The 72,089-nt window shown below is 35.7% G+C and overlaps 1 protein-coding gene and 5 pseudogenes across 2 annotated transcripts; 2 read left to right on the plus strand and 4 right to left on the minus strand.

Annotated features, from left to right (window-relative positions):
• Nucleotides 1–7,501: 7,501 nt before the first annotated feature.
• LOC143568019 (ras-related protein RABB1c-like) lies at nucleotides 7,502–12,012 on the plus strand. Its single transcript, XM_077054280.1, has 6 exons — nucleotides 7,502–7,685; nucleotides 8,960–9,099; nucleotides 9,383–9,465; nucleotides 9,552–9,756; nucleotides 11,583–11,651; nucleotides 11,754–12,012. The coding sequence occupies exons 1-6, from the start codon at nucleotides 7,640–7,642 to the stop codon at nucleotides 11,841–11,843; spliced, it is 633 nt and encodes a 210-aa protein (XP_076910395.1). The 5' UTR covers nucleotides 7,502–7,639; the 3' UTR covers nucleotides 11,844–12,012.
• A 4,904-nt stretch (nucleotides 12,013–16,916) lies between these two features.
• LOC143568024 (glucose-1-phosphate adenylyltransferase small subunit, chloroplastic/amyloplastic-like) lies at nucleotides 16,917–22,358 on the plus strand (annotated as a pseudogene). The gene is made up of 8 exons (XR_013141512.1): nucleotides 16,917–17,157; nucleotides 19,399–19,695; nucleotides 19,776–20,225; nucleotides 20,972–21,075; nucleotides 21,159–21,271; nucleotides 21,437–21,535; nucleotides 21,609–21,728; nucleotides 22,003–22,358. The product of XR_013141512.1 is annotated as a glucose-1-phosphate adenylyltransferase small subunit, chloroplastic/amyloplastic-like (transcript).
• A 460-nt stretch (nucleotides 22,359–22,818) lies between these two features.
• Nucleotides 22,819–26,968, minus strand: LOC143568028 (receptor-like protein 6; annotated as a pseudogene).
• A 10,540-nt stretch (nucleotides 26,969–37,508) lies between these two features.
• Nucleotides 37,509–43,102, minus strand: LOC143568020 (uncharacterized; annotated as a pseudogene).
• Nucleotides 43,103–45,721: 2,619 nt separating this feature from the next.
• Nucleotides 45,722–47,002, minus strand: LOC143568026 (receptor-like protein 9DC3 pseudogene; annotated as a pseudogene).
• Nucleotides 47,003–47,020: 18 nt separating this feature from the next.
• LOC143568025 (receptor-like protein 6) lies at nucleotides 47,021–48,901 on the minus strand (annotated as a pseudogene).
• Nucleotides 48,902–72,089: the final 23,188 nt, after the last annotated feature.

The following is a 72,089-nucleotide window of genomic DNA, read 5'->3' on the forward strand; positions in this document are numbered from 1 at the left end:
GTTGCTATTGTCAGTGGCGTTGACCCAAGATTTATTTTCATAAGAGCGATTGAAGGGTTTAATCGAAATTTGATTTTTTTTCCTTTTTGTTTTTTTTTATTTGCAGCGGAAGGGGGGGGGGGGGGTAATTGCAGTTTTTTGTGTATAAATAACACTAAAATAATTCTTATATATAAATAATATTCATCTTAAACCAATTAGATTATCATATTTTATTCTTCTCTAATAACTTTTATCCGTGAACTTTTTAAAAATTTACAAAATGTTCATCTTTTTTTCTCAGCATGCAGGTATATTTTATTGAATACAGAGTTGTATTCAAAATAAAAATACTTTGTTATCGAATACCAGCATTGATCAAACAATATTCTGGTACCTATATATTGTATATATTTTTATGGTTCATCATGTCTTAGAAAACCAATTTGATAACAAAAAAGTAAAATTTAATCTAACTAATTTCTACCCCCATCACTCGTTGTGTGATCATATCGAATTCATAGTGCATGTCGTGTCCTGTTTAGTTGCAATCCATTATTAAAATTGAGGGCTCTTTGGTGGAAATTTCTAAGTAATAGTGTAATACATATTCTTTCTCGTTACATCATGTCTTACATATTTATAGTACGGACTATTTATTTTGCCACGTCGTCCTTTTATTATAAGTAGAACATATATACCATTTTGTTCTTAAAGCATCTCCTCTTAAGTCTCAAGTTTCTAGTGATCACTAAGGCAACATCATAAGATAAGATTATTATATACACATAATACATGGCGAAGGTAGTAATTAATTATTTACTCGTTGAGTTAAACAATATTTCAAGTTTTCAACTTTGTTTGAATCAACTGATCTCATACATTTTGTATGAATCATTATTTTTCCAGCAAAAAATTGTGGTGAAAGTTACGATGAAGGACGAGAAAAAGAGTCGCAAGGCTTTAACGATCGATGCTAAGGTTTCCGGTAAGATATTCATAAACTTTTCTGTAATTTTCTCAAAATGATTTCCTTATTTATGGATTCAACATGTGATTCCAATATAGAATCATCCAAAATGTTTTAATCAAGCAATCCGCGACAATTTTTGTGTTGTTTTAGTCACTGTTGATTCATAGTTGGACCAGACTAGAGCAAGGACCATGAACCATTTACGTTACTAGTCCGACTGTCCAATTATGAAAAGCTTATTTTCTTTTAAAAAAATTTTTTACGGATACATCTACCGCCTTATACATACAATTATACTCAATATTTTATTTATTTTATATTTTTATGTTGTGTATTTTGTTAATATTGCAAATAAACAAAAAGTAAAACAAATTTCATATCATTGGATTTTTTTAACCGGTCCTGTCAGTGGACCTGTACCAGTTTAATGACCGATACAGTTATGAAAACATAAGTTTTTTCTATTATGGAATTTGAATTTGGAAAAGAATAAACAGGTGTAGACTCGTTGGCTTTAGTGGGGCCGAATAAAGAGCATATTGCATTGACCGGAGAAGGAATTGACCCGGTTTACTTGACTTACATGCTAAGAAAGAGTATCGGTCATACAGAGATAGTAAGTGTTGGTGTGATTGAAGACAAGAAACCTTACAAACCGGTTGCCACACCAAAGAAGACCAATGAAGCTCTTTTAATACCAGAGTCATTTCAATATCCGCATCGTATCCTCCTTATCCTGTCCAACTTATGCTCATGCAAGTCGTCCATGAAGAACCTTATAATTATTGCAGCATACTATGAAGTCGAGATTTCATTTACCGAAACAAGAGGAGAGACATGAAATCCATTTTGATATGACTATATAGTTATAATAAGTGTGTCAAAAATATAGTTACTTTCGTACTTCTATAGAAATGTACTTGGCATCATATGATCATGATATTGTAATGATGTGAACCATACTAAAATAATTATTTATAAATGCATCTACTATAAAGTTTATTTGGCATTTTTGTTGTAATAGCTAGTTAATTAGATTTTATTAATCTTACATTTCCGAGGTTAACCAATTATCATCTCACTTAAACAATTTGTTGTCACCAGTACCACATTTCATACTATTTGTTTTCATTGGACCCCGTTAAAAGAAACTTAACTCAGTTAAGTTTCTTTTTTCCAAATTTCAAACGGTTATAAGACTTTTGATCAGAATGAGGTTACGAGTCGACTGATGTAAAACTTACCTCGAAACGCATTAAATATAGATATAAATGCATTGACCAACTTTTGAAAGATTCATTAATGATGTGGATGAACCAACATAATAGTCAATAGACAAGACCAGTTCACAAATAGATTTAATCCAAATATTATTTTTTTGGTTATGAAAAAGATAAAGATTAACTATAGGTTGTGGGCTAAGTGATAGCAAAGTACTAGATAAGATTTTGTCTTTGGGGGATTTAATTTTAATGGATTCCCTATGTAGAAGGAAATAGATTATCTATGTAATAGGTGATTTTATTGAAAAAAAATTCCTAAAATAATCCATTTTAAGAGAGAGAAACTAATTTTGATTCAAAATTTGAAAATATTTCCATAATGATCTATTGAAAACTCACGTATGCGATACATTTGGAATCCCGCCGATAAATTTCGATATCCACTAGTTTTCTGACGCGTGTTATAAGTATGACCACACCCATTAGTTTTCTAACCAATACATCTCCCGTGAATTTTGGTAGCAAATTCGTCTCCGCGCATACCATCTCCTCCACGATGTTTGATCATGTTTTTGTTTCCTCCGTGAGTTTTCTAAAATATTGAAAATTATCTTTTTTTGAAATTCATCCGACTGGACGAATTTCAAGTGAATGGAGACGAATTTCAACCTAATCTTCAATGTCACTGCCTAATCTTGAAGATGAAGTTGCAGCATCTCTAAGCTCGGATAAGCTTCTTCAAAGCTGTAATGCAACCTTCATTTTAAACACTTCACCATTCTCTCTACCGTCCAAATCTCTTTCTTTCAAGTTTAATCTATGGATTCCTGCATCATCTTAAAGAAACATGCATTGCTTCTATACATTTCAAAAATCATCCCTACTTGCCCACCATGTTGTATGGTATTACGACGCTTGCCATCGCAACCCCGTGACCCCAAGCACCATGGCCAACAAGATTCCTTCGTAATATGTTGTTGCAGCCATTGTTGAAGAATAAACAAAGGGTTGGTTGAAATTCGTCTTCAAAGATAAATTCACTTGAAATTCGTCTGGCCGATGAATATAAAAAAAATATGATTTTCGACATTTTTGGAAAACTCACGGGAGGAGATGAAAACATGATCAAACATCACTGATGAGATGATTTTTGCAGAGAGGATGTGCTACCAAAACTCTCTGGACCGATGGATTTGGTTAGAAAACTACCGGGTGGGGTTATTAAATCTATCGGGGTTATACCAATGTGTTGCCCCTGTGAGTTTTTGTAGGGACTTTATGGAAAAGTTTTTAAACATTGGACTAAAACAAGAATCCCTCTCCTATTTTGGATCATTTTGAGAATTCTCTCAATTTTATTTCATAGACTTACGTGAGTTATTCTATTCTTCTCTTCATTACCTCATACCAAACACCCATAACATTCTCCTAAACAAAGTTATTCATCAACTTTTCATAATTCATACTCTCTAATATATTGTTCTTAATAGTTGTATATCTTGTGATATTGCATATCGTAAGTACGACTTCAACAACTTATATTTGAACACGTTTTTTTTTCCCGAATACTAGGGTAATCAACAAGACTCTATATGCAGTTAATGCATCAGGAAAACATCGAATATTTTTAAACATCGGTAGGGCTTGAAAGTTTCAAAAGGTAATAAAGTCTCAAACGAATTTAACTCCAGTTCATCACTATCATATCTAATCCTCGTCATACTATTGCATTCTCAAGATGAATATAATTTATAACACTACTTAAGATTTTTGCCTTCCAAATTCTTTAACCTTTTAGGAAACAAGCACGCGTATAATTTTATCATAGTCTTTGTATTGTTCAAATATTGTTTCAAGAAAAGCACGAACTTGATCAATAATATATTAAAAAATAGTTATTTAGCTGGAAATAATAGTTCTTGTTCACTTCAAGCAATCAACTATATTTCTAATTCTAAATGAATAATCAACTTATCACTCCAACAATAAAACTCTTGACAAAATATAAAATACCTAATCATACTTGTTTGTTTAGATTGATTGCATGTCCTATTCTAAACCAGGGGCGGACCTACCCTTGTGGTACTGGTCGGTTAGTCGGTTGTCCTTGTGAGAAAAAAACTTTTTAGTACTATTATACTGTAAAAAAGCACGACCGATCCATGTGAGTACATAGCCACTGTTGCAAACTTGTTTGAAAATTTAAACAGGATTTTTTGGTGCCTTCCTCGTTGGGTTTGTACTTTCAATCGGCTCTTCATGGAGTGCTCTCGCCCCTCGACACCCTCTGTTACGTTCGTAGGCTTAGAAACCGAATGTTGATTAATTAGAAAGGTCGACTAAAACAAACATGCCCCCCCCCCCCCCTCTCCTTTTTTAACTTGCCACTCATTTAGTTTAGAAGTTAGTTTAACTGGGTTGATTTATTAAATGGGTTATTTTTTTTAAATTGTTTGATTTAACGGTGTAAAAAGGTTAGTGGTTTTATTATATATATATATATATATACTAGTTTTTATCCCCCGTATTACGGGGGTGTTTTATATTGTTTGTTCTAATACTTATTACGGGGGAACGTTGTGTTTAGTAGGGTAGGGTTTGCTATTCAGAAGGGGGTAGCGGCGCAGCTTGTTGACCGTCTATCTGTCGTTAGTCTATAATTGTCTATGTAATAGTCTCACTTATTTATGAAATTATCTTAACTAATATTTATTTATTTTTTGAATTTATATTTTTTTTTATTGTATGAAAGTTAATAATATACTTATGGTTTGATAATAAATTGTTTCACAAATAAATGAGATATTATAACCCGGTTTAAAAGCTATATGGTTTTGATGACACCCAAGACTCGTTTATTTTTTTACTAAAAAATTGGTTTTTTAATTATAAATAATATTTATAAAAGTTAATAATATACTTATGGTTTGATGAGACCAAGACCCGTTTATTTTTTTTTACTATCAAATTGGTTTTTTAATTTAAATAATATATATATATATCTTTTTTAAAATAAATAAGATATTAATTTTTAGTATATCCTGTTTTATAGGATTTTTACATCAATAATTTGGTGAGAATAATTTTTTATTTATGGAGATGTTATAACCCGTTTAAGGAATATTTGGGTTTGGTAAGACCCATACCCATGAATTCGGGTCAAATGCATGAGAAACCTCCATTTAAAAATCAAAGAAATCTAGTGACTCCAAAAAAAGGGGGAGCGACCACATCACGACACGTAGGATTTTTATGTTTTCGCTTATATATTATATATATATATATATATATATAGGGGATGGATCTTGCGAGAAGTGATATTACAGCGAGAAGTGCGAGAAGTGAATGTGTAACTCCATTAATCCCTAATTTTTCACTCCCTTGCTTATGATGTTACCTACATGTATGTAAGTTGGTTGTATTTATGTCTTAATACACATTCAAACCTACCTATACACATACAAATGTACCGAGCCACATTGAAACCTACGTACCTACACACATACAAACATACATACACATATACAAACATACGTACCTACACACGTACATACGCACTTACACAACACACATACACATAATAAATGGAGTGAAATTAGGGATTAATGGAGTTACACCTTCACTTCTCGCTGTAAAAAAACTTCTGAAATGATCCAATACCTACATATATATATATATATATATGGTCCGTTTTGGAACGGTCCTGGTGCGGTGCTCACCCCATACCTGGCCCATGCCGACCCTGCGTTCAATTCTTGTGGTAAGTTGAAAACGAAATAACAAAATGCTCAAGGATTTTATAAAATCATCATCGAATAATTAGCCCACACTATAACTGTAGATGGGTTAATTGGCTAAGACCCTCCAATAAAATTTAGAATTTACACTTTGGTGTTGTGTTTTTTCTCTTGTAACCTTTTCGATTTTTGTTTAGTGAAATTTCGAATATATTGTTACGAGAAGCTTATTTTTCAGGACAAGTTTCATTTATAGCGAAGTTGTGCGTCATAATGAACAAGTAATCAAAGCATAACCATATAGACTGTCAAAGCGTTGTGTTTTCGTAGTTTCCTTTAGTTTTTAAGTGATTTTTATTAACATTTCTATGTGTTTTTTTCTTGTCTTTTCATGTTGTGGTTACTTATTTTAATTAGCGTTTCAATATGAATAACTTTATTTTTTATTTAATATTTAATTTTTTGTAATTTAACATGCTGGATGCAGGTTTAACCACTAGTTATTATAATTCATGTTACTTAAACCTTTTTTTATAGTTAATTAAAAAATATATCTTAGACTTGACTATTATCTTATACAACTAAAATATTTTGAATACTTCATTATTGATATAATCATACAACTATTAAACTTCCTTAATTAAATGAGTGATTCTCTCTTGAAGACAAATACTAAATAGACAATGTTAATTGTTATATATTATTATGTAAAATCTCAAAAGCAAATCTTCAATAATAATTAATATTATTATTATTATTATTAATTTTATTAATTTCTTAGTTTTGGTTAACCCGAGTTACTAATTTAGTGGTTGAGGTAAAACACCTAAAATTTTAATAAAAAAGAGAGAGATTTTGGGTTCAAGTTCTATTTATAACTATTTAGAGGTTCCAAGTTGGATAAGGGTTTTCTCACATATGTTATTGTTCCAAGTCTTACGTCCCCTTAACCAACTGAGCTACACGGCGGTTCCTCCTGAGGGTTTTCTCACATACCACTTATTTATTCGCTAATGGTCATAATCCAAGTAGCTGAGATAAAACACTTAAAAACTTAAAAAAAAAAAGTGGAGATATTAAATTTTGGTTCCATCCATGACAAAATAGAGATTCTAGGTTGAGTTAGTGGTTATCTAACATATGTTGTGTTTCCTTCTTTCTCTCTGTGTGTGTGTGTGGGTGGGTGGGGTTTTTTTGTTAGAGGTGCATAAACCGGTTTTAAATTTTAAACCTGCTTGGTTTGGTCAACCAGAGTCTAAACCTATTTATGTTGAGTTTCGAATCGGGTTGAAACCGGTTTCTTGACTAGTTCAAGATCGGTTTTGACTCGTTCTTAACCTATTTTAATCAGTTTCCCATTAAGTTAAACGGTTCTGAACCTACGGTTTCAATCGTTTCCAAACCAATTCGGTTTCAGTTCGATTTGATAATTTTTTTCCACCTCGAGTCTTCAGAGAATGAGGATAATCAGGTGGGCCAGTTTCCCGTTATCATAGGTACACAAACCGATTTAAAACTTAAATCAGTTTATAATCAGTTTTGATTCGGGTTTTGACTGGTTTTCAAAACTATATATGTACAAGTATTATTCTCTCTCTAGAACTTATACGAATACCTAAAAACCCCAAATCGGTGCAGCTTTTATCGATCACTAATCTCTTAAATCCAAATCGATCTTAAAACAACTATTTATTATTCAAGTTTCTGAAGATCTTGAAGCAACCATCATGTCTTATGCTTATTTATTCAAGTACATCATCATCGGAGATACTGGTAATAGCCTTTAATCTCTTTCAATTTCATCTTTGACTTAGTGTTGACTTTGGTGTTCGTTGTGTGGTTTTGGATCTTAATTATTAAATTGATATGATTTTAGTTGCTTGATTTAAGGAATTGTTGGTTTTCTTTTATAAAAGTTTGAATCTTTATGACAAAACTAGGCTCGAGCTCGACTCGTTTTGACTTACGAAAGCTCGGGCTTCGGCTCAATAAAAAAACAAGCTTTATTTGAGGCTCAAGGTTTAAAAAGCTCGGATTGTTTCGACCTTTTTTATCGATCCGAGCTCGAGTAGCTCGCAAGCGGCTCGTTTGTACTCATAAACATAATTTAGTACTTCAATATAATCAATAAATCTGGAATTAAACAATAATATAGAATTGTTGATTTTATTTATAAACCTAAAATTTTGAAGGTGTAAACAAGCTGAGCTCAACTCGTTTTGAATTAAGGGAGCTTGAGCTCGGATCGTTTATTTTTTGTTAATAATTTTGTATATATATATTTTTTAATTATTTTTATATACTTTTGAGAAAAAAACTTTAAACTTGCCTAAACTCGGCTCGAGCTCGTGTAGTACCTTAAACAAGCCAATGCTTGGCTCGAGCTCAACCGTGTATTGTGAAATTAATACATAGAAGTCAAAAATAGGTAAAAATCAATATCCACAAGGCTCGTTGAGGCTCAACGAGCGTAAAAAAGCTTCCCATACAAGGCTCGAGCTTGAAAACTAAACGAGCTTCTTATCTTAAATCTGTATCATGATTCATGATATAACGGTTTAACCAAATATGATTGTAAACAAGTCTAGGACTTCAACGATCCACATGTATTTGCATTTGGGATAGATTAGTCTTTTTGCTTAGTTTTATCATTGATTTAGGATAGTTTTTATTTGTTCAAGTTATATTCAAGAAAGTAATATTATTTGAGTGAAAAATGTTTTATTTACTGTATTGAGTTTGATGTGATCAACCTTTCGGTGGATCGGTTTAGGTTAACTTTGTGTGAATTGATGCTTATTAAATATAGATTCTAGATATGAAGCTTAAGATTCCTGTTCTATTTGGATGGTTTCCAGAATCTGTTATTTTTTAGCTATTTGTAATGATTATGTTAAAACTTAAAGTTGATACAATTTCCTATTTGGATATGACCGTAAAAGCAAAATCTTGAGCAATAGATAAACGTTAAACACATATTCTTGACGACTATGATTTGACATTGATGATGGAAAAATGCAACTAATGTGAACGGTTTTATTATTCAGGGGTCGGAAAATCATGCCTGCTTTTACAGTTCACTGACAAACGTTTTCAACCCGTTCATGATTTGACCATTGGTGTTGAATTTGGGGCCAGAATGATCACGATCGACAACAAACCAATAAAGCTTCAGATCTGGGACACGGTTAGTTTTGTTACATCTTTCTTGATAACGTGTTTAAATTAAAAATGAGTTAAGTTCCGTTTCCGTACCTGAGGTTTGCCCATTGTAAAATGACTGAAATGCCCTTCATTTTAACAGAAAAATTTAACTGACTTAGTGAAAATGAAGAAAATGGTTAAAAGTTTGAAACCACAGGCCATGATATGTTAGTTTGGGCTTGACAAACCTTAGGGATGAAAACCGAACTTAACTATTAAAGAAATACTGTATTAAAAAATATTTTTTTTTATTAATTTTTTCTCAGGCAGGTCAAGAATCATTCAGATCTATAACAAGATCTTACTACCGAGGTGCTGCCGGTGCACTTCTGGTTTATGATATCACCAGGTATGAATGTCGGTTGTATGTTTGTATTTTCTTTTTCTTTTTGTATTTTTTTAAAAGGAAGTGTTTTTAATTATTTTTTATTGCAGGAGGGAAACTTTTAATCACCTTGCGAGTTGGTTAGAGGATGCGAGACAGCATGCAAACGCGAACATGACTATTATGCTTATTGGTAACAAGTGTGATCTTGCACATAGAAGAGCAGTTAGCACAGAAGAAGGAGAACAGTTTGCGAAGGAACATGGTTTAATATTCATGGAGGCTTCTGCAAAAACTGCTCAGAATGTTGAAGAGGTAAGACTTGTGTTAAAACGTATCATGAAACAATTCTTGACGGTTAAGTAATTATAAATTTAAGTTTAAAAGTTTTGGTTTGTATGCTAGATAAGGGTTTTAATTCTATTTAAATTTTGTTTTCTATATTCTTCTGATTTATATATTTAAGTCAATACATATAGAAAATTATACAATACTAAATTTAACTGAACAATACTAGTGAAATTATTACGATCTTGTTATTACTCAAAATTGACTCAAATTTGAGCTTAAGCAGCCGATAAGAATGTGCAGCTAAATTATTGATTTTAAGTAATACTGAAATTATGATTATTTTTGTTTGTTATACATAATACATAATATGTATATAGAGGGGCGTTTGTTGCAGAACCGATAATATGTTGAGAACCGCATAATGCATTTGTAGTTTTTTACCTCTTTGAAAGTAATATAGCCATCTTTGTTTCTCTCTTTCATCACTTGTAATAATCATTTATGCATTACGTACAAGTGCGTTATGTGGTTCTTTTTAAAACGAAAGTGAATATATATACAAGATTAGGATCATTTCAGAACTTTCAAATAGTTTAAGAACATTAGAATCACTTTATGACTAATCATTTTATTTTTGTGTTTTATATATTGAATATTATTTTAGGGTAGTTTTGTTATCTAGTAGGCTATCCGTAGTGGGGCGACTAAAAGGGGCCCCATTTTGTAGTCCCTCCACTACACATAACCTATTTAATTCTAGGGAATTTTGTTTTTATTGGTCCCAGCTACTCCATTTTGGTCGGCGTTGGTCCCAACTTTCATTTTGGCTGGCAACGGTCCCAACTTGAACATTCGTTTCTTCCCCCTGTCCGCGACTAACGGAGTATTAAATCCGTTATGTAATTGATGGCGTGTCCATCCTACTTGTCAAAAACATGACATGGCTGTCTACACGGATTTTAACTTATACTTAACATGTTTACATATGGCATATCACAGTCGATCCCCAATTCTTCACCCGACACACCCCAATCAAAATCTCCAAATTCTCTCAAGAACCCTAATTGAATCTAACTTCATATCACATTCATAACAAGCTCAATATTCTTCTACGAAGGTGGACGTTTTTTCTGGCGAAAGGAGCCGATAGTTGCTACCATACGATAACGGTGGCGACGGCCGGTGATGATTGAGATGTAGGGGAGTCAAGTGATCGATGGTGGTTACTAAGGTTGTGGGCAAGTCGACTCTAAGCTATTTCCGACGAACTGGTACAACTTCCGGCATCTACAACATCCATCTGGCGATGAAGGAGATGTGAATATTTCCCATGGTTGCCTATGTGGATTCCGTGTAAACATGTTTAGTATAAGCTAAAATCCATGTAGGCAGCCATGTCATATGTTTTGGACAAGTAGGATGGACACGTAAGCAATTACATAACGGAGTTAATACTTTGTTAGTCACGAACTGGTGGAAGAGACGGGAAGAGACGGATGTTAAAGTTGACACCTTTGCAAGCCAAAATGAAAGTTGGGACCAGCGCCTACCAAAATGGAATAGTTTGGACCAATGAAAACCCAATTTTCCTTAATTCTATGATTCGGAATATACAGTTATAAACATGTGATTACTTGTATGTAATCACAAAATTACGTATAATAAATTACAAAACTACCCTCAAATAATATTAAATACATAAAATCAATAAATAGAATGATTAGTTGTTGATAGTTGTAAAACTCTTAAATTATTTGCAAATTCTGACATGATCCTGATTATACATATGATAAACTAAAATAATGTGGCTAGTTGTATTTTTGTCTTCTAATGTTTGGTAATTTTTCCAGGCATTCATTAACACAGCTGGAACAATCTATAAAAAGATTCAGGATGGGGTTTTTGATGTATCAAATGAGGCAAGTCTTACTATTTTTTTAATTTTTTTATTTTTTTTGGTCAGTTTATATTACTAAAATTAATCGTTTACTAATTTATTTGATTTTGGCTATGGATGACAGTCTTATGGAATCAAAGTTGGATATGGCGGCATTCCCGGGCCTTCCGGCTCCAGCAGGTCAGCTTCTCAATCCGGCGGTTGCTGCAGTTAAATCATTCTTTGGTTGTGGCTACATGAACAACTCGTTTCCGATTATTATTTAAAACGCATGTAAACATTATAGATATTGGTAAATATTTGTGTTTGGGTCTTTTTCTGTAATTGTGTTTTAAGGATTTGTGTTAATATGTGGTTTGTTTTATTACATTTGGAGTTTTGAATACGCATAAGACCATGTGTAGTCATAACTTTCCAACCCTAGACGTTATGGGTCATGTGGCGCCCGAGAGAGTTATGGTTTATTTTTGCAATAAGAGGGTGTAGTCAACCCCCTAGGCGTTATTCGTCACGTGGCGCCCAGTCACTTATATACTTTTTTGTTTTTGTTTTTGTTTTTTTATTTTTTATTAAGAATCCGCCATGTATGCTCTTTTTGAAAAACGGCGGTGGAGGAGAGCTAGGGGTGGCAATCTTGACCCATGGGTTGAATGGGTTGTATCAAAATGTATAATATGGGTCAGAATGGGTCAGACTAAAAAAAGAAAAAAGAAAATGATTGAGGGTCAAAACGGGTTGACATTTCTCGGTTTTTTTTTTTTTTTTTTTTTTTTTTTTTTTTATGGAACGAGAAAAACGGGAAAAACTTTTTGGTATTTTTGCTTTTTACGTTTTTGATTTATATATCGAGTTATAAATTTTTAATTACATATTTTTTGAATTTTTTGGTGAGGGGTTTTGAAATGTGTCAAAATGGGTTGAGATTTCAAAACCCCTCACCAAAAAATTCAAAAAAAATAATTAAAAAATTATAACTCGATATATAAATCAAAAACGTAAAAAGTAAAAATATCAAAAAGTTTTTCCCGTTTTTCTCGTTCCATTAAAAAAAAAAAAACCCCGAGAAATGTCAACCCTTTTTGACCCGTTTCAAACATTTTCCTTTTTTAGTTTGACCCATTCTGACCCATATTATACATTTTGATACAACCCATTCAACCAATGGGTCAAGATGGCCACCCCTAAGGAGAGCTAACAGAATTCATATAAGTTGTCGTTAGTACTATCGCACTCGTAACCGCCTCTTCCTCCATGTCGTCTTTGGCTTGTCGGTCGGGCCTGAAAAATTGATTATATATAGTAGGAGAATCCATTTTATAGGGAAGTTGGTGTTAAGAAATATAGTAGAAAGAAAGATTTATAAATTTGGTGAGTTTTAATTGAGGATAAAGTTGGTTAATATATATAAAACAATTTTGTTTACAACGGCCATATGACCGTTAGGGAGGGGGGGTGTTAAATTTTTTTTTTTTTAATTCTGAGCCTACATGCGTTATCCACAAAACGCTAGAACGAATTCGAACACCCAAAACGCCGGGGGCATACCGCCCGCCATAACTTGCCACTACGGTTGGTCTAACTGTTTTTGTGTGGGATTTGTCTTTTAAATGCAACACTATTTCTTCACTTTTTAACCACCTTGAGTCGCGTGATGAATATTCAAGTCTTAACCGTCACTCTCCTATATCATTGAGCGAGAAGGGTAATTGCAAAATCACAATGCTACCAATAAAAATATTAACGACTGTGTTAGTTGAAAGTTTTAAACGTATTAATAATCATTCAAACAGGAAAAAAAAATTAGAAACTAATAATGCCTATATTTTTAGAAGAAAATAAAAGAGAGACAAAAATAACAAAGAGAATTCCTTTAGTGGAAGAGAGCAAAAAGAAGATTTGAGAATACTTAATTTAGTTATCAAAGGAATACAAACACTTACACAAGCATAGTTTAGTCAATAAAGTAGTTAAGACAATTAAATATATTTTAATTGAAAAACTTCTATTTAATTAAAGTAATAATGTTACTCTTAAAAAACTCTAATCTTTCTATCTTCTATTATCTAATAAATAAAATAGTGAAAACACGTATTAATTTTATATTTTTATATGCCACCTAAAAATTGATTTTTCGTATTTCTCTTCTTTAGATGTCACATATCAACTTCTCTTTCAGTTATTTTGATTTCTCGCATCTCTCTCCCAATTAAAGATCATAACTTTTTTTAATTCGGAGAATAATACGATTACATATAAAACATATTTTTTAATTGGGTGTAAAATGTATATAAAAAATATATGATATATTATTTAAAACAATCACTTAAAAAAACTATTTAAAAAATATATGATATATTATTTAAAACAATTATTGACAATGAAAGATTTGAAATATGTTATGCATCAGTTCAAATCCCGAGCTCATTCGGGTTTTTGTCCCATCGTGTGTTACGAGTGGCAACCGGCTGTATGGTTTCCCGAGAGAATGTCCATGCCAAACTCTAAAACCCGCATGAACCTGACTAGATAACATAGCCTGATCAGAGTGGGACAACGATCTCTCTAAACTATCATTCCAAAAAATAATAATAATAATTATTATTAAAGTGAGATGGGAAAGAGTAGATATTCTTCTTATCCCTTAAACTCAGAGATGCATGTCCCGTTATAACGGAACAGGACGGTTCCTCATTCATTATAATAATTATAATAATATATTCTCGAATATACCTTTTCCGTGTCGTTACCCTCACTCAAAGTAACCAGGTCATGTGATCACATTAATATAAATATAAAACTAGTAGTAATATATATGACGGCGTTATAATATTAATAATAATAATTTAAAGAAGTGTATCCAAATAACTTTTAAATTCCCGTATTGCCCTCCATTAATCACATGTGATGTTTATAGCATAAGAAATTATATAAGAGTTGTTTTTTAAAAAAATGGATCATTTAGTAAACACGTTTCATAGATTTGATAATCAATTTGAAAGTTATAGATTTTTTATTTTATATTTGTTATACTGTAACGACTTTAGTATTTATCAATTATCACTTAAAAGTTTGTTAAACTAATGTTAAAGAACATAAGTAATACTCTTAGTAAAGATTTCCTCGAGTTGGAATGAAATAAAAATACGGGACTTTTAGAATTTTATTTTTACAAAGCAAAACAAGTAATCACGAATATGTTTATCTTTTCAAATAACTTAAAAAGTCATTTTTCATCATTTAGTATGTTTTTTTGTATAACTTTGGACTAAATTGAAGACGCTATCCAAGTGAAGGTCTAAAGCTCTAGCTTGAGTTTATACCCTGCAAAGTTAACCCTGAACAAAACTACAAATCCAGTGGTATAGGAACGTAAACTATAGTGTACACATATCACCAAATTAGTTTAGAGGTCAAAATTATTGAGATAAAATGCAAACCCAGAATTAGCGTGCTAGTGGTCAATAGGATTATGAGAGATCCAAGTTTCGATCAAGAAATTAAAACCGGACAAGACCTGTTCGGTTGAGAATGAGAAAGTAAATTACGTATCTCTAACCATTAAATACATCATTGATTGATTTACCAATTTCTACACGGAATATTGTGCTTTCACTCGTCATTACATGCCTTATAGTAACGTTTGAGGCTTTCTTTGTGGATATTGTAGGTGAAAATGGATATGTTTAACATATCTGATATCTTGAGCAATCTAATTTAACCTAGTGTTTTTAACTCTTCAGTTTTGAACCGAACTATCAAACCAAATAAACAAATTTATCCAAAAAGAAAAACCAAACACCGATTGTACAGACGTATAATCAAATTAGTGTAAGTCCGGTTCCAATAATCCGATAGTTCACCTAGTCAAAATCATTCATTACGCATCCCTCTTAATATTTTTTTTTAAAAAAAGGAAAGAAAGAAAGCATGTAAAAAGGTCATAATAATAACTCTTGAAAGTTACTTCAAAACCAATATTGCAATCAAATAATCATACAATCATTTCACAAAATCTCAAAATAATTATAATAACATTAACAAGAATTGGTATTTATTAATCCCAACTTCTATCTTTGGGTCGTTGTCGGTCCTAGTTAACGTATTGGTTGCTGACAGTCTCATCTTTTGATGTATATGTTTCTAACGATTCACGACTAACAAAATCCTAACGCCGTTACTTGATGGTCTCCGAAAAAAAGTTTTGCCCGGAAAAGCCATATTTTTTTGTCGGAAAACTTAACTTGAACACCACCAACCGATTCCGTGATGGTTCTAGGGTTCCGACAACCTCAACAGTTGAGGCTTTAATAGAAAAAAATTCCTAAAAGCTTCGATCCAAGGTTGCAAAAATAGTTGAGACGAAAATGTTTATTTCGACCAAAAACGTTTTTCCGGTAACCTACAACTAACGACGTTAAAATTCTGTTAGTTGTGGACCATTGAAAACAAATAAGTTAAAAGCAGTGGCGAAGCTTGGACGAAGATGTCCAGGGGGCCGAACGAAAATACACATTAGAAAAACCCTAAACGGAGGGGGCCCGGATCAAATTTTTGGTTGAAAACAAGTAAATTTACACTACATATAAAAAATATCGGACATAAAAAGGTAAATTTAAACTACTGCGGAAAAAAAACGGAGGGATCCGGGCCATCCCGGGCCTCAACTATCCTTCGCCAATGGTTAAAAAATGAGATAATTTATTAGTTGAGACCGACAATGACAAAAATACACCTAAGAATAATAACAATAGTTATAAGACTATTCGCTATGGTGAGGGGCTTCGAAGCCCCTCCACAGTGCTACGTAAGCGCCACGTGGGCACTGGGGGCTTCGAAGCCCCACCCGAAAGTCGCCCCTCTATGGTGCGGGGGCTTCGACGCCCCTTTAATACATATATACATATGTATGTATGTGTGTTTGAGAGATATAGAGAGAGGGCCCCACCATCCAATCCTCATCCGCGCCCAACGTCACAACCACCTTTCCCTCGGCGCCCTTGGTTGGACCGCACCCCACAGCGGTGTTCCGCGCCCAACGGTGCCCGCCACATCACCCTTCGGAGCCCCATAGCGACCGGTCTAATAATAATAATAATAAAATAAGCTCTAACCAAGGGCAAAAGGGGAATAAAGCAAAGTCAGTCTAGATATCCCCAAGGGAGTAGTTATAGTTTACCAGATCTATCACACTCACACACTTCACGAGTACTTCACTTTCACACTTTCACCTCACCACCTCATCATTCACCATTCATTCATCAATGGCAGCGGCAGCGGCAGCGGCAGCAGCAATCGGATCACTAACTCCACCGCATTTCTTCAACTCCACCGGCCGGAGAAACATGACATCATCTTCATCCTGCCGGTCCTTATCATTCTCATCGTCTAACCTCTCCGGCGACAAAATACCTTCCGCTTCGTTCGCCACACGACGTCGTTCTGTAACCAGACGCCACGTCATCGTCTCGCCTAAGTCCGTTTCCGATTCCAAAAATTCGCAGACATGCCTTGATCCTGACGCTAGTCAGGTATAGAATAATATGAATTATATTTTGTTTATATATATATATGATCGTCTTGTGATTTTAGGTTGAATTTTATTATTAGGTGATTTGAAGTCGTATTCTGTTTAGATCTAGCTGAGTACATTTATAGTTAATCAGCTTAAAGTTATTATTATTATTATTTATTTATTGTATGTAAGTAGATTAGTTAGATAATGACTGTTAGTCAGTTAATTAGTGGTTAAACAGATAATAGTTTCTTCTGTTTTATTTATTATTAGTATGATCGTTATATGCTTTTAGGTAGGTTATATTTTGCTTTAGCGATTTAGGTTAAATTTTAGGTGGTTTGAGCTTGAATTCTGTTTAGATATAGGTGACTACATAAGTACATATACATTAATTAGCTTAACTAGATTATTATTATTATTATTGTTATTATTGTTATAATTTGTTATTATTTTTAATTGTATGTAACCTAATCTCTGTTAATATTCCTAATTTTTTTTTGATCAATTGAAATCTTTAATTATGTTGAAACATCCAAATGATTTACAATGAAGTGGCAGGTAAGCGGGCAACAAGCTGCGCCGCAACCAACTTTTGGATAGCAAACCCAATCCTACTAAAAACAAAGTTTCGATTCTTATGGGCTGATACGTTACTATGCGCAACTTTTTGAACCATATTCAAAAACTTTCTGTTAATATTAAATCTAACTTTATTATTTATTATTATTTTGTGTTACCTAATTTGATGCTTTAGTTGGATAATGACTGTTAGTCCGTTAATTAGCTGTTAAACAGTTAGTCAGTTACTAGTTGTGACTTATCGGTATATCATTATATGCTTTTAGGTAAGTTTTAGGAGATTTGAGCTCGAATTCGGTTTAGATCTAGTAGAGTACAAGTACGTTAATTAGCTTAACTTTTTTATTATTATTATTATTATTATTATTATTATTTATTATTATTATTATTTATTTATTATTGTATGTAACCTAATTTGATGCATTAGTTGGATAATGACTGTTAGTCGGTTAATTAACCGGTAAACAGATAATAGTTATGACTTATCATTTTCCTTTGTTATACTCTCATTGTAGCGATTCAGGTTAAATTTTAGGTGATTTGAGCTTGAATTCTGTTTTGATCTACTTTAGTGCAATTACGATAATTAGCTCAACTAGATTATATTATTATTATTGTATGTAACCCAATTTGATATATTAGTTAGATAATGACTGTTAGTCGCATTAAACAGCTAATAGTTATGACTTATCAATTATCATTTTCCTCTGTTTTATTCTCAGCTGTACCGATTTAGGTTAAATTTTAGGTGACTTGAGCTTAAATTCTGTTTGATCTAGTGGAGTACAAATACATTGTTATTGGTGTTAACTTGTTCAGAGAGAGTATTATGAAGGTTTTAGAAAGTTATATGGATACAAATTACTAAAAATTCAATAGAAGTAGAGGATCAGAGGTCATGTAGAAAATAATTATTAATATTATGATCCTCATTTTCCTCTGTTTTATTCTCAGCATGATCGTGTAGGTTATGATCCGTTGTAGCGATTTGGTTTAGATTTTAGGTGTCTTGAGCTCGAATTATGTTTAGATCTAGTTCAGTAAACATACGTTAATTAGCTTAACTTTATTAATAATTTAATATCATGATTAATTAATGAATGCAACCTAATATCTGTTAATATTAAAGTTAACATTATTTTTAGTTAGATGACGACTGTTAGTTAATTAGTCATTAAAAGTTCAACAGCGGTTGATTGTTAATTGCCATTAAACGGTTGATTGACCGTATATGTGTACGTATGTATAAATGTTATTGCCGTTGTATTCAAACTACTACGTTATTTGATACTTATCAAAATCGTTTAACCATCGATTTTTCGGTTTCTGATTGGTTTTTTCGGTTTCATGCACACCTCCAGATACATGATTTAATATCCTAGGCAAATCGTATATTGTTTGTGGATAACAGAGTTGCTGAATTCATAATAAATGGAAAAAAATTAGATAAACTATGATTTGGATATGATTTGTTAATGGTTTAATGTCCTCCATATAGAAGACGCCTTTATGTGATATATATAGATAGATATAAACAGATGCAATCATACATTGAGCTGTGAATGCATAGCAATATCTTTATTATTTTATTGCATTTCAAATGATAGCATCACAATGAGGTTTCATTTTTGTTCAAGATGTTAAATTTGTTTAATTGCTTGTATGATTTCTCCAGAGTGTTTTGGGGATAATACTTGGAGGTGGAGCTGGTACGCGCCTGTATCCTTTAACAAAAAAGAGAGCAAAGCCTGCTGTTCCTTTAGGAGCAAACTACAGGCTTATTGACATTCCTGTCAGCAACTGCTTGAACAGCAATATATCCAAGATTTATGTTCTCACACAATTTAACTCTGCATCCCTCAATCGCCACCTGTCACGCGCATATGCAAGTAACATGGGTGGTTACAAGAATGAAGGGTTTGTTGAAGTCCTTGCTGCTCAACAGAGTCCTGAAAATCCAAACTGGTTTCAAGTAATTATGAATCAAATATACTTAATCTGCATTTACCATATTAATCTCGGCTATATCATAATATGTTTTAATGGTTACAGGGTACTGCTGATGCTGTAAGGCAGTATTTATGGCTGTTTGAAGAGCATAATGTTCTAGAGTTTCTCATCCTTGCTGGAGATCACCTATACCGTATGGATTACGAGAGATTTATTCAAGCTCACAGAGAAACCGATGCTGACATCACTGTTGCTGCTCTGCCAATGGATGAGAAACGTGCTACTGCGTTTGGTTTGATGAAGATTGACGAAGAAGGGCGCATAATTGAGTTTGCTGAGAAACCGAAAGGAGAACAACTGAAAGCTATGAAAGTTGATACTACAATTTTGGGACTTGACGAAGAGAGAGCTAAAGAAATGCCTTATATTGCTAGTATGGGTATTTATGTTGTTAGTAAAGATGTGATGTTGAATTTGCTTAAAGATAAGTTCCCTGGAGCTAATGATTTTGGAAGTGAAGTGATTCCTGGAGCAACTTCTATTGGGCTAAGGGTATATTTCTTTCTTTAGCTTTTGTTTCTTTATTTTTTGTTCGAATTTATTATTTATTAATAACAGGGAAGCGTTGAAACCGACCAAATCGCCTAAACCGAAACAAGTCGGCTGGTTTGAAATCCAGATGTTTGGTTCATTGTTTGGTTTTTGTGATTTGCTGCTTTTAGCGGTTCGGTTTTGAACCAGCCGTGTAAGCAAACCAATCTTTAACTTTTATTATTTATATATCTTTTTAATTTTTGGAATATGTACATGTTTTATCATCATCAACCATTATCAGTTTTTTATTTTATTAATAAAAACTAATTTTTTTGAAAAAATATAATATAAAATCTGGTAGGTTCAGCTCGTCTGACTCACACATCCAAGCCGGCTGGTTTGGTTTGTGGTTCTCCGAAACCGTAGCTGGCGGTTTGGCCCGGAATTTCACCAAAACCGGCTGAACCGGACCGGTTGATCATGAACTCTCCTATTAGTAACTCCTGATAAAAAATTATAATAATCCAAAATCTTTGATTAAACAACAGTATCTATTACATTTAACTTATATGTGTCAGAGAATATATATATGTTACTAGGAATGTATTTAATTTAAAAAAATGTAAGGGGCATATTTTATTGTTGTCAGATTTTACTGATATTTTATTGTTATCAGATTACAGATAGCAATAAGGCTAATTTTTCATTTTCATTTTTTGTTTTTTGCGATAGCATGTGAACTAATAATTTATATATATGCATAGGTACAAGCTTATCTTTATGACGGATACTGGGAAGACATTGGTACAATTGAGGCCTTTTATAATGCCAATTTAGGAATTACAAAAAAACCAGTACCAGATTTCAGGTAATATTATTATTTAAAAAAACATTATTAATGTTTCTTTTTCACTATTATAAAACTCTTGTGTTCTTGAATGCTTAATGTAGCTTCTATGATCGTTCGGCCCCCAATTTACACCCAACCGCGATACTTGCCTCCTTCCAAGATGCTCGATGCTGATGTCACCGATAGTGTTATCGGTGAAGGGTGTGTGATTAAGGTTAGAAAATAATGGTTCTGGTTAGTCAATGGGTCAACATGGGTTTGGGTCAAAACGGGTCAAACCGACACACCAATGTTTTTATCCATTTTTCTTGAGTGTGATAAATAAATGTATAATAAATATGATTAAATTTATTGTATTATAACAATAATGGTTATGCAGAACTGCAAAATTCATCATTCTGTCGTTGGGCTTCGATCTTGCATAGCTGAAGGTGCGGTAATTGAAGATTCATTGCTTATGGGAGCAGATTATTATGAGGTAATAATTACATCATTAATATTTTTAACATTACATATATTATTGAAACTGATAACATGTTTTTATGGTCTAGACTGATGCTGACAGAAGGCTTCTTGCTGCAAAAGGTAGTGTTCCGATCGGTATTGGAAAGAACACTCATATCAAAAGAGCTATCATTGACAAGAACGCACGCATTGGGGACAATGTGAAGGTAACTTGTCGTAACATTTATTTTAGTTCAATGCACAGATACGTGGCAATTTTAACACGTTTAATTATCAATATGTCTTCGCGTCACGGTCCATTCATAACGTGTCAAATGAATCAAATTGCATGAAACAGAAACAATGCCCAAATCAGATGCGACATATGCAAATTTTAATCTGTGAAAAAAAGACAAGATTATAAACAGCGATAACATTCGATATTGTTACTTCTAAATTACTACCATTTCATTGTTAGCATCTTTCCTTTTGTGATGACAGATTATAAACAGTGATAACATTCAAGAAGCAGCACGAGAAACGGAAGGGTACTTCATTAAAAGCGGGATCGTGACAGTTATCAAAGACGCGTTGATTCCTTCTGGTAGCATAATTTAAAAGATTTACAATCTTGATAGCCATTGGTGAGGATTCGATGTAAGGTACCTTACAGTATCTTGTTACAGAACTACGCATTATGGTACCCGAAGAGAAAGCATGTCGCGCGTAAAATGTGAAAATTATTATTTTATTTAATAAAAACTTAAACTTAATGCGGATGAGATTATATATGGTTTCGAATACTATATCTATGCTGTACTTGTACTTCTCATGTTTCTAGTAAAAAGGCATTTTGTTCAAATTAACGAGTTTATAAACAACTGTATTTTTCTCTCTCGGTTTTAACAAACACTTTGGTTGTTAAATTAATGTCATGACATTTCCCATAGATATCAACCAACACACTAGATAGAAAACCGTTGCGATAAAGGCGTAGATCAGCAAAAGTTGCAAGCACACCAGTAACCGTCACATGATTCAGCTGCATATTTAACTGTTCTTGAAAGATGATTGCATGTTTCTAAACGCCTTTAACGTTTCATTGGCCAGCCCGTATAGTTGAAATTTCTGATATAAGAACATTAAATGACACTATATTTGGTTTCAAACCTACGATTACCATCTAGGAAATTAACATATAACAGTTGTTCTTGTCGCCGCTTCTTGCATACCAAGAAACCAATGTGTTATTGGTGATTTCATTAGGTAATAATACTTCATTTTGCATGGATTCCAAAAATCCCCAATGCATTTTTATATCTATACTTCTGTAACATTACCTGACAACATTGTATTCCATACAACCAAAACTTCCACATTTTGCATGCGCATCGACTAAAGATCCCTGCAGGTATATATTTCCACAAAGTTCGGTTTATATAGTGTACACAAACTCATACAGAAAAGTAAAAAAACATTAGATATTCAGAAAATTGAGAAAAAAACAATATAGCACACATTTGTTGTGACCGAGTACACTTACATATTACACGATATAAAACATATAATTAAGAAGAAGCATATATTGCTATTATTCATCTTGGAAATTAAAATCAGAAAGCACATTAGTTTTTCCTCGTGTTCCTTAATGGCCTTACCCATCTGTGCTTCCTCACGACACCGAATCGTTCAAGGAGCCAATTACCATACCTTGCAAATAGAAAGTTCCCAATAAGAATTCCAATTACCAGACCACTTCCGACTCCCAATAATATTACCATCCAATCGATTATGTTACTTGGCAAAAGAGACTCATACTCATCGCTGCTTGTTGCTGGAACTGGAAGTACGGTTGATGCATTTGAATTTTCACATTCTTTGGATAATGGTTTCCCACACAATCCCGGATTGCCCAAGTAGGAATTATTCTCAAATGTATTGAACTGTTTCCCTTGCGGTATGCGCCCGTCAAGGTGGTTGAAGGACACATTCAGAATAGCAAGGAAGCCAAGTTGCAACAATTGTTGTGGGATTTGTCTTGATAACTCGTTTTGGGAAAGATCCAAAGATTCAAGATTCTTTAGGTTTCCCAAGGATGGCAGGATACGCCCGGTAAATTGGTTGTGGGAAAGATTAAGAGATTCAAGCCCATGAAGATCCTGGAGTGATTGTGGGATTGGCCCTTCAAAGTTGTTACATGAGAGATCGATGGCTGTGAATATGCTTAGAATTTTCTCGTACTCTCTTTTAACACCTTTGTTTGTTAACGTCATTGAGTATTGGATCGTAGCAACGGTCATATAAAGATTGAAATGAAACAGGTTTCCCATAGGAGACGATCCATCCGGAAAAACTCATTGCATTCCACGTTTGGAATGATCTATATGACAATTTACCGCTAAAATTATTGTTGGAAATGTCTATGATCCGTAACTTGAGAAACGGTGAACTACTAATTGAAAGACCGTGAATTGCCCCATAAAACTTGTTGGACCTCAAGATAAGCACTTGCAGATTGGAAAGAGCTCCCAACCAGAGAGGAAAAACATCTTTAAAAGAGTTATCTGCAAGAGAGAGAAACTCTAAATTGGTACAATTAGCCAAAGATTTTGACACTTGTCCGGTAAAACGATTTTCGCTCAAATCAATCTCCTTAACATGGCTTCCTTGTTTACATGTATTCATCATTGGCCCATGAAAATTATTTCGTTTCAGATCTAAAACCAACAACGAACTGTTTTAAGTTTTCAAAACATGGAGGAAGGGTTCCAGTCATCTTTGAAGAAACGTGGATCTACTCACTGGTAGCAGATCTACTTTCCTCGGGTGTGATTATACTATTTCACCGATGGTTCTTCTGGATCAGTGTTCTTCCACCTACAAAATGAACAGCGCCGTTACTTACCCCTCGGAAAGGGACAGAGGGGTCCTCTTTGGGGTAACCCTCCGGCGTGAGAATAAGTATGTGTAGGAGAAGATAATAATGTGAGAGTAAGGGAATTGGGAGAGTATTGCTTAATAGCTGAATACTGTATGTTACTCTGTATGATTATGTGATTGTCTCTCTGTGTATGAGAAAGTAACTGACTAGGGCTGTCTGTCAGTGAATGTAATTGAATATGCTTCAATGTGAATCAATGTCTGTAACTGTCAATGATTGAGTATGAATGTGTCCATCAAAGTGGAGTTGATGCTGTATTTATAGTGCTAGGGTTTCCACTGATTAGGCTCAACCTCGTTGGCCTCCTCCAATCGCACTGCGCCACGTGTCCTCTGGGACACCTGGCGCTTTCTAGTTGGTTGTAATCACGTGGTAGCACATGTGTCATGCTGAGTTGTCGACCTTTCATTTGGCAGCTGTCAACATCAGCATATTCTTACTCATTAAAAAGATGCCTTCTGGAAGGTTGTCTGACGTGCACAATCAAGGTTGCCCTAATCCTGATTTGGATAAGGACGAGGTCGATTATGTGCATGTGTGATATGCGCCCATCCTGAGGATGCGCGAGGTCTTCTCTTTATTCTCACGCGCAGATATTTCATGCGCAGATGTGATATGCATGAGCATGTGATATGCGCCGCGCGCTGGTGCGCCGCGCACATATGTGATGCGCGAGCATATGTGTGCCTGGGCAGATGTGATATGCACGAGCATGTGATATGCGCCGCGCGCATATGTGATGCACGAGCATATGTGTGCCTGGGCATATGATGCCTGAGCATGTTTTGTATGCGCCATGCGCATAGGTTTTGGCTTTGTGCCTTCATAATGTGTTTATCTTGTGGGTTGACCCGCCTTGCTCGGTGTTGAGGCGGGTACATACCTCTTCAATCTTGTTTGAAGACAAATCTAGGAATTGAAGGGATTTCATTTCACATATCCATGGTGGTATTTCTCCTATTATATTATTGTTCGAAACATCATAAAAGACGATGGTGTGTGGAGGAGTTGGAAGCTGCCCTTGTAGCTGATTATATTTCATCTCAAATACTTCCAAACGAATCCATGGGAGAAAACGAGAGTGCTGATGATAGCCAGTGATGGAGTTGCTTGAAAGGTCAATCATTCGTAATGTTTCTTGGCTGTTATTCCAAATCCAATGTGGCATGAGGCCTTTAATCTCATTGTTGTCAAGAAATAGAACTTCCATTTTCATTTGGAAGCGCAAAAAAGATGGGAACTCCTTCAAGTCGCATGACACCATATTCAGATATTCCAATTCGGGTAGGGTTTCATTGGTGTAGTTGTTTTTGGTTACAAATGACAAGCTATTACCACCTAAAATCAAATTTTCGAGTTTGTTGAGTCCTAAAAATGAATCTAGGTTCACCGTGCCGCTAAAATTGTTATAACCTATAGAAAGATCTTTGAGACTTTTGAAATTCAAAAACGAACTTGAAATGTGTCCTTGCAATTGATTATACTCAAGGCTTAAAGTTCTTAGTTGGGTGAGGTTCATAAATGAAGATGGAAGACGACCAGAAATAAAATTATCTTCCATTGTCAAAAATCTAAGTTTGGTTAGATTTACAAGATAGGGTAGGATTTCACCTTCTATGTTCATATAACTCAGATCCAATACCTCAAGCTTAGTAAGTTTGTTTATCCAATCATACACGCTTCCTTTCTCAAAACTATTTTTTCCAAGTGCCAAAACAGTGAGTTTCGAAAGACTTGCCAATGAAGGGACTAATCCGGTGATCAGCTCATTTGAATTAAGAGACAAGTAAGTTAGTTGCGTCAAGTTAGGGAGTGAACTTGGAATACGCCCTGAGAAATGACAACTTATGAGGGATAGGTGTTCCAAATGGTTTAGGTTTCTTATGGACTCTGGCATTATCCCAATAAAACCTGTAAAATCCAGCGTGAGATGCTGAAGTAAGCTGTCGTTATGAAATTCAGGCAAGGAACCAATGAGATTGGAATCGTTTCTCATGCGAAGATATTGCAATTTCGGTAAGTGAAAATTTTCCAAGGGAAATTCGTCTCAAAGCTCACAGTTATCGAGTTCTATAGACCTCGAGGAAGAAAAATTGGCCAAGAAACGAGGTACGGAGGAACTAAGGTCCACCCCAGAGAGATGGAGGTTTTCGAGTCTGGTCATGTTTTGCAACAAGTACTCAAGGCCATGGCTTTGAAGCTTCAGGGGATTCCATGATAGATCTAACCAGGAAAGTTGTTTAAGGTGAGATATTTCATTTGGAATTTGGCCATTGAATTGAGAATTTGAGAGATCAAGGATTCTTAACTGCTTTAGATGGGCAATCTCCGAGGGGATTTGAGATTCAAAAAAGTTGTTCATAGAGAGGTTGAGCACCTGAAGATGAACAAGCTTGAACAAGGTACTACTAGAGTTTATAGTTCCACTGAGAGAGCTTCTGCTCAAGTCAAGCCCGACCACATGGCCCTTATCGCTACACACCACACCATCCCACAAACAACAATCAGAATCTGATGTATTGCTTTTGATCTTTTTCCAAGAATCTAACTTCTGAAAAGCATCATAATTTCGATGAAGAATGGTTTGCTGAAATTCAAACAATGCTGAACACTCTTCATCATGGCTGAACAATGATGCGAAGCATGTTAGAAAGAGTAATAAGTATACAAAGGAGAAGGTTTGCAAGAGGATGGAAGCCATGAAAAGAAGTAGTTTAATTTCAACATCTTACTACTAGAAAGACTTTATATAAACACCCATAAGGAAAAGGTAAATGTAATAAATTAAAAATCACATTCTAAACTACTTTTAGAAATAATTTTTTTTTATGAAAAATGCCTATTTAAACAACTCAACTCGCTTAATTTTAATACCACCATAATACTCGTTTATTAGAAGAGTTAAAATGTCCGACTCAAAACCTTGTTATAGAGGTGGCTCAACCATTTTGAGGGTTTAAAAAGCTGATGTTGTTCCAATGGTTATTTGTTGGTCGAAAGAAACTATAAGATATTAGAGAGGAATCAAAATTAACATTTCAGCGTTTTTTTTCTTTCTGTTTTTCTTTGTTTTTTTTTATAAATTTTTCAGCATATGGCCGAAGGCTTGAGTTCTTCAGAGACTCAACTTCGATCCCTACTTGTGTTACTTTTAAAGAATTATGGCAATGAAGGATTTGAGTTAGGTCTTACGAACCCACCCGTCGTCCCACCGTATGTTACGCAAGACATTTATACTCTTGTGATGGCACAACAACTTTCAAGTAGCAGTCGGCGGTAGTTATTGTCCCATCGTATGTTACGAAAGAGAGTTTTGCTCTTGTGATTTTACAATGTTGTTAAGTAACAATCAGCGGTATGGTTTCCTAGTGAACGCCCAAGTCGAGCTAGAGTAGGACAACATATCGGTCCAGAGTAGGAGAACGACACTCTCTAAATTTGAAAAGTAATATGCCATAATACACTAGATATGCGTCGTTCAAAAATAAATGACTTACGTACATTATAATTAATGCTCATTCAATACCCACTACCCGTAAGCTAACTACCACTAAAACTTAAATATGTTTGTGCGTGTTCTATTTATTAAAAGAGTATAAACATATTTCTCTCTAAATTAGGCCTCTCTTCATTATAATGAAGGCTCTACTAGTTATAACGATGTCCCATTTTAAATAGACTTTGTGTTCGATCAAAGTACTTTCTTAGCACTAAAAGATTAGTTTCCCCGTTAAAAAGGATTTGGGGTTTACAGTTTACTGTTTCATATTTTCTAAATTTAAACAACAAATTTTGTTTGAATCCTTTATGTTATTGTTCAGCTGATACTTATTCAGTTAGCTGTTTCCATTTTTTTTCAGGTGGCCTTCACTATAGTTTTTGGATTAGGTTATGGTGTTATATGTCGGGGATTGGTAACTATTTGACAGGAGCAAAAAATTTAGAAAGAACAAAAATTTAGAAACAACAAATTTTGTTTGAATCCTTCATGTTATTGTTCAGCTGATACTTATTCAGTTAGCTGTTTCCTTTTTTTCAGGTGGCCTTCACTATAGTTTTTGGATTAGGTTATGGTGTTATATGTCGAGGATTGGTAACTATTTGACAGGAGCAAAAAATTTAGAAAGAACAAAAATTTAGAAACAACAAATTTTGTTTGAATCCTTCATGTTATTGTTCAGCTGATACTTATTCAGTTAGTTGTTTCCTTTTTTTCAGGTGACTTTCACTATAGTTTTTGGATTAGGTTATGGTGTTATACGTCGGGGATTGGTAACTATTTGACAGGAGCAAAAAATTTAGAAAGAACAAAAATTTAGAAACAACAAATTTTGTTTGAATCCTTCATGTTATTGTTCAGCTGATACTTATTCAGTTAGCTGTTTCCTTTTTTTTTCAGGTGGCCTTCACTATAGTTTTTGGATTAGGTTATGGTGTTATATGTCGGGGATTGATAACTATTTGACAGGAGCAAAAAATTTAGAAAGAACAAAAATTTAGAAACAACAAATTTTGTTTGAATCCTTCATGTTATTGTTCAGCTGATACTTATTTAGCTAGCTGTTTCCTTTTTTTTCAGGTGGCCTTCACTATAGTTTTTGGATTAGGTTATGGTGTTATATGTCGGGGATTGGTAACTATTTGACAGGAGCAAAAAATTTAGAAAGAACAAAAATTTAGAAACAACAAATTTTGTTTGAATCCTTCATGTTATTGTTCAGCTGATACTTATTCAGTTAGCTGTTTCCTTTTTTTTCAGGTGGCCTTCACTATAGTTTTTGGATTAGGTTATGGTGTTATATGTCGGGGATTGATAACTATTTGACAGGAGCAAAAAATTTAGAAAGAACAAAAACAAAATCCCTAAAAAATCCATTTAACATAGGAATTTTGGTTTCCATCATGGAAACATTGTAACTTCTATGAATAGTGTTTTGTACTTTGAGGCTAGCTAGTAGCTAGGCCTCATAATTGAATATATGAAGTTGATATACATGGCTCATTCAATAGTTCTATTTATAATCTTAACACCAAAAACTGGTAACAACATGTAAGTTGGTTTAGAAACAAAAGAACACGGCATATAAACGGATGTATGAACGTTTAGAAAAAAAAGAGGGGGAACATGCTATGTTTTAGATTGCCAAAGCCAGGGAGCGTAGAAGGCAAGATCTAGGGCCTGTGAAGTTCATAAAGGATACAGATGAGCATTACTGGTCAAGGAGCAGGACATCAAGCTAAGATGGCAAACCTACTTCCACAATCTTTTTAACAATGGGAGAGCGTACCAAGAAGAATATGACAACACAACCTTCCAACGACAACAACCGAATAACTGCTACTGCCGACGGATCACACGGGAAGAGGTTCAGACTGCACTTAGGAGGATGGGAACGGCTAAGGTGGTTAGCCCAGACAACATACCCATCGAGGTGTGAAAGTGTCTGAGAGAGGAATGAGTCATGTGGTTAACTACTTTGTTCAATATTATCCTCATCCTCAAATATGGTAAGATGCCAGACCAGTGGAGGAGCAGCGTTGTAGTTCCTATCTATAAGAACAAAGGAGACGCCCAATATTGTGGTAACTACCGAGGAATCAAACTACTAAGCCATACCATGAACTTATGGGAAAGAGTGATTGAGGTTAGACTTAGACGGGAAACTCAGGTTACGGTGAACCAATTTGGCTTCATGCCGAGGCGTTGCACCAGAGGCAATACACCTTATAAGAAGATTGATGGAAAAGTATAGGGAGAAGAAGCGGGACCTGCATATGGTGTTTATTGATGTAGAAAAGGCCTACAACAGCGTGCCACAACAAGTGCTTTGGGAGTGCTTGGAGGGTAGAGGAGTCCCAAGGAAATATATAAAAATAATTATGGATATGTATACCATGATATTGTGTTAGTTGCTGAGAGAAAACAAGGCCTAAACATGAGGCTAGAGGAGTGGCGAACAACCTTAGAGACAAAAGGTTTACGGATTAGTCGCTCTAAAACGGAGTACCTCCACTGTGATTTTGGTGGAGTAAATGACAATGAGGACGCCCAGATCACCATTGAAGGGCAAGTGGTTCCACAGGTAATGAAGTTCAAGTATCTAGGATCATTTATTCAGAGTGATGGGGAATTAGACAGTAATGTGACCCATCGAGTTCAGGTAGGACGGTGTAGATGGAAAGGTGCCACAAGTATATTATGCGACAAGAGTTTCCCAATTAAAGTAAAGGGAATATTTTATAGGGTAGCAGTTAGACCTGCAATGCTATATGGAACAGATTGTTGGCCCATCAAGAAGGAAAAAGTGCGGAAGATGGAGGTAGCAGAGATGAGAATGCTACGCTGGATGTGTGGGCACACAAGGTTAGACTGAATTAGAAACGTTGTGTTTCGGGAGAGATTAGGGGTAGCTAATATATCAGACGAGTTAAGAGAGTGGAGATTGAGATGGTTCGTACATGTGAAGAGAAGACATACGACGAATCCTGTTCTCACGAACTGGCGGTGATGTGCCCGCAGATGGTAGACCCGCCAAGTAAGAGGATTGAGATGTATATTGATGGTGTGGTACCCCAGATTCAGTGTATGATGACGTCTTCCAAACCGACCACTATTCAGCATGCGATCCGAATAGCCCACAAGCTGACGGATCAAGCAGTGACCCAAGGTGCATTACCACCTAGAGGTTACACCTCTAAAACCCTTGACAACTCGAGCAATGACAACAACAACTCAAGGAATGGAAAGAGAAAGTTTGACAACACAAGGTCCTAATCATCGACCCCCCCCCCCACAGCAACAACACCACCGTAAACCCGAACTCGCTCGGAACTTCAATAATCAGAGTTCCAACAGTGGCGGACAGGGTTCAAGCAACTATGCTGGAAAGTACCCGAAGTGTAACAAGTGCAACTATCACCATGCTGGCCCATGCGACCGTATCAAGTGTCCGCGATGCAGTAAATTGGGTCATCAGGCTAAGGACTTTAGAGGAGAACTCGCAAGAAAGGGTGCTCCTAAACAGCCTGCAACAACGAAAGGGTGCTTTGAGTGTGGTCAGGATGGTCATTTCAGGAAAGACTGTCTTAAGATTAAACAAAATGAGGGTAACGGAGGCAACAACAACAACGGAGGCGATACTAAGGGTAGAGCCTTTGTCATTGGATTGGGCCAAGCCCGCAGAGATCTGAACATGGTTACCGGCAAGTTTCCTGTAAACGACTGTTTTGCTTCTGTATTGTTTGACACTGGAGCTGATAGGAGTTTTGTGCCGAAAGCCTTTAGTGAACTCTTAGACTTAACTCCAACCCCGTTAGATGCTAAGTTTCCTGTTGAATTAGCTGACGGCAAGTCTATAGAAACAACTCATGTACTAGCGGGATGTAAGTTGAAACTGTCGGGTCATACCTTCGATATCGACCTCTTACCCTTTACACTTGGTAGTTTCGACGTTGTTGTCGGCATGGACTGGCTATCCGAGAATAGAGCTGAGATTATATGCCATGATAAGATAGTTTGTATCACTACTCCTTCTGGCGAAATCATCTCGGTACAGGGAGAGAAGAGCGGCATGACCACTAGCATCATCACCCTCATGAAGGCGCATAAATATTTACGAAAGGGTCATCTGGCGATTTTAGCTCATGTTATCGAGAAACCCGAGGAGGAGAAGTGGATCAAAGACATACCGATTGTGCGAGAGTTTCCCGAAGTCTTCCCGGAAGACTTTCCAGGACTCCCACCCATTCGTCAAGTCGAGTTCCAAATCGACTTAGCCCTCGGTGCGGCACCCATAGCACCAGCCCCGTATCGGCTCGCACCGGAGGAGCTTCAGGAGTTGTCCACTCAGTTGCAGGACTTGTTGGATAATGGTTTCATCTGACCCAGCTCATCACCATGGGGAGCCCCTGTCCTATTTGCCCGAAAGAAAGACGGACTTTCCGCATGTGCATCGACTACCGATAGCTGAACAAGGTGACGGTCAAGAACCGCTATCCCCTACCCCGAATTTATGATCTTTTCGACCAACTTCAAGGATCGAGTTACTACTCGAAGATCGATCTGAGATCTGGTTACCATCAATTAAGAGTGTGCGAAGAAGACATTTCGAAGACGACGTTCAGAACTCGGTACGGTCACTATGAGTTTTCGGTTATGCCTTTTGGCTTAACCAATGCACCAGCCGTATTTATGGACCTCATGAACAGAGTTTGCAAGTCGTACCTCAACAAGTTTGTTATTGTTTTCATTGACGATATCCTCATCTACTCCAAGAACAAGACCGATCATGAAGAACATTTGAGGTTAATTCTGGAATTGCTAAAAAAGGAACAACTGTAAGCTAAGCTCTCGAAATGCGAATTTTGGCTTCGCGAGGTTCACTTCTTAGGACATGTGATCAATGAGAGTGGTATCCATGTCGATCCAGGCAAGGTAGAGGCTATCAAAAACTGGGAAGCACCTAAGACTCCGACTGAGGTGCGACAATTCCTAGGACTGGCTGGCTACTAATGATGTTTCGTCGAGGGATTTTCCCACCGAAGAACGGTGCTGTACAACTAGCTGCTGCTATCACAGCCTGTGCTAGGATCTATATGTACCCTTACATCTCAAGGGAGGTCGCACTGACTCACAAGGGTACTAAGTACATTTGGGGTGACGCGCAGGAGTCTGCATTTCAACTTCTGAAAACAAAACTCTGTAGCGCGCCTATCCTAGCCCTCCCTGAGGGAACGGAAAATTTTGAAGTACATTGTGATGCTTCAATTCAGGGTCTCGGCTGCGTGTTAATGCAACTCGAGAAGGTTATAGCCTATGCCTATCGATAACTACGGGTACACGAGAAGAACTATACGACCCATGACTTGGAACTCGGAGCTGTGGTGTTTGCCCTTAAGAAATGGAGATATTACTTGTATGGTACCAAATTCACCATTTACATCGACCGCAAGAGTCTTCAACATATCTACGACCAAAAGGAGTTGAACATGCGACAACGTCGTTGGGTCGAGCTACTTAAGGATTATGATTGTGCCATCAAGCACCGCCCTAGCAAGGCCAATGTAGTGGCCGATGCTCTCAGCAGAAAGGAAACCGTTAAGCCTAGACGGGTGCGAGAATTACAACTCACGATTCATGCCAACTTACCTGATCAGATTCGTGATGCTCAACTCGAAGCTTTGAAAGACGAAAACCTCCCATCAGAACTCATGCGGGGCATGGAGAAGCAGCTTGAAACCAAATCGGACGGGGTCCGATATTTCGAAAACCGGATTTGGGTCCCTCGATACGGAGACTTGAGAAATCTGGTGATGGACGAGGCACACAAGTCCCGATATTCCATTCACCCTGGCTCAGAAAAAATGTACCATGACCTGAAGGTACTTTACTGGTGGCCGAACATGAAAGCCGACATTGCCACCTACGTGAGCAAATGTTTAACCTGTGCAAGGGTCAATGTGGAATATCAGAAACCATATGGTCTGTTACAGCAACCGGAAATTCCAATATGGAAATGGGAACACATTTCCATGGACTTCATCACATGCTTACCCAAAACACCGACGGGATGCGATACCATCTGGGTGATCGTAGACCAGTTGACTAAGTCAGCACATTTCTTAGTGATCAAGGAATCGGACAAAATGGAAAGTATGGCTCGCATCTACATGAAAGAAGTAGTGGCTAGACACGGAGTGCCTGTCTCAATCATATCCGATCGAGATCCCCGTTTCACTTTGCACTTTTGGTGGTCACTACAGAACGCACAAGGCACCCGCCTCGATATGAGCACAGCATACCATCCTCATACGGATGGGCAAAGTGAACGCACCATTCAAACTTTGGAAGATATGTTGCGTGCATGCATATTGGATTTCAGAAACGGTTGGGAACCCCACTTGCCCCTGGTAGAGTTTTCGTATAATAACAGCTACCACGCAAGTATTAAAGCAACGCCGTTTGAAGCATTGTACGGACGAAAGTGTCGATCGCCTCTTTGCTGGGCAGAAGTGGGTGATAGCCAAATCACTGCTCCTGAATTAATACTTGAAACCTCAGAAAAGATTGTCCAAATACGGAATCGCATGGCGGCAGCACGTGATCGCCAAAAGAGTTACGCCGACAAGCGCCGAAAACCTCTGGAATTCCAAGTGGATGACAAGGTTTTACTGAAAGTCTCACCTTGGAAATGTGTAGTTCGTTTTGGGAAACGAAACAAACTAAACCCACGATATATTGGCCCATTTCGAATAACTGAACGTATCGGCCCGGTAGCATACCGATTGGATTTAGCAGCAGAACTCAGTGGCGTACACAATGTTTTCCATGTATCAAACTTGAAGAAATGCCTTTTTGACGAAACACTAGCAGTCCCTTTGGGCGAGTTGCAAGTTGATAAACAGTTATGCTTCATCAAGGAACCAGTCGAAGTTTTGGATTGGGAAACCAAAACACTCAAACACAGCAAGATTCCTATTGTTAAAGTTCGTTGGAACTCAAGACGTGGACCATAGTTCACATGGGAACGCGAGGATCAAATGATGAAAAAGTATCCTCACCTTTTCGAAGGGTTGACCAAGCACCGAAAACTGCGAAAGCCGACTAACCGTCAGACAACACCAGAGTTATGAATTAAATTTCGGGATGAAATTTCTTTCTACAAGGGGATGATGTGACAAACTGAAAATTTTTGCCTTTTCAGACAGCCATAGCGACGTCACACAAATTTTCGGGACGAAAATTCTTTCAACATGGGAATGATGTGACACTCGTCAATTTAAGGTTAACTCCGTTAATCCGAACTCCATTAATTCAAACGCAAGATCACACGAACTATGTCATTCTAGTTAACGCATATCTCATTACATTTAATTAGGGTTTAAATGACGCATGAAAATCATTATACAAGTAGTCTTTCGGAGTTTCACCGAAACACACATGAGTCGACTCAAACCGTTGGTGAACAAAAAATAAATATAATAAACAATTATTTGATAATTATGTGTTACGTTTATGTGTTACTTGGTGCTTACATGTATAACCTCATATCATGAAGAAAATAAACAAGTTATGCTAAAATTTCACAAGATAAAAGTTTAGGGTGCTAGTTGTAACTTGTAATTATTTAATTTATATAAAAAACTTAAAATAATAAACCCTAACCTTTCCCTTCCTCCCTCTCTTGGTCGACGGCAGCCCCCCCCCCCCCCCATCCCCTCTCTCGATACACACATACATACAAGGTGTTTACAAGTTGTTTTGAAGATCCAATAGGCTAACTAGGTAAATTAAACACTATATCTAATCTATTCTACCAATTAATTGCATGCTTGAACATGATGATAATAAACCCTAATTGTTAAACATGTTGATTATTGATATGCTAGGGTTGTATGCATGATTGTTAGTTCATAGGTTAATAGTTTGTTGAGTTTTTGATGAAAACTGATGCTGGACAGATTCATAATTGCATGTTAAAACGACTGTAACATGATATTAATTATGTGTGTTGAAGTTATCATTGATTCTATGATGTTTTACGTCGAGTCTAATTTCTAAAGAGTCCGAGTTTGTAATTTTTTGACGTGTAAAAGTTAGTTTTTATTAATTTACAAATTTGATGTGCAAGTCTGTTTCGGGAAGCCTGCTTGTAGGCTGTTTTGTAATGAGTATATCTCACAAACGACAAGACCTATTGAGTTGATTCCACTTCTGGAAGTTAATAATTTGAGTGAGGAATCTTGGCCTTGAATTAATTGGATTAGCCATGTAACGGGAATAGTAAATAACGTTTGGTTGCGCATGATAATGACTGCTGTGTGTTTATTGTATTGTTTTGATCATTGTGAGAAAACCGTATGTAGTAAAAATATAATAATAATATTTTTAGAAACCTAACTCACGTATGCTTCTGTGATGATTTTTGGTGATTTTATTTACATGTTATGATTTATGAAATAGAGCAATCTTGACGTGCTAAAATCTGTCTCGGTAACTTAGCTGTTGTATTCCTTGAGTTAACATGAAAAGTGATTAATTGATCGATGTTTGCTATGTGTTTGACATACTTGCCCTTGTGGGAGATAAATTTTATTGGTAATGTACCATGGTAACATTTAATACTATACTTGTTCACACATGTAACTAATTCACCAACGTGTTTGCCGAGTCGCACTTGTTTCACAAACAAACACATCTCATGCATAATTTTTATGTGTCGAGTCTAGAGACTCACTCGTAGTTCAAACACTTAGAAATCTCCTTTTTTGTTTTTAGAGAACTAGTGAGGATTTTTGTGACGCACGTTTTTCTTGGATTTTTGATAACTTCACAAACAGTGAGTTTCACGGCCCCTTTTACTCTTTAACGCTTTTATTATGGGGAGATAACATACTCCAACGCTTTAGCTTTTGTTAGTCTAAATATATCACTTGTATGGCTAAGTGGCAAACAAACCAACTAAGTCCTTCTGAACAACGAACCGGTTAATATTGGATAATAGTGAGTCACCTTTGAGTAGTACTACTGGGTTTGACAAACCCCACCCAACTCTAAACTCGACTGTAGGTTGAGTGGGTGTAATTTTGGCTAACACATTTACCATGGTCGTGGTTGACATGGTGGAAAGGCAATCGTATAAACAATCAGCTTCGGTGTCGAACACTTAGCAATACATGCTTGATAGATTAGCTACCTATTGATATATAATTTACTTAACACTACCTGGTAACGCTAAAACACAACGCTTAAATTTACTTAAACCTGTGAACTCACCAACCCTGTGTTGACACTTTTAGTATGTTTATCTCAGATAGCTGAGGCGGGCGAGCGGTATAGGACATGCATACTCTGAACTCTATTGCTTTAACTTTTCTTTAAATTTATCACGATAACTGTGTTTTAAGTCGTCCTGTGTGGCACAACTATTTGCTTTACAATTTACGCTTCCATATTTTTTACTTAAGACTTATATGTCTTGGTTGTTTTGAAAAATTTAATTTTGGTGTTTGATATAACTAATGATTCTGATCCTGTTAGTTCACACCATCTGACGGTAAAACTCCGTTAGTGGATTTTGAGGGTGTGACAAACAATTCCAATTACCAAACCACTCCCGGCCCCAAATACTATAACCGTCCAATTAATTATGTTACATGGAAGAAGGGACTCGTACTCATTGCTGCTTGTTGCTGGAAGTACCGGCGATGCCTTTGAATTTTCACATTCTTTGGATAATGGTTTCCCACACAATCCGAGATTGCCCAAGTAGGAATTATTCTCAAATGTATTGAACTGTTTCCCTTGTGGTATGCGCCCGTTAAGGTGGTTGAAGGACACATTCAAAAAAGCGAGGAAGCCAAGTTGCAACAATTGCTGAGGGATATGTTCAGATAGCTCATTTTGGGAAAGATCCAAAGATTCAAGATTCTTTAGGTTTCCCAAGGATGGCAAGATACGACCGGTAAAACGGTTGTGGGAAAGGTTAAGAGATTCAAGTCCGTGAAGATCCTGGAGTGATTGTGGGATCGGCCCTTCAAAGTTGTTACATGAGAGATTGATAGCTGTGAATATGTTTAAAATATTTTGGTATTCTCTCTTGACACCTTTGTTTGTTAACGTCATCGAGTATGGAAATTGATAACTCATTGATAATTCAAACATAAACTGGGATTCCATAGTAGATGATGGACCAGAATAAACAGATTTCGCTGCATTCCAAGTTTCGAATGAGTTATGAGGCAATTGACCACTAAATCATTGTTGGAAATGTCAATGATCCGTAACCTGAGAAACCGTGAACCGATAATTGAGAGACCTTGAAGTGAACCATAAAATTTGTTGGACCTTAAAAGGAGAACCTGTAGCTTTGGATGAGTTACCAACCAAAGTAGAAAAACATATCTAAAATCGTTTTCTACTAGAGAGAAAAACTCTAAATTGGTACAATTAGCCTATTATTATATAAACTAAACTTATTAATACTTATATTAAGTATATGGGTCTTATTGTAATTATTGTATTTAGTAGGGTTAATATGTAATTATTTGGTCTATAAATAGGGAATGATGTCAGACAAATTAACATTCACGTATTCAGTATTTTCAATCGCATATGTTCAGTGTTTTAATTCAAGATTTGCTTCTGTGTAACATCCATCTTGTTCTTATTCAATTGTGAATTGTGTGATTTGTTCACTGTTTACAAACAGTGGTATCAGAGCCAATGTTTTTTTTAATCAATCAATCAATTAGGAATCTGTGCGATCAGGGGTTGTGATCAATTATATTCCAATCAAGGCCATCGACATCTTTTAATTGAATCTGAAATTAAAATTTGTCTTACAGTGATTCAGAGAAATCAAATCAGATAGTGTTCGATTGAGTTTCTGATTGGTCGAAGGGTGTATTGTTGTTGAACTATTGATTTGGAATCCAAGTATTAGTTACTTGATTGATTAAACAAAAGGGGAATACGTTTGATTGTCATTGGGTTCATAGCATTGTTTTATTAGCCTGTTTCATTTGGTCAGTAATTGATAAAAGGATTGTTGTACATAATTGAATTGCTTCAACAACAATACTTGGAATTGAAAAAACAAGTGGTTGTCAAGTAGATTGATTTATGCTATCTAATCAATAACTGAATTGTGTTTTGGTTCTTGTTTTCCTAATTGAAAGTAAAAAGACCTACCAGAACATTGATTTGGGATATCAATTGGTAATACAAAATATTGTTTGTTGTATTCAAACAAATTCCGAATTGGTATTTAAAGAAAATAGAGGTTCTTGAAAATTTTGTTTCAAGAAGGGGATGTTTTTGTTTTAAAAAAAAGTTAAAGAATAGTTGGTTTGATTTGTTTGGCAACCGGAAAACCCTTGTATTGTTGTTGGTGGAGACGAACAATTGGTTTTGATTTGCCTTGCAACCGAAAACCCGGATACTATTCTTGGTCGTGGCGGTTGGATAAACCAGTATACCGTTTGTGTTTTGAATAGTCGGCTTAGGTAACGGATAAACCCGTGTACTATTGTTGGTTGAGACAAACAGTTGGTTTTGGCTTGCGTTGTTAAACCCGTGTAGTATTCTCGGTTTAAAAAACAGTTGTTTTTAGTGTTTTGAATAGTCGGCTTAGGCAACGGATAAACCCGGGTACTGTTGTTAGTTGAGACAAACAGTTGGTTTTGGCTTGCCTTGGTAAATCCGTGTACTATTCTTGGTAGAAAACGATTTGGTTTTGATTTACATTGTGATCGGAAAAACCGAGTACCGTTGTTGTTGAAATAGTTGGTTTCAAAAAAACCCGTTCACTATTTCTGGGATTAATAGTTGGTTTGTTTATAACCCGAAACTGTTTAGATTAAAGTAGACAACAAATTTTTCTAAATTTGTAATAGTCAATTTATCAAGATTGGGAAAAAGAAAACTCATAAAATGGTCAAGTCCAAGGATAAAGAAGTTGTGACTTCAAAGGAAGGAGGGACATCAATGAGTTTTCAATGCACTGTGTTAAACTCCACAAATTAAACCATTTGGGCTATAAAGATCAGATCGATTTTTAACGTCAATGGAATTTGGGAAGCCATCGAACCAAAAGAAGGCAGCGAAGTTGATGAGAAAAAAGATAATACTGCAATTGCATTACTATTCCTAGCGATTCCAGAAAACATGGTATTGCAAATTGCTAATTTTACTTCGGCCAAAAAAATTTGGGACGCATTAAAGGTTCGACATGTTGGAGTTGACAGAGTTAAAGAAACGCGTTTAGAATCACACGAGTCAGATTTTGAGTCTCTAAAAATGGGTGTTGACGAGTCGCTTGATGTCTATGCCGGGAAAATAAGTGAGATTGCATCACAAGCAAGCAATCTTTGACATACTATGAATGACAAGAAACTGGTCCAAAAGCTACTCAGTTCTGTGCCAGAAAAATTCATACAGATTGTTGCTGCGATCGAGCAGTTTGTGGATCTTGGTGCAATGCCATTCCAAGAAGCCATTGGAAGGTTAAAGACTTTCGAGGAACGCACCAAGAAGAAAAACAAGGAGGTAGACATGCATGACAGACTTATGTTCACTAAAGAAGAAGGAAAAGAGAAAGTAAAGGAACAAAAGTGTGAATATTGCGGTCATGAAAGTTCAAAGCAAGGAAACAAAGAACGTGGTCGAGGCAAGTATGGGAAGACTTGGAAGAATAAACAAGGAAATCAAGCCCAACATGACAAGGATCACATAAAATGTTTTAAGTGTAACGAACGTGGGCATTTCAGGCATGAATGTCCAAATTGGAAAAGAAGGGAGGAGGCAAACTTGATCCGGGATGAAGATGACGAACCAACGCTACTGTAATGGCAACCGGATCTTGAAGAAACGAAGACCTCACTTAAACTAAGTTTAGTTTAAGGGGGAGTATTAGTATATAAACTAAACTTATTAATATTTATATTAAGTATAGGGGTCTTATTGTAATTATTGTATTTAGTAGGGTTAATATGTAATCATTTGGTCTATAAATAGGGAATGATGTCAGACAGATTAACATTCACGTATTCAGTATTTTCAATCGCATATGTTCAGTGTTTTAATTTATGATTTGATTTTGTGTAACATCCATCTTGTTCTTATTTAATTGTGAATTGTGTGATTTGTTCGTTGTTTACCAACATAGCCAAAGATTTTGACAGCCTACCAGTAAGTCGATTTTCACTGAAATCAATATCCTTCAAAAGGCTTCCATGCCTACATGTATTTATCGTTGGCCCATGAAAATTATTACGTTTAAGATCTAAAATAAACAAATTGTTCAAGTTGCCTAAATATGGAGGAAGGATTCCAGTCATATTGTTAGAAGAGAAATTTAGGATTTGAAGGGATTTCACTTTGCATATCCATGGTGGTATTTCTCCTATCAGATTATTGTCTGAAACATCATAAAAAATTATGGTATGTGGAGGAATTGGAAGCTGCCCTTGTAGCTGGTTATGTGGCAACTGAAATACTTCCAAATTAATCCATGGGAGAAAATGGGGATGTTGATGAAAGCCGGTGATGGAGTTTTCGGCAAAGTCAATCATTTTTAATGTTTCTTGGCTGTTATTCCAAATCCATTTCGGTATGAGGCCTTCAATTTCATTGTTTTGAAAATTCAGAACTTCCATTTTCTTTTGCAACCGCAAAAAAGTTGGGAATTCCTTCAAGTTGCACGACTCCATATTTAGAAATTCCAATTCGGGTAGGGTTTCATTGGTGTAGTTGTTGCTGGTTACAAATAACAAGCTATTACCACCTAAACTCAAATGTGTGAGGTTGTTGAGTCCAAAAATGAATTTAGGTGTATTGTACCGCTAAAATTATTATAACCTATATAAACATATATGAGACTATGGAAATTGAAAATCGAACTTGGAATTTGTCCTTGCAATTGGTTAAATTCAAGTTCTAACGTTGTTAGTAGGGTGAGGTTCATGAATGAAGATGGGACATGACCAGAAATATAATTATCCTGCATTGTTAAATAGCTAAGTTTGGTTAAGTTTGCAAGATAGGGTAGGATTTCACCTTGTATGTTCATAGAATCAAGACCTAATTGATTAAGCTTAGTAAGTTTATTAATCCAATCGTACACGTCATTTCTCAAAACTATTTTGTCCAAGTGCCAAAACAGTGAGCTTCGAAAGACTTGCTAGTGAAGGGACTAATCATGTGAACTTGTTTTTATTAAGAGACAAGTAAGTTAGTTGTGTCAAGTTAGGGAGTGAACCTGGAATACGTTCGGAGAAATGACAGCTGTCAAGGGACAAGAAATTCAGGTGGTTGAGGTTGCTTATGGATTCTGGAATAATCCCAGCAAAACCTGTTGAAAACAGATCTAGATGCTCAAGTAAGGTGGTGTTATGAAATTGTGGTAGGAAACCGGTGACATAGGAATTGTTTTCAATGCTAAGATGTTTCAATTTCGGTAAGCAAAAAATTTCTGACGGAAAGTCATCGCGAAGCTCACAATTATCAAGTTCCATTGACCTCAAGGAAGAACAATTGGCTATGAAATGAGGTACGGAAGAACTTAGGTCCACCCCAGAGAGATGGAGGTTTTCAAGTCTAGTCATGTTTTCCAACAAACACTCAAGGCCAACACTTCGAAGCTTTAGGGGATTCCATGAAAGATCTAATGAAGAAAGTTGTATCAAGTGTGAGATTTCATTTGGGATTTGGCCACTAAATCCAGAATAAGAGAGATCAAGGCTTCTTAATTGCTTAAGACGAGCAATCTCTGAGGGGATATTAGATTCAACAAAGTTGTTCATCGAGAGGTTGAGAATTTGAAGATGAATAAGCTTGAACAATGTACTACTAGAGTTGATAACTCCACTGAGAGAGCTTCGACTCCAATCAAGCTTGATCACATGGCCCTGATTGCTACACACCACTCCATCCCACAAACAACAATCAGACACAAAACCATTATCTGATATATTGCTCTCGATCTTTTTCCAAGAATCTATCTTTTGAAAACCAGAAGCATCATAATTTTGATGAAGAATGGTTTGCTTAAATTCAAACAATGCTAAACACTCTTCATCATGGCTTAACAATGATGCGAAGCATGTGAGAAAGAGTAATAAGTATACAAAGGAGAAGGTTTGCAAGAGGATGGAAGCCATGGAAAGAAGTAGTTTAATTTCGACATCTTACTACTAGAAAGACTTTATATAAACACCCATAAGGACACGAGGAGACTTCAAAAGTCAAGAGCCAGGAGTCCTGTCCCTCGTTATTACTCCAATGGAGCGACAGACATTATGTAACTGTAATCCAATACTTCTTATATAAAAGGAAAAGGTAAATGTAATGAATCAAAATCATATTCTAAACTACTTTTCGAAATAATTTTTTTTATGAAATATGCCTGTTTAAACAACTCAACGGATCAACTCGCTTAATTTTAGTAGCACCATAATACTTGTTTATTAGAAGAGTTAAATTGTCCGACCCAAAACCTTGTTATAGAGGTGGCTTAGCCGGTTTAAAAAGCTGATGTTCCAATGGTTATTTGTTGGCCGAAGTAAACTAGAAGATATTAGAGAGTTAGAAAGGAATCAAGATAAACATTTATGCGGTTTTTTGTTTTTGTTTTTGTTTTTTTTAGCACATTTTTTTCTTAAAACATCAAATCAAATGACTTACGGAATCCCTACTGTGGCCAAGTGATAGAAAGGATTGAGTTCTTCAGTGGAGACTCAAGTTTGATCTCCACTTGTGTTACTTTTAAAGGATTATGATAATGAAGGATTTGAGTTAGGCCTTACGAGCCCACCCGGGTTTTCGTCTCATCGTATGTTACACGCTAGCGATTTATACTCTTGTGATGTCACAACGGTTGTCAAGTAGTAGTCAACTGTAGTTTTTGTCCCCCACCGTATGTTACGCAAGAGAGTTCTACTCTTATGATGGCACAACGACGTCTATCAAGTAGCAGCCGACGGTAATTTTCGTCCCGCCGTATGTTACATAGAGAGTTTTGCTCTTTTGATTTACAACAACTGTTAAGTATGGCATCCGGGGAACGCCTAAGTCGGGCAGAGTAGGACAACATAGTCAGGCCAGAGTAGGACAACAAGACTCTCTATATTTGAAAAGTACGATGGCATAATACACTAGAAGGGTGTCGTTAAAAAATAAGTGACTTACGGACATTTTAATTAGGTTTATTGGATTTAAATAATCCCTATTGAACACTATTGACCGGCAATAATCCATATTCCATTTATCGTCACTGGTGGTTCCAAATTTAAAAAAGTTGGTCACCAATGGTCCCTCGTTAAAAAAGACTAAACAACGTTATACTTTTTTCCGAATTTCAAACTAATGTGTAGGGCTTTTGATCGGAAGGAGAATACAAATCGATTGATGTATAACTTAGCTCGAAACGATGATCCAAACGACTTGATTTTTGTTAATTGTAAGTTCGAACACTCAAATTGAAGCATTATTTCATCGTTTTGGAGAACCGTTTTGAACTAAGTTTTACATCAATAAGCTAGTATCATTCTTCTGATCAAATGCCCTAAAACATTAGTTTGAAATTTGGAAAAAAGTATAACATCGTTAAGTCATTTTTAACGGTGGACCATTAGGGCCAACTTTATTAAATTTGGGACCGCCAGTAGTGATAAAATGAATAAGAATTATTATCGACAAATACCATTTAATAAGGATTATTGAAATTCAATAAACCTTTTAATTAATGCTCATTAATAACTACCCACTACCCGTAAACTAACTACCACTAAAATTTAAGTATGTTCCATTTTCTATATATTAAGAGGAGTATAAACATTTCTCTCTATATTAGGCCTCTCTTCATTATAATGAAGACTCTATTAGTGATAACGATGTCCCATTTTAAATAGTCTTTGCGATCAAAGTACTTTCTTAGAACTAAAAGATTAGTTTCCCTGTTAAAAAAGATTTGGGGTTTACAGTTTATTGTTTCATATTTTCTAAATTTAAACAACAAATTTTGTTTAAATCCTTCATGTTTTATTATATTTATCTCTCTTAATTGAGCAATTTGTGCGGGTGTTCCCGGGCGCTTCTTGGAGGGGGGGGGGGGGGGGGCACTATGGGTAGTCTCCCAAATAAAAAGTATGTCGTGCGGTGAGATGTGAAAATTATTATTTTATTTAATAAAAATTAAACTTAATGAGTATGAGGTTATATAGGGCTTTGAGTACCATACCTCTGTTTTCCTTGTACTTTTCGTGTTTCTAGCAAAAAAAAGGCTTTATATTCCAATTAACGAGTTCCAAACCACTATATTTTTGTTCTCCATTATAACGAACACGTTGGTTGTTGAAAGTCATATCACGGCATTTCCCATACATGTTAACACACTCGATATACAAAACTGTTGCAAGAAAGAAAGACTTAGATCAGAAAAAGCGGCAAGCACATCAGTAACCGTCACATCGTTCGGCTGCATAATGAAGCAGTTTTTGAAAATGATTGCATGTCTCTAAACACCTTTAATGCTTCATTGATCAGCTCGGATTATTGAAATCTTGATATTAGAACATTAAGTAATGCTACATTTGGGTTCGAACCTACGTTTACCATCTTGAAAATTAATATATGACAACTGTTCTTATCGCCGTTTCTTGCATCCCAAAAAACCAATGTGTTATAGGTGATTTCATCAAGTAATAATCCTACATTTTGGATGGATTCCAGAAACGCTAATACTTCCACATTTTGCATACGCGTCAACTAAAGATACCTGCAGGTAAATATTTCCACAAAGTTCGGTTTATATAGCGTACGCAAACTCATACAGAAAAGTAAAAAGCATTAAATATTCAGAAAATTGTGAAAAAACAATATAGCACACATTTGTTGTCACACGGAGTACACTTACATATAACACGATATAAAACATATAATTATGAAAAAACATATAGTGCCATTATTCATCATGGAAATTAATATCAAAATGGACATTAGTTTTTCCACGTGTTCCTTAATGGCCTTACCCATTTGTGCTTCCTCATGACACCGAATCGTTTAAGGAGCCAATTACCATACCTTGCAAATAGAAAGTTCCCAATAAGAATTCCAATTACCAGACCACTTCCGACTCCCAATAATATTACCATCCAATCGATTATGTTACTTGGCAAAAGAGACTCATACTCATCGCTGCTTGTTGCTGGAACTGGAAATACGGTTGATGCATTTGAATTTTCACATTCTTTGGATAATGGTTTCCCACACAATCCCGGATTGCCCAAGTAGGAATTATTCTCAAATGTATTGAACTGTTTCCCTTGCGGTATGTGCCCATCAAGGTGGTTGAAGGACACATTCAGAATAGCAAGGAAGCCAAGTTGCAACAATTGTTGTGGGATTTGTCTTGATAACTCGTTTTGGGAAAGATCCAAAGATTCAAGATTCTTTAGGTTTCCCAAGGATGGCAAGATACGACCGGTAAAACTGTTGTGGGAAAGATTAAGAGATTCAAGTCCGTGAAGATCCTGGAGTGATTGTGGGATCGAACCTTCAAAGTTGTTACATGAGAGATCGATGGCTATGAATATGTTCAAAATCTTTTGATACTCTCTCTTGACACCTTTGTTTGTTAACGTCATCGAGTATTGAAACGTAAAATCCATTGTGCTTTCAATAATGAACTGGTATCCCATAGGAGATGATCCACCAAGATAAAAAGATTTCATTGCATTCCAAGTTTGGAATGACTTATCAGGCAACTTACCAATAAAATCATTGTCGGAAATGTCAATGATCCGCAACTTGGGAAACTGTGTACTGATAGTTGAGAGACCTTGAATTGAACCATAAAGCTTGTTGGACCTCAAAAGGAGAACTTGCAGATTGGGAAGATTTCCCAACCAAAGCGGGAATTTATCTTTAAAAGAGTTTTCTGCAAGAGAGAGAAACTCTAAATTGGTACAATTAGCCAAAGATTTTGACACTCGACCAGTAAATTGATTTTCGCTGAAATCAATCTCCTTCAAAAGGCTTCCACGTGTACATGTATTTATCATCGGCCCATGAAAATGATTTCACTTCAGATCTAAAATTGACAACGAATTGTTTAAGTCACCTAAACATGGAGGAAGGATTCCAGTCATCTTGTTAGAAGACAAATCTAGGAGTTGAAGGGATTTCAGTTCACATATCCATGGTGGTATTTCTCCTATAAGATTGTTGTTTGAAACATCATAAAAAGCTATGGTGTTTTGAGGAATTGGAAGCTGCCCTTGTAGCTGATTATATGACATCAGAAACACATTCAAATTAATCCATGGGAGAGATTGGGGATGCTGATGAAAGCCGGTGATGGAGTTGCCCACAAGGCTGATCACTTGTAATGTTTCTTGGCTGTTATTCCAAATCCAATTTGGTATGAGGCCTTCAATCCCATTGTTGTCGAGAAGTATAACTTTCATCTTCGTTTGGAAGCGCAAAAAAGCTGGGAATTCCTTCAAGTTGCAAACTGACATACTTAGATATTCCAATTCTGGTAGGGTTTCATTGGTGTAGTTGTTGGTGGTTAGAAATGACAAGCTAATACCATCTACAGTCAGTTCTTTGAGTTCGTTGAGTCCTAAAAATGAATCTAGGCCCACTGTACCGCTAAAATTGTTATGACCCATAATAAGATTTTCGAGACTTTTGAAATTCAAAAACATACTCGAAAGTTGTCCTTGCAGTTGATTAAATTCAATGTTTATAGTTTTTAGTTGGGTGAGGTTCAGAAATGAAGGTGGGATACGACCAATAATAAAATTTCGAGACATTGAGAAAAAGCTAAGTTCGGTTAGGTTTGCAACTAGGGGTAGGATTTCACCGTGTATGTTCATATAATCTAGATCCAATTTATTAAGCTTAGTAAGTTTGTTAATCCAATCGTACACGTTTCCTTTCTCAAAACCATTATAAGCAAGCGCCAAAACAGTGAGTTTCGAAAGGCTTGCCAATGAAGGGACTAATCCGGTGAACTCATTGTTATATAGAGACAAGTAAGTGAGTTGTGTCAAGTTACGGAGTGAACCTGGAATACACCCTGAGAAATGACAACTTTCAAGAGACATGTGTTCCAAATGGTTTAGGTTTCTTATGGATTCTGGTATACTCTTAGTAAAACCTGTTAAATCCAATATGAGATACTCAAGTAAGGTGCCGTTATGAAATTCAGGCAAGGAACCAATGAGGTTGGAATTGTTTCCGGTGCTAAGGTATTTCAGTTTCGGTAAGTGAAAAATTTCTGACGGAAATTCATCTTGAAGCTCACAATTATCGAGTTCTATAGACCTCAAGGAAGAAAAATTGGCCAAGAAACGAGGTACGGAGGAACTAAGGTCCACCCCAGAGAGATGGAGGTTTTCGAGTCTAGTCATGTTTTTCAACAAATATTCAAGGCCACGACTTTGAAGCTTTAGGGGATTCCACGATAGATCTAACCAAGAAAGTTGAATCAAGTGTGAGATTTCATTTGGGATTTGGCCATTGAATCCAGAATTATAGAGATCGAGTCTTCTTAATTGCTTAAGACGACCAATCTCTAACGGGATTCGAGATTCAACAAAGTTGTTCATCGAGAGGTTGAGAATTTGAAGATGAACAAGCTTGAACAATGTACTACTAGAGTTGATAACTCCACTGAGAGAGCTTCAACTCCAATCAAGCCCGATCACATGGCCCTTATTGCTACACACCACTCCATCCCACAAACAACAATCAGAATATGATGTATTGCTTTTGGACTTTCTCCAAGAATCCAACCTTTGAAACCCACCTACATCATAATTTTGATGAGTAATAGTTTGCTTGAATTCAAGCAATGCTAAACACTCTTCATCATGGTTTAACAACAACGCGGTGCATGTGAGAAGGAGCAATAAGTATACAAAGGAGAAGGTTTGCAACAGGATGGAAGCCATGATGAGAAGTAGTTTAATTTGAACATCTCAATACTAGAAAGACTTTATATAAACCCATAACAGGGTATTGCTCGAGTTGATAAGTGCATGGGGAGACTTCAAAAGTCAAGTGTCAAGAGTCAACAGCCATTATGACTACTTCTTTTAGAAATGAATCATTATAAGTTTATAACATTCAAAACTACTTCTTTTAGAAATGACTTTTTTAAGGAAAAATAATAATTTAAACAACTCAACAGATCAACCCGTTTAATTATAAAACACCCCACATAAGACTTTAAGATTCCCAACCCAAAACATCAGGGACGATTTTGACACGTTATTCTTTTATGTTCATTTACCATAAGAAGTCATGGAAATGTCTATTTGATAAAAAAAAATTCCTTGAATATCCATCCCAATCTCTATTTCCTGTGGGGCGGTGTCCCATGATAGCCACGGAGTGATGGAGGTCCATAATGGAGATTTTCAAATATGAAAACACACGTGTGTTTTAAATAATCGGGTATGACGGACTTGGATAGACATTCAAGGAATTTTTTCGTTAAATAATTTTCTTGACTTCTTTTGTGGTAAATTGGACATTTTCAAGATTTTCCAAATCATATATGTAATCAAATTTCCTAAAAGTTGGAGCAATGGATAATGGAATAGTTAAAAGTCAATAGTTTGGAACAAAACATGTATAGCTATCCAAAATCAAAAACCATTGATTTCTTGAGTGGAGTCGAAGTGGGAGACTTCACAAGTCAGAAAGTGTGGAATAAAACGTATAGGTGGACCTATTCACTAGGTGGGACTTGGGACGGCTCAACTATTTTGAAAGATGCAAACTGAGAAACATGACCATTTTTTCAAATGTTATCGTTATAACCCATTCTTCTTTAATTGGAATTTTTTTTTTTCATATTTTTATACATTTTTGTGTGTATATTTATACCTTTATATCAAAAGATAACGACTCGAAAACGGTATGTATTAATGGGTCATGTTATTCTATAAACGGAGACAAAAATAAGAAGGATGAAAATGATTTGTAGCTATAAAAAAACTTTAAAAAAATAACTCAAAATTAATCAAAAAAGTAATAACTCAAAATTTAATAAAAAAACGAAAAAAATAACAACACAAAAATGTTACCACCGTCTTCAACGTTCTTTAAAAAAATGTTAGGGAAAAAAGATCACCATATTTTTTATTTATTATTGTTTTTTGTGTTTATTTTCATTATTGATTGTGTCTTTTTTTTTCTTTTGATATTGTGTTATATTAATCAACATTGTGTTATATTTTGTTCGGTATATTATGTTATATTTGCAATCTATATATTTTGTTTTTTTGGTTATCATTGTGTTATTTGTATATTTAGGTGATTTTGTCTTTTTTTCTCATTTCTCGGCATTATGTCTTTTCGTCGTTTTTCCTTATCAGGAATGACGGGGGAAGCATTTTAGTTTTTTAAATTTTTCTTTGTTTTTTGGTTATATTTTGAGTTATGATTTTTAGGGGTTTTTTTGGCCAAAGATACTTCTCGTACTTCTAACATTTGTCTTTCTTTGCATTATAACTTTTCCCTATATTAATACTTTATTATAAACTCAAACACTTAAATTGATCAAATAAAGGAGTTTTATATACCCATTGAAACCGGACACTGAAGCAAGAAAAAATTTCCCATTATAATGGTTCTTGAGTTTGTGACTTACTATTCACGTTGTAACAGTCCGCAAGAAAGAATAACTACAAATTGATAGAAGAGTTGAAGTTCGTCTTCGGTTTTGTATTTCAAATACATAACCACAAGTTGATTTTGGAAACAACTTTTTGGCCTCAGATCTTGGTATTGCCTCTTCGGTTTTGGTTTCTACTTACAATCATTCGTATTCTATGCTACATATGAATGATCATAGGATCAAAAGAGAAAAAAAATTACAAAAGGGGCTTGTTTTTATTATCGGATTTGAGCCCAAAAGGCTTGAGCGGAATCATGTTTGTAGCTTTTTGTTTATCTTAGTTGTATAACTTTTTGCAACTTTCATCCCAACCAACAAAATATAAAAAACATGTAGAAGTAGTATATTTGTAAAAACATCAGTATATTTACTAGACAATCAGTGGAGACCTAATTATTTTGGTGGCCTAAAACGATTGAAAAATCCAAGGCTCTTCTAATAAAAAATAGGTTCGTACTTTGCACAATTTATTCATTTTGCTTCAATTATATAGATAAGTTAAATATGTTTCAAAGTGGTACAGAGGAATTTGATTATTATTATTAACTGATGTATTCTATATTTTGGTTACATAACTTTCAAAAGTACTAAAGAAGGATATTTAAATACAATTGAAGGTTGACCCTTAACAAAGGAAATACAAAATAAAAGGAATATGCTATTCCTTGATTGTAGCCCAGCAACGGTTGGAAGCAAGTTGTCAATATATGTTGAGATCTTTTAAATGGGGAAATGATGCAAACTGATCCCTTACAATATTCTTTTAATTATTTTGTTACAATTTCTAACAGTCCCCCTCAAGTTGAGTAGTCGGATCTCCAATGCTCAACTTGCCAAGACAATTGTTGAATATTCTTTCATTGACGGCTTTGGTTAAAATGTCTGCAAGTTGGTCTTCTGATCGGACAAATGGAAGTTCTATAATCCCTGCCTTCAAGTTTTTCTTTGATGATGTTTCTATCGACCTCCGCATGCTTTGTACGATCGTGTTGAACATGATTTTTTGAAATTTGTATTGCGGCTTTGTTGTCACACATGATTCTACTAGCTTCGGTTTGAAGAAAGCCGATTTCTGTCATAAGTTTACGTATCCATAGAACCTCTGCCACACCCCGTGCGATTCCTCGGAATTCCGCTTCGGCACTAGATAATGCTACGACCTTCTGTTTTTTGCTTCTCCATGTAACTAAATTTCCACCAACCAGAGTGAAATACCCCGATGTTGATCCTGCATCATCTTTGTCCCCTGCCCAGTCTGCATCAGTATATAATTGAATTATTAGGTGTTTATTTGGTTGGAAGAGAACCCCATGGCCTGTTGTCCCTTTGAGATATTTGATAATTCGCCATACTGCTTCCATGTGAGTGTCTTGAGGTTGATGCATAAACTTGCTGACTACCCCCACTGCGTATGCGATGTCTGGACGAGTATGCGAAAGGTATATTAATTTTCCTACCAAACGTTGGTATCTTTCTTTGTCTGCTAGTTTCCCTCCTTCTTCCATATGGAGTTTATGATTAACCACCATTGGCGTATCAGCCGGTTTGCAGTCTATCATACCTGTCTCTGCTAAAAGGTCGAGAATATATTTTTTTTACATATAAAAATACCCCTTTTAGATCTTAGTACTTCAATTCCAAGAAAGTATTTAAGCCTTCCTAGGTCCTTCATTTCAAATTCTTTAAACAAGTTTGCCTTCAACTTCTTCATTTCTTCATCATCGTTCCCTGTAATGATCATGTCATCAACATATATTATTAAACAAGTTACAAGGTTACCTCTGTTTTTAAGGAAGAGCGTATGGTCAGAATTGCTTTGTCGAAATCCATATCCCTTCATTGCTAGGGTGAATCTGCTGAACCAGGCTCTAGGAGATTGTTTCAGCCCATAGATAGTTTTTTTAAACGACAGACTTTTTTTGCTATGAAGTTTTCTGTGAACCCGGGTGGAGCTTCCATATATACTTCTTCTTTTAATTCTCCATGAAGAAAGGCATTCTTAACGTCAAATTGATGAAGAGGTCATCCTTCATTTGCAGCTAACGAGAAAAGAACCCTAATTGTGTTAATCTTGGCTACCGGAGAGAATGTTTCTTGGTAGTCAATCCCATACGTTTGAGTATAGACTTTAGCCACCAACCGTGCTTTGTATCTTTCAATGGTTCCGTCGGGTTTATGTTTGATCGTGAAGACCCATCGACAACCTACGGGTTTCTTTTCTATGGGGCAGTCACCTACTTCCCAAGTATTATTTTGAATAAGAGCTCTCATTTATGTTTCCATAGCATCCTTCCAGTTCTTTGATCTTAAGGCTTGTTCCACAGAGTTTGGAATTTGTTCAGCGTATAAAGAAACATTGAAGGCTTTGGCTTCTTTAGATAGATTTCCTTCAGCTATGTTTGCCATTGGATACCTCGAAGATTTAGATTTTTTTTCTGGTGAGTAACGTCTTGCTGGAATTCCTCTGTTAACTCTTGGTGGAAGAACATATCTCTCGGTGGTTTCTTCTTGTATCGGTTCTTCTTGTTCTACCTGCACTGTTTGTTCTAATTCTATTTCATGGTTGTTAGTGATATTTTCATGAGAACTATCATCTGTTATATTTTCAGAATTTTGATATGGTATATTTTCAGAGTTTTGGGAATCACTTACTTCAGGCGTTAGGTCGGGAGAGTTTGGGATTGTAGCACTTGGCACTCCAGATTGGTGTGGGGTTGGTGTCTCAACTTGGGTGCTGTGATTGACTTCTCTGAGGATGTGGCCCATTTTGGAACCCATTTTAGCCAACTCAGTGTGTCATGTTCTTTCTCCCCCTCACCACTGAGTTGGGGTGCATAAAAATATTCAGTTTCAAGAAAGTCGCAGTTCATAGTGGAGTACATATGACGTGTTGTTGGATTATAGCACCGATACCCTTTTTGGTTGACACCATAGCCTACGAAAACACATTTTTCAGCACATGGATCGAGTTTGGTTTGACTGTTTTTTGGTATGTGGACAAAGACAGAACAACCAAATATTTGTGGTTTTAATGTGAGGGTAATTGGAAGTTTGGTAAAATCTGAAAGGACTTGAAGAGGTGTTTTGAGGTCAAGGGCTTTTGTTGGTAGCCGATTGATAAGATATGTGGCAGTAGCGAGAGCTTCGGGCCAGAAAGATTTAGGAACTTGGGATTCGATCAGGAGAGCCCGAGTTATTTCTAAGAGGATACGGTTTTTCCGTTCGACAGTGCCGTTTTGTTCTGGCGTATGAGAGCACAACGTTTGATGAATTATTCCTTTTCTTTGGCAAAAAAGTTTCATTGAATCGTTTACATATTCCCCACCATTATCTGACCGAAGAACTTGAATATCGGTTTTATATTGTGTTTGTATCATGGCATAAAATATAATAAATTTATCAAAAACTTCAGATTTATTTTTTAGAAAGTAAATCCATGTCATACGAGTGAAATCATCGACAAAGAGGACAAAATAACGAAAGTTTTGTCCTCCAACAACTTTTGCTGGACCCCATACATCCGAATGGATAAGTGAAAAAGGTAAACTCACTTTTGTGTTATTTGGTTTAAAAGTATGTCTATGACTTTTGGCCAAGACACAAGTTTCACAGCTTAGTGTTCCATTAACAAGAAAAAATTTCGGAAATAAAATATGCAAATAATTATTGGACGGATGTCCTAATCTTCTGTGCCATAACCAGGCCTCTCTATCTATAGTTCCATGAGCCAAACACACAGTACCATGTTGAGTCACTTCTTCCACATAGTATAATCCTTGGCGTTCAGTGCCACGCCCAATAATCGCCCCCGTCCTGATATCCTTTAAGATACATAAGGTCGGGTGCATTAAAACTGTGCAGTTTAATTCTTTTGTCACATGACTAATGGACGACAAAGAAGGAATGTAAAGACAATTTGACAGTTTCAATGTGGGCGATATTTCAATAGTTCCCGCTCCCTTTACGAGAACTATCCCCCCATTAACGGTTTTTATGTGGTCAACTTTAGGTTTAGAATTTGAAATAATATCAGATAGCTCAAATGTCATAGTGTCGGTTGCACCACAATAAAAAATCCATGATTTATATAATTTTTCATATTTTCCGGCTATATTAACTTCTCCCATATTCTTATCGTGGTTATTTTTGTAAACACCAAAATCTTGAGGGTCTTTCGAGGTAAAAGCGGTAAAATTTTGACCCATATCACAAAAATGAGATTCTTTTAACTTATTATTTAAAATATTTGTTTCTTTAGGATTGTTATTAATTGTAACAGATTCTTTTACGTCATTATTAAAACTATTTAATTCTTCAAAAGGTTTATTAAGTATAACAAGATTTTGATGTTTTTTTATTGGAATTAATGGTTTTTTCTTGGACGTAATCTAACAATTTTCTAACAGTGGGGTTAACAAAACTAGAATCACAAATACAAGGGTTTGAGATTAAATTTTCAAACCCTTTACCTCTGTTGCAATCAGTCTGATCAATGTCTTCTTCTCTAGCCTTTGCCATTCCACCAAAAGAGCAGCTTCTGTCCCCTTAATGTGTCGGGGAATCCGACTAGCTTGAAGCATTGTTCTTTTGTGTGTTTGGTCATACCATAGTGGCTACACTTCAGTTGGGACTTGTCAACGCGGGATGATGACCCAGTTGGTTTCCACCCTTGGTCTGACCGACGGTGCCCCTTTGCGGCTAACCCTAGTCCTTTGGTGTTGGTCTGTTCAGATGCAATCAGGCCTGCCGCTATCCCCTGTGAATCACTTGAGACTCCCCCTAAAATGTTTTGATGAGCATTTTCTTTTCTTACTGCTATCCCACAGTGCTCTTGCTGTAGGGAACTCGGTTAGGTTACTAGCAATGGCGGGTTCAATATTTTGAATAAGCCATGAGAACACGACAAGATCGTCTTGCTCCCACTGGTCGTAGTTCTCATCAGTTGGTTCAGGCGGATCTGTGGTTAAGCGGCTCAAAAGAATTTTTGATTTCCCGCCTATGGCGACTCGTATCATACGAGCCCATAAGTCATAGTTTTGGCTATTGAGGTTTGACTAATTTTAAGGCTGTCAGAGAGACTTTGTATGGGGGGTTGGGTTTGAGAATTGAGACCGTTTTTTAGGATATTGGCTATTTGAAGAGTAAGATCATCGGAGTTTAAGCCGCCGTCTGATTCAGACATGGTGGCTTGTTATTTGGGTGATTGAAAAATAAGAGATGAGTAAGAACAATGATATGATCCAAGGATCATACACGCTTTGATACCATGTTTCAAAGTGGTACAGAGGAATTTGATTATTATTATTATTATTATTGACTGATGTATTCTATATTTTGGTTACATAACTTCCAAAAGTACAAAAGAAGGATATTTAAATACAATTGAAGGTTGACCCTTAACAAAGGAAATTCAAAATAAAAGGAATATGCTATTCCTTGATTGTAGCCCATGTGAACATGTATTCATCATTGGTCCATGAAATTGATTTCCTTTCAGATTTAATTGCCACAACGAACTGGGTAAGTTACTTATACATGGAGGAAGGGTTCCAGTCATCTTATTAAAAGACAAGTTTAGGATTCGAATGGATTTTAAGTCACATATCCATGTTGGTATTTCTCCTGTCATGTTATTGTTTGCAACATCACAAGCACTAATGGTATGTGGAGGGACTGGAAGCCGCCCTTGTAGCTGATTATATGAGACTATAAGTTCTTCCAAACGAATCCATGGGAGAAAACGCTGATGCTGATGAAAGCCAGTGATGAAGTTGTATGAAAGGCTAAGCATCTTTAATGTTTCTTGGCTACTATTCCAAAACCAATTTGGTATGAGCCTCCAATTTCATTTTCATTAAGAATTAAGCTTTCCATATTCCTTTGGAAGCGCAAAAAAGCTGGGAATTCCTTCAAGTTGCATGATGACAGTCCTAGACTATTCAACTCTGGTAGGGTGTTATTGGTGTAGTTGGTGGTAGTTAAAAATGTTAAGCTATTACCATCTAAACTCAAAACTTTGAGTTTGTTGAGTCCTAAAAACGAGTCTAGGCCCAAGGTGCCACTTAAATTGTTATAACCAGTGAAGAGATATTCCAGACTTTTGAATTTACAAACGAGCTTAAAATGTTTCCTTGCAATTGATTAAATCCAAGGTCTAAGTATTCTACTTGGGTTAGGTTCACAAATGAGGATGGGATATTACCAAAAATAAAATTCTCCCCCAACTAGACAAAACTAAGTTTGGATAGGTTTGTAAGATAGGGCAGGAATTCTGTTTGTATGTTCATACGGGCTAGACGCAACGTGTTAAGCTCAGTAAGTTTGCTAATCCAATCATATACGCTTCCCTTCTCAAAACTGTTATAACTAAGTCCCAAAACCGTGAGTTTTGTAAGACTTGCAAATGAAGGGACTGGTCCAGTGAACTCATTGTTAGAAAAATACAAGTGAGTTATAAGTTGCGTCAAGTTTGGGAGCGAACGTGGAATACGCCCCAAGAAATGACATCCTTGAAGGCGCAAGAAATTCAGGTGGTTAAGGTTGCTTATGGATTCTGGAATAATCCCAACAAAACCTGTTGAAAATAGATCTAGATGCTCAAGTAAGGTGGTGTTATGAAATTCAGGCAAGGAACCAATGAGGTTGGAATTATTTTTCATGCTAAGATATTTCAAATTCGGTAAGTGCAAAATTTTTAACAGAAATTTATCTCGAAGCTCACAATTATCGAGTTCCATTAACCTCAACATAGAAAAATTAGCCAAGAAATGAGGTATGGAGGAACTTAAGTCAACCCAAGAGAGACGGAGGATTTCGAGTCTAGTCATGTTTTTCAACAACTATTCAAGGCCACGGCTTTGAAGCTTTTGGGGGATTCCATGATAAATCTAACCAAGAAAGTTGTATCAAGTGTGAAATTTCATTTGGGATTTCGCCACTAAATCCAGAATTATAGAGATCGAGTCTTCTTACTGCTTAAGATGACCAATCTCTGACGGGATTTGAGATTCAACAAAGTTGTTCATCGAGAGGTTGAGCATTTGAAGATGAACAAGCTTGAACAAGGTACTGCTAGAGTTGATAGTTCCACTTAGAGAACTTCCACTCAAGTCAAGCTCGATCACATGGCCCTTATCGCTACACACCACACCATTCCACAAACAACAATCAGAATCTGATGTATTGCTTTTGGTGTTCCTCCAAGAATCTAACTTTTGAAATCCCGGAGCATCATCATTTTGATGAAGAATGGTCTGCTTGAATTCATGCAATGCTAAACACTCTTCATCATGGCTTAACAACGATGCGAAGCATGTGAGAAAGAGTAATAAGTATACAAAGGAGAAGGTTTGCAAGAGGATGGAAGCCATGAAGAGAACTAAAGTAGTTTAATTTAAACATCTTACTACTAGAAAGACATTATATAAACCCATAACCGTGTACTGCGCTCGAGTTGATGATAAGGACACGAGGAGACTCCAAAAGTCAAGATTCAAGAGTCAAGAGTCAGAAGTCCCTCGTTATTACTCCAGTGGAGCCGACTCTTGACTTAGAAATGGAAAAAAAGGAAAAGGTAAATGTAATGAATCAACCCCGCACAATACTTCTTTTAGAAATGGAAATTTGTGATGAAAAATGCCTATTTACATACTCTTTTAATTTTAATACACACCGCATAATACTCGTTTATTAGAAGAGTTAAAATGTCCGACTCAAGACCTACATACGTATAGAGGTGGCTCAATCATTTTGAGGGTTTAAAAAGCTGATGTTCCAATGGTTATTTGTTGCCCAAAAGAAACTAGAAGAATTTAGAGAGGAATCAAGATAAACATTTATGCATTTTTTTTTCTGCTGAACGTACCCTCTCTTACATCATTTTTACTAAATATACACCCCCTGAATTTATTAGATCAATTAAAATTACCTCTTAACATTATTTATATACATATTCGTACCTACAACATTTTTTTAACTTAATAATCTTCACTACATATATCAAATTAAAAATTATCAAGTATTACTATTAATTTATTTTTTAGTATTAATATTGTAAATATTTATAATATCTTTTTTTAAATTTTAATAGTATATATATTTATAATATCCTTATTTTACTTCTTTATCTTTTACAAAATAAGCCCTAAACCCGAACCCTAAACCCTAAAGCCTAAACCCGAATCCTAAACGCTAAACCCGAAAACATAAACCCTAAACCCGAAATAAAAAAAACGTAACTTGTAAAAAAATATGAAATCCTTAATTTTGTGCTAATTTCGTAATTATATGATTTCAAGGGATAATATGAAAGTTGGTTTTTCCAGGGGGTGAGGGAGTTATGACAAGCAACCAGAAGGGTACATTTAGCCTAACCAATTTTTTTTCCCTTAACATCAAGCCAAATGACTTACGGACATTATAATTAATGTTCATTAAATAACTACCAGTAAACAGACAACGACTACTTAAACTAAAATATGTTTGTGCATGTTCTGTTTATTAAAAAAGAGTATAAACATTTCTCTCTAAATTAGGCCTATCTTCATCATAATGTAGGCTCTACAAGTGATAACCAAGTCACACTTTAAACAGTCTTTCGTGTTCGATCAAAGTACTTTCTTAGCACTAAAAAGATCAGTTTAATTTCCTGTTAAAAAGGATCTGGGGTTTACAATTTTATAGTTTCATTTTCCAAATTTAAAAAACAAATATTGTTTTAATCATCTATTTTATTGTTCAATATATCGATACTTGTTTAGTTATCTGAGTAAAATCGATTTCCCATTTTTGCGTTTCTTTATTTTTAATCTATGTTTTTTCTTTTCTTTAATTTTTGTGTGCTTTGACAGTTTGAGACTAGGCTCACGAACTCAATAGTTCTATTTATATAATCTTACCATCAAAAGATTGAAAAGTGATCTCAATCAAACATACCTTTGGCATTGTCGGCTTGGACACGTAAACAAATAACGAATATCAAAACTCCAAACCGAGGGGATTTTGGAATCCACCGGGCTGGAGCCCTTCGATATATGCATGGGTGGATCCAACTAGTAAATGGGCGGTTCCCAGGAACCACCAGAGTGAACCACCTTATAAATTAGAAAGAAACCATCCGAATTAGAATATAAGCTTATGGTATGATGGATAAGTCTCTGAGCTGGTTAATTGAAGGTCACATTTTAAAATCATTCAAATCTGTTTTACATTACTTATTATATATATATTTTTTTTCTATGCAGCATTTTAGAGGTCAAATCCGTTTTACACTATTTTTTATTTATTTATTATTCTATGTAGTTTGTTAGGGTTTTATAAACCAAAACTTTTAAATAAAGATGCACTTACAAATGCGCTCACAACCTCTCTCCCCTCTCCATCATGATTACGCAGGCCCCGCGCCTCCTTCCTCCAGTAGGCTGGGCATCCGGCCAAACGATTATATTTATATTATGTAACGATTTCAAAAGATGAAGACTCGTAGGAAAATTATAAATAATTTTTTTTAATTCATAAAAATCAATGTATTTATATTATATGTTTTTTTAATTTCGAATGATGGTGTTTTTTTAATTCTTTTATCACATTTTTATTATGTAATGAACCAACCCGAACCATCGAATCGACCCGAAATATTTATATCCGATTTTATGAAATCGAAGCATCTAAAAGTAGTGTACCACATAGAAAAAATTTTGAATCCGCCGCCACCGGATATATGCGAATATTGTTTATGTCGCAAAATGACAAAAGCGCCCTAGGTGGAAGAGCAAATCATCAATTAAGACTAATACACTTACACCGGTGTGTGGACCTTTTAGAACAAATGCTAGAGGTGGTGAATGATACTTCATTAAAGAAAATCCTTCATATTGGGCTCTTTGCTGTGAAACCTGTAACAGAAAGAAAGGCAACAACCCGGAAAAGCTTAAGGCAAAAAAGCTAGCTAGAACTCATGATCATAGATGGCATGTTGATATTGTTAACATATATATAATAGCATTAAAATTAATTGAAATGAAATTCAATCACACGTCAATAACCTAGACCTCAAAGCATCAACTTAACCCTAGTCAACATTCATCCGTGATATGAATATGTTCACATTAACAAGAGCACATGCATAGAAATTTTCAGATACGTTTAGCCCAAATATTACTCTACCACTAAATCAAATGATAACATAATATGCATTTAATGTTAACGTGTTGTTTGGTTGTTTTCCTTTTTGTATAGTTTGTTTATTATTAAACTAGGTTAGAAACTCATATGTTACGCAATTGAATAAATCTAACGTGTTATAAACCAACTTTTTATATAAAAATTTGAATGATGGATATCGTCGATTATTGGTGAAGTAAGAAATAATGAAGTACTTTCAAATTTATCAATAACAAATAATGAAGATTTAAGAGTTAAAAAATTATGTATTGGATTTATTTCTTTTGAGAACCGCTTTGAGTTTTAAGAACTCGAAAGAACTCAACGTAACAATTTTTTTTTCGAATTTTTTTTACACATGTGTAATACGTAAGTGTAAGTAATGTACAAAAAATTACAGTATTTATTTACACACTGAATCGACTTTTTACACATGTGTAACTAACGTTTAAACTTGTGTAATTATCAAAAATACTTATTCTCTCTCCTGCTTTATTTTTTAATTAAATTTAATCTCAACCACATATTTCATATCATTTAATTAAATGTGTGGTTCAAAATTGAGTTCTTAAAACTCATCATGGTTCTCAAAATAACCCTCCCCATTATGTATTAATATAAAATATAACTGAAATCTACATATGATTTAGTAATTATTTATTAACTATTAGAATAAATTATAGATGTTTAGTTATTTAATTTAATTATATCAAATCATTATTATTGATCAAAAGGAGAAAGTGATACGAGAAACAAATATTCAGATTTTACCAGAGGTCGACACCTGACGGCCCTTAGTTACTAGGAAAGAAAAACAAAACTTTAGAGCTCACAAGAAATTGACATGTGGCAACCAAGTTACGTATTCCCCCGTTGTTTAGGCTGAAGGCTAGATAGTTAATATTAATTTATCGATATATATCTATAATATATATAAACGAAAACCCAAAAATCCTATGTGTCGCGATGTGGTCGCTCCCCCTTTTTTAGGAGTCACCAGATTTGCGTAATTTTTAAATGGAGGCTTCTCATGCACTTGACCCGAATTCATGGATATGGGTCTTATCAAACCCAGATATTTTTAAACGGGTTATAACATCTCATTAAATTAAAAACCAATCTCACCAAATATTTAATACAAAAATCCTATAAAGTAGGAATATACCAAAAAATTAATATATATTTTATTTAAAAGTAATTAAAATATATAATGAATTCGTGTAAAAATAGGTATGTGATCCAACATTTAACCAGACTTATGTATACTTAAGTACAGTTATTTTATAATTTATTGATAACTATAATATTAATTGTGTTATATAGGCGCCATTTATTAATTGTCAACGATAAACAAATTGTGTTATATATATATATATATATATATATATATATATATATATATAAACAAAAACATAAAAATCTTACGTGTCGCGATGTGGTCGCTTCCCCTGTCCCTGTTTTTTAAAGTCACCAGATTTGCTTGATTTTTAAATGGTGGCTTCTCATGCATTTGACCCGAATTCACCGGGTATGGTCTTGTCTTATCAAACCTAGATATTTCTTAAACGGGTTATAAAATACCATTAAATTTAAAACTATTCTCACCAAATATTTAATACAAAAATCCTATAAAGTAGGAATATATACCAAAAATTAATATATAATTTATTTAAAAAAGATATATATGTTATTTACAATTAAAAAACCAATTTCATAGTAAAAAAAATAAATGGGCCTTGGATCTCATCAAACTCATATAGCTTTTAAACCGGATTATAACATATCATTTATTTGTGAAACAATTTAATATCAAACGTATATGAATCATCTTGGTGGGAGAACATCTGTTCATGGTCTTTAAAGTTCATGTGTACAGGTTTGATTATAGATTTTTATCGATGATTAGTCAGGGACGCCTAAACCATTTTATTTTAAGGGGTGCAAACTATAAAATAGGTCCTTCTTTTTCCAAATGTTATTGTCATAAACCATTCTTCCTTAAAGCAAAGTTAAAAAGTTGCTTCTCAAGTTTTTATACATTTTTATATGTGTATATTTATACCTTTATTATATCAAAAGATAACTAGTTGATAGTCCAAAGTGAGTAGTGCCCTAACTTCCTAAGTACTTCGGGTAGTGTGGGTAAACCACCCGGCAAATAGAGTATTGGTTGGGTACTTGATAGGGGTGAGCAATAACCGAATTATTAACCGAAATCGAACCGAAAACCGGTGAAATTGAACCGATATAACCGAAAACCGAATTACCGAAATTAACCGAACCGCACCGAGCTCTTCATTTTTTAATATTTTCAAGTCTTTTTCACCTCTATTTCATGTCTTATATGTATTAATAGTTTAATACTATCATTTTCATGTATTTATATCTTTATTTCAGGTACTAATATCTCAATTTCATATATTGATCGATACTTTCATTTCATTTAGTTATGTATTCATTTCATACATTTAAACATTCATTTCATGTATTTTTATGCAAAATTTTAGCCCAAGTTTGATACTGGTTATTAACCAAAATTAACCGAACCGATCACAGGTCAGTTCGGTTAATGCTAATAACCGAATCGAACCGTGCACACCCCTTATACTTGGGATCAAGTATAAATACTCGGATGAACTCAATGGAATGTAGTTGGGACAGTTTTGGTTGACTTAAGGTAACATTATGTTATTGCACATACCCAACCCCCCCCCCCCCCCCAACACACACACACACAAAAAGAAAAACTAAATGGGGTAGTTTTGAATTTGTTTTGAGATGACACAATCCTATTAATGTTAGCCAAGAAATGAGGTACGGAGGAACTTAAGTCAACCCAAGAGAGACGGAGGATTTCGAGTCTAGTCATGTTTTTCAACAAATATTCAAGATCACGACTTTGAAGCTTTAGGGGATTCCATGATAGATCTAATGAAGAAAGTTGAATCAAGTGTGAAATTTCATTTGGGATTTGGCCATTGAATCCAGAATTATAGAGATCGAGTCTTCTTAAATGCTTAAGAAGACCAATCTCTGACGGGATTTGAGATTCAACAAAGTTGTTCATCGAGAAGTTGAGAATTTGAAGATGGACAAGCTTGAACAATGTACAACTAGAGTTGATAACTCCACTGAGAGAGCTTCGACTCCAATCAAGCCCGATCACATGGCCCTGATTGCTACACACCACTCCATCCCACAAACAACAATCAGAATCTGATGTATTGCTTTTGGACTTTCTCCAAGAATCCAACCTTTGAAACCCACCTACATCATAACTTTGATGAGTAATGGTTTTCTTGAATTCAAGCAATGCTAAATACTCTTTATCATGGTTTAACAACAACGCGGTGCATGTGAGAAGGAGCAATAAGTATACAAAGGAGAAGGTTTGCAACAGGATGGAAGCCATGATGAGAAGTAGTTTAATTTGAACATCTCAATACTAGAAAGACTTTATATAAACCCATAACAGGGTATTGCTCGAGTTGATAAGTGCATGGGTGATGGGGAGACTTCAAAAGTAAGTGTCAAGTGTCAAGAGTCAACAGCCATTATGACTACTTCTTTTAGAAATGAATCATTATAAGTTTATAACATTCTAAACTACTTCTTTTAGAAATGACTTTTTCTAAGAAAAAATAATAATTTAAACAACTCAACAGATCAACTCGTTTAATTTTAAAACACCCCACATAAGACTTGTTTATAAACGAGTTAAGATTCCCAACCCAAAATATCAGGGACGATTTTGACACTTTACTCTTTTATGTTCATTTACCATAAGAAGTCATGGAAATGTCTATTTGATAAAAAAAATTCATTGAATATCCACGGAGTGATGGAGGTCCAAAATGGAGATTTTTCGATATGAAAACACACGTGTGTTTTAAATAATCGGGTCTAACGGATTTGAATAGACATTCAAGGAATTTTTTCGTTAAATAATTTTCTTGACTTCTTTTGTGGTAAATTGGAAATTTTAAAGATTTTCCAAATCATATATGTAATCAAATTTCCTACGAGCTATGGATAATGGAATAGTTAAAAGTCAATAGTTTGGAACAAAACATGTATGTGGTGCTATCCATAATCAAAAAACCACTGATTTCTTGTGTGGAGTCGCAGTGGGAGACTTCACAAGTTAGAAAGTGTGGAATAAAACGTTAGGTAGATCTATTCACTAGTTGGGACTTGGGACGGCTCAATCATTTTGAAAGATGTAACCATTTTGAAAGATGTAACCATTTTGACAGGACCATTTTTCCAAATATTATCGTTATAAACCATTCTCCTTTAATAGGAATTTTTTTTCATATTTTTATACATTTTTGTGTGACCATATTTATACCTTTATATCAAAAGATAATGACTTGAAAACGCTATATATTAATGAGTCATGTTATTCTACAAACGGAGATAAAATAAGAATGATGAAAATGATTAGTAGTCATAAAGAAACCCTAAAAAAATAACTCAATTAATCAAAAAAATCATAACTCAAAATTTAAAAAAATAAAAAAAAAATAAAAACACAAAATGTTTTCACCTTCTTTCCCGTTCTTAAAAAAATACAATGTTAAGGAAAAAAGATAACTGTATTTTTTATTTATCATTGATTTTTGTGTTTATTTTCTTCGTTGATTATGTCTTTTTTCCTTGACATAAGTGTTTTTTTTTATATTTTGTTATATTAATCAACATTGTGTTATATTTTGTTTGGTGTATTGTGTTATGTTTGCGATCTGTTGTGTTTTTTTAGTTATCATTGTATTTTTTGTTTATTTTCATCATTATGTATTTTTTATCGTTTCTCGGCATTATGTCTTTTCATCGTTTAACTTTTGGATCAGGAATGACGGGGAAAACATTTTAGTTTTTAATTTTTATTTAGTTTTTTGTTTATATTTTGAGTTATGATTTTTTTTTTGGGAGGGGGGGGGCGTGATAAAAGAGTTATATATACCCATTGAAACCGGACAATGAAGCAAGCAAAAATTTCCCGTTATAATGGTTCTTGAGTTCATGACTTACTATTCACGTTGTAACAGTCCGCAAGAAAGAATAACTACAAATTGATTGAAGAGTTGAAGTTCGTCTTCGGTTTTGTATTTCAAACACATAACCACGAGTTGATTTTGGAAACGACTTTTGGCCTCGATCTTGGTTTCTCCTCTTCAGTTTTGGTTTCTACTTACAATCATTCGTATTCTATGCTAGACATAAATGATATATGAATGATCATAGGATCAAAAGAGAAAAAAAAAATTACAAATACAAAAGGGCACGTTTTTATTATCGGCTTTGAGCCCAAAGGGCTAGAGCGGAATCAAGTTTGTAGCTTTTTCTTTATCTTAATTGTATACCTTAATTGTATTTATAGTTATATGTTTTATAAATCATATAATATGTAAGTGCACTTGGTGTCACAATAAAAGATTGCCATACATTTTTCTCACAAGATATTTGATGCATGTTTCATTTTTGTATGTGTTTGTCTATGTCATACGACAATTTTCTTCGGCTCGGTGGACAAATCTCTTTAACAATACTGAAAAATTTCGAACGGGACCCGGGTTGCGTTAGAGGATAATTATTGATCTGATTCTTTCGTAATTGTATAAAATATTGCATGGAAGTCTCCAAGACCGAATTTCTGATCCGATTCAGTAGTTCGACGCATACTCGGTTTTTTCTCCGACTCGTTAAACATACCCCTTTGGCAATACTGGCAAAAATTTGAACGGGCCGCGGGGTGGCGTCAGGGTATAATTATTGATCCGATTCTTTCGTATATTTATAAAATAATGTATGGAAGTCTCCAAGACCGAATTTCTAATCCGATTCAGTGATTCGACGCATACTCAGTTTTTTCTCCGGCTCGGTGAACATACCCCTTTGGCAATACTGACAAACTTTTGAATGGGCCCCGGGTTGGCGTCAGGGCATAATTATTGATCTGATTCTTTCGTAAGTGTATAAAATATTGTATGGAAGTTTCCAAGACCGAATTTCTGATCCGATTCAGTAGTTCGACGCATACTCAATTTTTCCTCCGGCTCGGTGAACTGGCCGCGGGGTGGCGTCAGGGCATAACTTTTTATTCGATTATTTCGTATATTTATAAAATATTGTATGGAAGTCTCCAAGACCAAATTTTATCCGATTTAGTGGTTCGACGCATACTCAGTATTTTCTCCGGCTCGGTGAACCCCTTTGGGAATACTGGCAAAATTTCGAAAGGTCCCCGGGGTGGCGTCAGGGCATAATTATTGATTCGATTCTTTCGTATGTGTATAAAATATTGTATGGAAGTCTCCAAGACCGAATTTCTGATCGGATTCAGTGGTTCGCCGCATACTCAGTCTTTTCTCCGGCTCGTTGAACATACCCCTTTTGAAACACTGGCAAAATTTCAACGAGCCGAGGGGTGGCGTCAGGGTATAATTATTGATCCGACTCTTTCGTATGTGTATAAAATATTGTATGAAAGTCTCCAAAACCGAATTTATGATCCGATTCAGTGATTCGACTCGTACTCAGTTTTTTCTCCTGCTCGGTGAACACCTATGGAATACTGGCAAAATTTCGAACGGACACCGGGGTGACGTCAGGGCATAATTTTTATTCGATTCTTTCGTATATTTATAAAATATTGTATGGAAGTCTCCAAGACCGAATTTAGTGGTTCGACGCATACTCCGTTTTTCTCCGGCTCAGTGAACATACCCCTTTGGCAATACTAGCGAAATTTCGAACAGGCCCCTGGGTGGCGTCAGGGCCTAATTTTCGATCCGATTCTTTCGTATGTGTATAAAATATTGTATGGAAGTCTCCAATACCGAATTTATGATAATTCAGTGATTCGACGCATACTCAGTTTTTTCTCCGGCTCGGTGAAAATACCCATTTCAGTGGTTCGATGCATACTCGGTTTTTTCTTGGGCTCGGTGAACATACCCTTTGGCAATACTTACAAAATTTCGAACGGGCCGCGAGGTGGTGTCAGGGCATAATTATTGATCCGATTCTTTCGTATGTGTATAAAATATTATATGGAAGTCTCCAAGACCGAATTTCTGATCCGATTCAGTGTTCGAAGCATACTAAGTTTTTCCTCCGGATCAGTGAACATACCCCTTTTGCAATACTGGTAAAATTACGAACGGGCCGTGGGGAGGCGTCAGGGCATAGTTATTGATCCGATTCTTCCGTATGTATATAAAATATTGTATGGAAGTCTACAAGACCGAATTTCTGATCCGATTCAGTGGTTCGACCCGTACTTAGTTTTTTCTCCTGCTCGGTGAACATACCCCTTTGGCAATACTGGCAAAATTTTGAACGGGCCCCAGGGTGGCGTCAGGGCATAATTATTGATCTGATTCTTTCGTAAGTGTATAAAATATTGTATGTATGTCTCTAAGACCGAATTTCTGATCCGATTTTGTGGTTCGACGTATACTCAGTTTTTTCTCCGGCTCGGTGAACATACCCTCTTGGCAATACTGACAAAATTTCGAACAGGCCGCGCGGTGGTGTCAGGGCGTAATTATTGATCCGATTCTTTCGTATGTGTATAAAATATTGTATGGAAATCTCCAACACCTAATTTATTAATTGATTCAGTTTTTCGACGCATACTAGTTTTTTCTCCGGCTCAGTGAACATATCCCTTTGGAAATACTGGCAAAATTTCGAACGGGCCCCGGGGTGGCGTCAAGGCATAATTATTGATCCGATTCTTTCGTTTGTGTATAAAATATTGAGTGTAAATCTCCAAAACCGAATTTCTGATCCGATTAAGTGGTTCGACACATATTCAGTTTTCTCTCCGGCTCGTTGAACATACCCCTTTGGCAATACCGGCAAAATTTCGAACGGGCCGCGGGATGACATCAGGGCATAATTATTGATCAGATTCTTTCGTATGTGTATAAAATATTGTATGGAAGTCTCCAAGACCTAATTTCCGATCCGATTTTAGTGGTTCAACGCATACTCAGTTTTTTAACCGGCTCGGTGAACATACCCCTTTGGCAATACTGGCCAAATTTCGAACAGGCTGCGGGGTGACGTCAGGGCATAAGTAGTGATCCCTTTCTTTCGTATGTGTATAAAATATTTTATGGAAGTCTCCAAGACCAAATTTCTGATCCGATTTAGTTGTTCGACGCATACTCATTTTTTTCGGCTCAATGAACATACCCCTTTTGCAATACTGGCAAAATTTCGAACGGGCCGCGGGGTGGCTTCAGGGCATAATTATTGATCCAATTTTTGTATGTGTATAGAATAATGTATGAAAGTCTCTAAGACTGAATTTCTGATCCGATTTAGTGATTCGACGCATGCTCAGTTTTTTCTCCGGCTCGGTGAACATACTCCTTTGGGAATACTGGCAAAATTTCGAACGGTCCCGGGGGTGGCGTCAGAGCATAATTATTGATTCGATTCTTTCGTTTGTGTATAAAATTTTGTATAGAAGTATCCAAGACCGAATTTCTTATCCGACTCAGTGGTTCGACGCATACTCAGTCTTTTCTCCAGCTCGTTGAACATACCCCTTAGGCAACACTGGCAAAATTTCAAACGAGCCGCGGGGTGGCGTCAGGGTATAAATATTGATCCGATTATTTCGTATGTGTATAAAATATTGTATAAAAGATTTCAAGACCGAATTTTTGATCCGATTCAGTTGTTCGACATATACTTAGTTTTTTTCTCCGGAACGGGCCGCGGGGTGGCGTCAGGGCATAATTATTGATCTGATTCTTTCATATTTGTATAAAATATTGTATGGAAGTCTTCAAGACAGAACTTCTGATCCGATTCAGTGGTTCCACCCATACTTAGTTTTTTCTCCATTTCGGTGAACATACCCCTTTGACAATATTGGCAAAATTTCGAACGGGCCCCAGGGTGGCGTCAGGGCATAATTATTGATCCGATTCTTTCGTATGTTTATAAAATATTGTATGAAACTCCCCAAGACCGAATTTCTGATACGATTCAGTGGTTCGAACCATACTCAATTTTTTCTCCGGCTCGGTGAACATACCCTTTGACAATACTGGCAAAATTTCGAACGGACCGTGGGGTGGCGTCATGGCATAATTATTGATCTGATTCTTTCGTATGTGTATTAAATATTGTATGGAAGTCTCCAAGATCGAATTTCAGATCCTATTTAATGGTTCGACGCATACTCAGTTTTTTCTCCGGCTCGGTGAACATACCCATTTGGCAATACTGGCAAATTTTCGAACAGGCCGCGTGGTGGTGTCAAGGCATAATTATTGATCCGATTCTTACGTATGTATATAAAATATTATATGGAAGTCTTAAAGACTGAATTTCTGATCCGATTTAGTGATTCGACGTATACTCAGTTTTTTCTCCGGCTCGGTGAACATACCCCTTTGGGAATACTGGCAAAATTTCGAACGGGCCCCGGGGTGGCGTCAAGGCATAATTATTGATCCGATTCTTTCGTTTGTGTATAAAATATTGAGTGTAAGTCTCAAAAACCGAATTTCTGATCCGATTCAGTGGTTCGACGCATATTCTGTTTTTTCTCCGGCTCGTTGAACATACCCGTTTGTCAATACTGGCAAAATTTCGAACAGGCCGCAGGGTGGCGTCAGGGTATAATTATTGATCTGATTCTTTCATATGTGTACAAAATATTGTATGAAAGTCTCCAATACCGAATTTCTGATCAGATTCAGTGGTTCCACCCATAATTAGTTTTTTCTCCGGCTTGGTGAACATATCCCTTTCGCAATACTGGCAAAATTTCGAACGGCCCAGGGGTGGCGTCAGGGCATAATTATTGATCCGATTCTTGCGTATGTGTATAAAATATTGTATGGAAATCTCCATGACCGAATTTCTGATCCGATTCAGTGGTTCGATGCATACTCAGTTTTTTCTCCGGCTCGGTGAACATACCACTTTGGCAATACTGGCAAAATTTCGAAAAGGCCGAGGGGTGGCATCAGGGCGTAATTATTGATCCGATTATTTCGTATGTGTATAAAATATTGTATGGAAGTCTTTAAGACCGAATTTCTGATCCGATTCAGTGGTTCGACCCGTTCTCAGTTTTTTCTCCTGCTCGGTGAACATACCCTTTGGCAATATTGGCAAAAAATTTTGAACGGGCCCCGGGGTGGCGTTAAGGGATAATTATTGATCCGATTCTTTCGTAAGTGTATAAAATATTGTATGTAAGTCTCCAAGGCCGAATTTCTGATCCGATTTAGTGGTTCGACGTATACTCAGTTTTTTCTCCGGCTCGGTGAACATACCCCTTTGGCAATACTGGCAAAATTTCGAACAGGCCGCGCGGTAGCGTCAGGGCGTAATTATTGATCCGATTCTTTCGTATGTGTATAAAATATTGTATGGAAATCTCCAAGACCTAATTTCTTAACTGATTCACCTCCGGCTCGGTGAACATACCCCTTTGGAAATACAGGCAAAATTTCGAACGGGCCCCGGGGTGGCTTCAAGGCATAATTATTGATCCGATTCTTTCGTTTGTGTATAAAATATTGAGTGTAAATATCCAAAACCGAATTTCTGATCCGATTCAGTGGTTCGACGCATATTCAGTTTTCTCTCCGGCTCGTTGAACATACCCCTTTGGCAATACCGGCAAAATTTCGAACGGGCCGCGGGATGGCGCCAGGGCATAATTATTGATCAGATTCTTTCGTATGTGTTTAAAATATTGTATGGAAGTCGCCAAGACCGAATTTCTGATCCGATTTTAGTGGTTCAACGCATACTTAGCTTTTTCACCGGCTCGGTGAACATACCCTTTTGGCAATACTGGCCAAATTTCGAACGGGCCGCGGTGTGGCGTCAGGGCATAATTAGTGATCCGTTTCTTTAGTATGTGTATAAAATATTTTATGGAAGTCTCAGAGATCAAATTTCTGATCCGATTTAGTTGTTCGACGCATACTCATTTTTTTCGGCTCAGTAAACATACCCCTTTTGGAATACTAGCAAAATTTCGAACGGGCCGCGGGGTGGCTTTAGGGCATAATTATTGATCCAATTTTTATATGTGTATAGAATAATATATGGAAGTCTCTAAGACTGAATTTCTGATCCAATTTAGTGATTCGACGCATGCTCAGTTTTTTCTCCGGCTCGGTGAACATACTCCTTTGGGAATACTGGCAAAATTTCGAACGGTCCCGGGGTGGCGTCAGAGCATAATTATTGATTCGATTCTTTCGTTTGTGTATAAAATATTGTATAGAAGTATCCAAGACCGA

Source organism: Bidens hawaiensis, unplaced genomic scaffold, assembly GCF_021521415.1.
Source record: "Bidens hawaiensis isolate Kalapana, Puna unplaced genomic scaffold, B.hawaiensis_p1.1 tig00023792_1, whole genome shotgun sequence".
Lineage (NCBI taxonomy): Eukaryota > Viridiplantae > Streptophyta > Magnoliopsida > Asterales > Asteraceae > Bidens > Bidens hawaiensis.

Coding starts and splice junctions, on each gene's coding strand:
- LOC143568019 (XM_077054280.1), top strand. CDS start 7,640: ATGTCTTATGCTTATTTATTCAAGTACATCATCATCGGAGATACTG. Junction 9,100..9,382: donor AGCTTCAGATCTGGGACACG/GTTAGTTTTGTT, acceptor ATTTTTTCTCAG/GCAGGTCAAGAATCATTCAG. Junction 9,757..11,582: donor CTGCTCAGAATGTTGAAGAG/GTAAGACTTGTG, acceptor TAATTTTTCCAG/GCATTCATTAACACAGCTGG.